The 72,089-nt window shown below is 36.4% G+C and overlaps 1 protein-coding gene and 1 pseudogene across 1 annotated transcript; one reads left to right on the top strand and one right to left on the bottom strand.

Moving 5' to 3' along the window:
- The first annotated feature begins 52,621 nt into the window (after positions 1-52,621).
- On the top strand, positions 52,622-57,188 carry LOC114305933 (uncharacterized). Its single transcript, XM_028251081.2, has 2 exons — positions 52,622-56,391; positions 56,639-57,188. Exons 1-2 carry the CDS (start codon positions 52,623-52,625, stop codon positions 57,034-57,036), a joined length of 4,167 nt encoding a protein of 1,388 aa, XP_028106882.2. The 5' UTR covers position 52,622; the 3' UTR covers positions 57,037-57,188.
- Positions 57,189-59,949: 2,761 nt separating this feature from the next.
- LOC114305947 (uncharacterized) lies at positions 59,950-61,114 on the bottom strand (annotated as a pseudogene).
- Positions 61,115-72,089: the final 10,975 nt, after the last annotated feature.

The following is a 72,089-nucleotide window of genomic DNA, read 5'->3' as shown; positions in this document are numbered from 1 at the left end:
TGAATCATGTTATCTATGTTGAATTTAGAAGTTGTATCATACATGCATCCATGATTCATAGAGTTTCGAAGTTCACTTTCATGTTTTGAGAATTGTGGAAGAAGAATTTGAAAATGATTTCAACATGCATGAAGATTTGAGTTTCATTTTGAAGAATTCTTGAAGTTTTGAGCTAAGGGTTTGAAATTGACTATGCATTCATGTGTTTCAAAGTATTTCTAAGTGTTTGGACAAGCCATGCAAGAGCTTTTGCTTTGGAATTGAGTTTGGAGCATTTTTCTTCATGTTTTGAAAACCCAGAATTCAGCCTAATCGCTCGAGCGCACAATGAGGGCTTCTAGTATTTTTACAGAACATTGCACATCGCTCGAGTGACCAATAGTCCGCTCGAGCGACCTTAATTTTCTTTGCACATTGGCTTGAGCGATTGTTGATCCTACATTTCGACCATCCAGTACTTTTGCAGACCATGTGGTCCGCTCGAGCAACCAATTGTGCGCTCGAGCGAACTACCCTATTTCAACTTATTTTGAAAAGTTGTACTCTATCCATATTTGTGTTCTCATTTCTTTTTGAGCATTCGTAGGCATGAGTTAAACCTCACAAATGACGTAGTAAGTTAGAATTGAATTTTTTTTATGTGCTGGTTGGATTACATTCCTTTTGACCTTACAAATACAAACATATTCAAAATCCTTACTACAATTAATAATATCACTAACTATAGACATAATTTGCCAATCTTGGACTTCTCTTATGTTCTGTAGCAGCTTGACCAAGACTTGACAATTTGTTTGAATAGTTAAAACTTTTATCCCATTTTCCTTCACCCATTTTAGAGGTTCCAAGCATGCCTTTGCCTCGGCCTCCAATGGACTAGGGAGTGGGTTCACAATTAGAGCATTTTGATATAGATTTTGACCCCCATTGTCCAAGCATACCCAAGTAATACCTGCACCTATGTTAGATGCTTTCCATGCTCCATCTATTATGATCACCCAAGGAGAGAAACCAACAGACTGCTCCCTAACTTGTGCTTGTTGCAAAACACAGAGGTTAGCTTGATGATTCCCAGGACCTGCATTATCATCAATATGAATAGAATGACCATGATGTGCAACATTTATAGCCAAAGCTGAAAGGTCTTTCACAGCTTCAATTGTGCCTTCAATACTCTTAGGACTATGATTGAATGTAAAACTATTCCGTTGTAGCCATATAGCCCAAAGAAAGCAATGGATTGAATAATGACTATGTCATCCTTCACTTGCTCAACCCATGTTTTGAACCACCAAAAAAAGGATACACGTGCCTTAATGCTAAAATCCAGCCCCAACGTTGATCCCTGCCATACCCTTTGCGAAAATGAACAGTCAAAAAACACATGTTCTAATGTTTCATCCTTTGTTTTACATTGGGAACATTCCATTTCATCTAACATTTCTCGCCTTTTTAACTCCCATTTGACTGAAAGAATTCTATGAAGGCACTTCCATATAAATAAAGCCTATTTTGGAGGTAACCTTAGCTTCCATAACTTTTTCCATACTATTTTATTTGGATCTGGATGACCATAAGACGGATAATAACGAAGCAAGGCTTGTTTGTAACTTGATTTAATTGAATATTCCCCACTCTAAATAAGGCGCCAAACCAATTTGTCTTCACGAGAAAAACTCAGAATATGAATTGCTAGAATTTGTTAACACTCTGCAGGAAAAAAAAGTCTAACCAGACTTTCTCTCCAACATCTATGTTCATAGTCAATAAAGTGTTCTACCTGCATAGATGGCAACATCCGAGTCAGATCTCTCCCTTTGGTTGGGTTTGATGATATCATGGGAATCCATTGATCCTCAAAAGGAAAAATAAGTTTACCATTACCTACTACCCATTGTACCCCCATGTTTAAAAGCTCCCTCCCCACAAAATGCTACGCCAACCCCATGAAGAATTTGTAGTTTTTGGAACATGCAAAAGGGATTGACTACAATATTTTCCTAACAAAACTTTAGATACCAACAAATCAGGATTAGAAAGTAATCTCCATGCCTGCTTTGCTAATAAGGCTTGATTAAAACATCTAAGATCTCTAAACCCCAAACCACCCTATTCCTTTTGCAAGCAAACAAAGGACCACTTCTTTTAACATGTACCCCTTTCACAATTAGACTTCCATAAAAAATTCCAAACCAAACATGTCAGCTTTGCTAAAAAATATGAAGGCATTTGAAACACAAACATTAAATAAACCGGAATAGAATGCAACACATGTCTGACTAACACCCCCCTTCAGTAAAATTCAAGAATTCACATGTCCAACCCTGTAACTTATGCCGAACTTTGTCAATTATAGCTTGGAAAATTTCACCTTTCGATCTACCCCTAAAACCCAGATTAGCCCCAAGATACACCCCTGGCTTATCCACCACTTTCACGCCCAATAGTGACTCAATCCACTATTTATCATTCAAGGGCAAATTCGAACTAGGATAAAATTCAGATATTTGAAAATTAATACGCAAACCCGACTGGTTGAAAAAAGCACTTAAAAAGCACTATAAACACAACACTTCCGACATTTCATACTTTCGAAAATTGAAACAATCATCAACAAATAACATGTGCGAAATAAAGCCAAATACCTGCCTAAACCAATACCCTGACAAATGCATTGATTCAACAAATTTTCAAAGCCATCTGATATAGCTTTCATTACAACCAATGAGAGATAAGGCGATAGAGGATCCACCCTACCAAAGGCCAGCTCTTGGTACAAAAAAAATTGATTGAGTCCCATTAAACAAAACCGAAAAAGTGACCGTCGAAATACATTGTGAGATCATCCAAACCCACTTCCTAGGGAAACCTATTTTTTCCATCATAGCTAGCAAAATTTCCAATTAACCCTATCATATGCTTTATTCGTATCCAATTTCAACCCAAAAACTAAACTTCGCCCAACCTTCTTCTTCTTCTTAATATATTCAACAAGCTCATGTGCCCACAAAATATTATTTGAAATTGATCGCCCCTTTAAAAACGCACTTTGATTGAAAGAAATCAAGTCTAGTAAAATATCTCTTAACATATTAGCTAAAACTTTAGTGCCAATTTTGTACAGAACATTGCAAAGACTAATAGGTCGATAATCATTCACCGTCAATGGACTTTTCTTCTTAGCGACTAAGCATATGAAAGTTTTATTAATGTGCTTAAGAAAATACCTCGAATTAAGAAAACTAAGGACAAACTCAGTAATCAATGCGCCTACCTCTACCCAATATTTTTTATAAAAACCCATAATAAACCCATCCGGTCGAGGTGCCTTAAATTTGCCCATTTGAAAACCAACCTTTTTAATTTCGTCCATAGTAAATGGTTGTTCCAACAATTCAACATGTGAGGAACTAATCTTACACTTGACAACACTTAAAATATTAAAATGAGTAGGAAATGAATTTGTATCTAAAAATCCAGCTGCCCTAGCCGACGATCTTGAAAAAAGTAGCTTGAAATGGTCCACAAAAGCTTTCTAAATGTCCAGTGGTTCAGAAATATTACCCGTCTCGTCCTGAACAAAAGAAATATGATTTCAAATTCTCCTCCACGAAGCCATGTGATGAAAAAATTTGTTATTTCGATCATCTAGATTCATCCAGAGTTGTTTAGACTGCTGTGTAGGTTGATCCACAGAGACATGACAACAATCTAATCACTGTGAGTAATATCTTAGTAAGGATACTTGTGTATAATCTACTTTCTAAATGTTCTATTGTGGTAAGTTTTTCTAAACTTATGATTTTGTGAATATGAATGAGCTTTCCATTTGTCTGATCAACATGACATCTATAAATTGAATTATGATGAGTACAAATGTGTATGATGGACCTAAGGTTGTTCTATATATCTGATGAAATAGATCTAAGGTCGTTCTGCATATGTAAAAAATCTGTGATATCTGTTACGTGTTTGACCAAATGGTCATTATATTAATCTGATACAACTGTAATCAATTAGACCCAAGGTTGTTTTGTCAAGTTAAGATCTGTTATGTTCAGTACATCTGTTATATGTTGGACCAGAAGTCGCTCTATCATGTATTGAACTAGAGGTTGTTCCGCTATGTAAAGAATTTGATACGAAAATGATTATCATTAAGCATTGGAACTCATTCATGAAACCTTTTACTTTGATGTTATTCACTAGGCTCTAGCTCACTCTTATATATATGTATGCAGGTGAGCAGCGGGATGCCCAACCTTAGAGATGTTTGAAGATTACCCAAGTTTTGTGATGTCAGCCATGGAGTGCCTCTCGGATGAGGCTTTTGTCTCTTTGTTTTTGTTGGTCATGTTTGACCAAGTTTTGCTTACAAAAGTTTTAAGTTTTGCAAGTTGATGAATTGCACTCTTATGTGTAAGTCATTGAATATGTAATCAAGAATGAATGTACGTTTGTACAAATATATGTTTAATGTGGGTTATTAACTTATAAGTATTTCTTATATGTCATATATGCAAAACTCGTTGGATAAATTATATCATTATCTGCTTCTGATTTTGACCCCGTATACTTAATCATGTTTTGAAATTATGTTTGAGATCGTAGGTAATCTCATGATTACTAGCTGGTTATGATTCAAACCTCGAGTGACGGGTCCGGATCGTGACATATATAATTCGAGACATCTAGTCATAATTTCATGTGCATTCGAAGCATTTTATAGGTGCTATTATATCATTCAAAACACTTTGTTGATATTTGTTAGGCTTTTATTCTTGGCAATCCCATTTGACAAAACTCCTTTCAGTTGTACTTTTATTCGCCCTTTTATTTTAGTAAGGCTATGAGTACTTAGATGCAAATCCAACCTGAATTGCGCCTTGTAAAGAAGTTTCATAAGATAATTCTTTCATGTTTGCCACTTCGCTGACTATGTCGAGGATCGAGCGGTCGTTTGTGCACTTGAGCGGAGAATCTTTAGTTTTAGAAGTTTGATCACCTGCAAAAGTACTGGGAGTTGCATTTTTCTGCTCGAGCGGCCATTCATGTGCTCGAGCGGAGATTGCGGAACATATTGCTATAAATACATGTTTCAGTCAGATTTTACGGTTACGGCTTCCAGATCTTCTTTGAGGGTTCTAGGGTTTTTTTCTGGGGCTATTTTGCTAGTTTTCTTTGATGTTTGAATGAGAATTCAACTCATGGTTTAAGAAGTATACATCAAAGGATTGTTTGTTTATTCAATACAAAAGAGAGAGTTGTTCTTTGGTGGATTCTGAGGAATTCGAGCCTGAAGCTTTGGTGAATTCTAGAGTGGCTCATCGTCGCGATTCGACGTTAGCGTTGTGGATTTCATGTTGGGCAAGACAATTCCGAGGTGAAGACCATGGTGGAAGAGGTATATAGGGGTCAGTTCAATTCGAGCGTGGATTCGCTAGGTAATTGAGAGTACACTTGTGTAATTCCTTTTGTCCTCTTAGTGGATTGTTTTGTGGCTTTGGCCCGTGATTTTTTTTATCACAATTGGAGATGCTCCAATTATGGGTTTTCCACGTTAAAATCGTTATGTTGATTTGTCTTGATTGTTTGATTGAGATTGTTATTTACTGCTTAAAATTGATACATAATCACAAATCAATATCTGGGGGATTTCTAGATTTTTCAATGTTATTCAAAGCACTTTGTTGCTTAGATTAGTCATGTACTTCATTTGGCCCTTCAAAGATTCAAGTAAACATCATTTTTAAGGGCTTGTAGACACCCCATTTTTGACTGACCTTAAGACTCAGACGTCATCGATTGAGCGCTCGATGATAGCGCATGTTTGTACTCGTTTCGAGTTTCTAGAGTTTTCGGCTGAGTGCCTTGCCTCCGAGCCTCTGAACTCTTTGTGTTTTGTCTTGGTTTGTAGACTATGCCTTGTTGATCTTGCCTAGAGGGAGAGAGAGGTCCGTAGACCACTTTTTGTGGTCGTAGACCACTTTTCCCTCTTGTAGACTAGTTTTCGATTTTCGGAGCCTTCGGCCGAGCACCTTGTCTCGAGACCCCTTAACGTTCTCCTCTTGGCTTGGTTTTTGAACCATGCCTTGTTGCCTCTGCCTAGAGGGAAACAGAGGTCTGTAGACCACTTTTTGTGGTCGTGGACCACCTTTCCCTCGTAGACTGCTTTTTGTGCCTGAAGACTAGTTTTCGGGGCTTCCGGCTGCGCGCCTTGTCCCACGGACTTTTGTCTTTCATTCTTTTTGGTTTGTTTTTGGCACAAACCTTGTTTTCCTTGCTTGGATGGTGGAACAAGGGGTGTAGACCAGTTTCTCCCCCTGAAAACCACTTTTCTTCCCTGCCAGCCAGTTTTCTGGTTGGCCAACTGGTCTTGGTGGTCTTTGGACCACCAAAAGTGGTCGGCAGCCATGCCACCACTTTACTTTCTTTGTGCAGACCACTCCTCCCCCTTGCCAACCACTTGGTCTCCCTGCAGACCACTTTCTTTGGTCGGCCGACCAGTGCAAGTAGCTGGCCGACCACTTCAACTGGTCGGCAGCTTTCCTGCACTTTCTGCAGATATTTTCCATGATAGTTGTACCAGCTGTTGGGCACAGAAAGCATCCCCCATACACGCATATGGAGGGATTGCTTCAAGCTTGCTCAACAAGCTTGATGCATGTTTTTCTATAAAAGGGAACCTCCTCCCTCTTGTCTCAGGTTCAAAAAAATTGGCTGAGAGCTATGCGTACATATCTATCTCTATATTGCTCATTCTCTCTTTATTTGTCTTGTTTTATGCTTGAAAGTGCCTTTACTTCACACTTTTGTACACAAACACATAGTGAAACACCATCATTCTTGGGCTGAGGTTCTTGGAGGTTTGTTTGAAGCTCAAGGCTTGGTTTTTGCCACAGAAGTTGTTGTCTTGCTTTGATTCTTCAAGGGTGAGTCTCTAATCCTTTTAAAGCCTTGTTGTAGTGGCTTACTAGGTCACCTTTGCATGCTTATTTAGGCCTAACTTTAAACTGTAAAAAGTTCTGATTTTAAGTGCTTAACATGTTTGTTTAAGGCCTCTTTGGTGTTGGGGGTGGTTTATTCCCTTGCATGCCTTATTTGCTAGGCTTTTCAACCATCACTTTGAGCCTTCGTGATCACCTTTATTTGGCCTCTTCACCACTGAATTCCAGAGGAATTTCAGTGGTGGAAACTTGGTTTTGAGGTCTCAAATAGGAGGGGGTTGTCTACCCTCCTCTTCTCTTGTTTGTTTGTGTTGATGGCCCATCAAAGGAGCATGTAGCCCTATCTTCTTGAAGCTTTGTTTGAGCATTTTTTTGTGACCTTTTAGACCTGCCATGACTCTGTTTTTGGTTGTCTTGGTTACCCCTTGCATGCTTCTTGTATGTGTAATGTAATCCTATTTGAAGCTTTTCAAAGTAGCATGCCTTTCTAGCTTGTTTTGGCTCTATCTTAGCATGTTTTAGGCATTATTCCAGTATGGCATAACTCTGTTTTGGATTTGTTTGGTTACCTCTTGCATGCTCCTTGCACTTGTAGTGCAATTCCACTCATTGGCCTAACATGCATCATGCTTTGGGCCATCATTCTAGCATGTTTTTGGCTCAACTCTAGCAAGCTTTGTCTCATGTTTTTCATTCTTAAGCTCTGTTTTATGTTGTCTTGGGCATGCATGCCTTGCTTTGTATAGCCATAGTGCATTCTTGCTCACTAGCTTTGAGTTTCCAAGTCACTAGCATGCATTGCTTGGACTATTTGCATGCCTTAGCATCATTTGATACATGATTTCAGAGCATGTTTCATTGTCATGCACTCACATCTTTCACTCTTTCAAAGCTTTGGAGGGTTGGTGCTTTATGCCTTAAGTATGAGCCAATATGCATGCCATGTTGCCTAGCTTTTTGGGCCACCATTTCAGTGTGTGTTTGGTCCTATTTTGCCATGATACAACTCTGATTTTTGTTGGTGAAGTCATCTCATGCTTGGTTTTGGTAGGTGTAGTGTAATCCTCCTTATTGGTCTTGCATCCTCCATGCTTCATGCCCTTCATGCTATATTGTTTTGGCTATACTCCGTGCATGTTTTAGCCTTGATTTGACATGCTCTAGGACTGTTTTGAGTTGTCTTGGCCATGTGGTTCATGTATTGCATAGCTGTAGTGCAATTGGCCTTGCTAGCCTTGAGTTTTGAGCACCATAGCATGACATACTTGAGATGCTTGCTTGCCATGACATCATTTCACATGATATTTCAGTGCATACAGTGTAGCTACACTCTCACATTTGTCACTTCTCCACCATGTTTGAAAGTTGTGCTCTTATGCCTAGTTGATGAGCCATCACATGAGCATGCGTTCTTGGCCCTTTTGTGCTTAAGCTTTGATGTGTTGGCCACTGTTTTGGCATGATTTAGGTCTGTCCATATTCGGTTTAAGTCCATTGAGCATTGTTTTGCATGCCCATTGTGAGGTGCCCTTTACTAGCTTTGATGCCTTAGCTTCTAAGCTTGCCATCCATGCATTGTTTGCATGATAGAATTTTGTGCACGCCATCCTAGCATTGGTAGAATAGCATGTTCTTTGCATGTTGTTGCATTGCATTGTATTTGCATGTTGTTTGCATTTTGTTACATTGCATGTTGTTTGCATATTGCATGCATTGCATTGTGTTTGGATAAGGAACGAGGGACGTTTCATACTTGAAGTGATGAAACATGCCTCATTTCTCGGTCGCCGACCCTCTTGATCATGCATGATAGAGGTTAAGGCCATTATGTGTTATTTGTGCATTCATTAACATTGAATCGTGCAATCTTGGCTTCTCGGCCATCGTGCATTGCGATGCTCGGTTGGTGGCCCAAGAGTCAAGAACCGCACTCCCTTGAGCTTAAGAAATGATAGGGAGGGTGGTTGTGCATACATACCTTGCAAATACATTGTTGTACTCCTTCTTGTTCTCTGTTACAGCAAACTGGAGTGTGGCAGAATTTTTCTGGTCGGCAAACCAGAAAATGTAGCTGGCCGACCACTTTTTCTGGTCTGCATCATACTTAAGTGGTTTACAGGTGGTCTACAACACCAATAAGTGGTCGGCATCCCTCCTAGAGGTGTCCACGTTGGAGTAGAAGCTATCTGGAAGCTTGTGCAGTGTTCTGAAATCAAATGCAAACAGAGGCAAGTTGGGGCATAGCGATGGATTTTCGAGCGAGGCGACCGAGCATGCATGCACTTCTCGTCCCTGAGGACTTCCTTTTACTGCTTTACTTAGTTACTTTGCTTAGCTAGCAAATGCTTTGGTTTTGTACTTAATTAGTTGACGTGCTTAGCTAATCAATTTATGTTGTAATAACTAATTAGTTAACTAGGATTAGTTAATTAGTTTAATTAGTATAGATTAGCTAGTTAGCTTATTATTCGGACCCTCCGTCGAGAGGGCGAATTTTGTAATAAGTGTGCGTGTGTGTGATGCATGTCTTCCAACCCCCATTTCTTTCTCCCTTTTGCTTAACTGCTTTTGATGGTTAGTTTTTAGGGAATATTTCAATTAGCATCCTTATGCTTCGCATGCATGCATCATTCATCTGTTTTGCATGCACCGGGCTCGGCACATCATACAAATTGCATTGTATTTCAATACCCAATTTGAATACATGTTATCAAGTTGCATTCACATGACATCTTAGAATAGGCGAGCCTATCTTAGTTGCATTTTGCATGTGTTGCATTAGGCATTCTTGACATAGCTAGAGTCATGCATTGATTTCTAACTAGCTTTTGTTTTGGCTCGGAGCACTAGGTAAGCTTTTACACTTTAGCATCCTTGCATGTATGTAAGTGGCTGCCATGACAGCATGCTTGCCATGAGGCTATCTGCTTAAGTGTTTAGCTGCATGAATGCCTGTGGATGAAGGCTTCATTGCTTGAATTGGAACAATTCATCAAAATGTACGTTTTAAGCCCACTTGAAGTGGCAAATCATCATGTTTTCTAAGCCCACTTGAGGGTGGCAAATCCGCGACTTAGCCTACTTGCGAGTAGCACTTTCAAACCATTTTCAAACAAACAAACATGAGATGTTTTGTTCCAACTTGAGCGATTGAGTCTATACTTGTATGCTGTGCGCATCACGTAGTAAGCTAGCTAATAAGCCGGAATAAGAACGCATGTGTTTTCAAAAACAACATATCATGTTAGTAGAGGCCGATCTTTGATCGGGTGAGCGGGGGTGCTCATTTCAGGACCTTTCCCTCTCGTACCCAAGTTCCCGAGCCGAGGCAACTTTGGTGATGACGAACATGTGGCCTTAGGCACGAGTCAGGGTTGCCTAAATTTCCCAAAATAAAAATATTTAGGTGGCAACTCTGAAATCTGGCAAAGCAGTCCATGTTTGGCGCTTTTTGATTAAAATCAATTTTCCACAACGATTTGCCGGATTTAGACTCTTTGGTGATTTATCAGTCTTATATTGCACTTTGTGAGATTAGATTCAGAACCGTGACATGAGTCCGAACTGTAATAGCTAGAACCACAATTCACGCCCTCGCGCGCGGAGTGGAGTGCGGGCGGTCTATGGGGCTGCAGGGGGTAATGTTGGCACCATAAATCTGTAATTTTATTATTATTTATTATTTATATAATTGCAAAACATGTGACACCCTCCTACTTATTTGAAAGTTGTGAGAAGTTATGAAATATTTAACACATATGGAAACATAATGGAGAACAAAATAGAGAACATGGAGCAAGAAGTGGAGGTTAAAGGAAGTTATGAAAGATCATAGAGTATGAAATGGAGTAGATGGAAGAATAGGGTAGTTACTAGGTAATTTTTTCCCTGCAAGTCTTTGCCTATAAATAGCCATTCATGGCTACATTGTAATGATCCAACTAAAATCAAAGACAATTCATTTCTATTCTTCTTGTTATTTATATTTCTTGTACTTTATTTTATGCACATTATTTTCGAAGTATAGGAGTAGAGGTAATTAATGCACTGTAGGAAATTCAGCTTTTAAAAGGCCGCTAATTCCTTTTGTGACACTTGGCACCAAACGCTAATGACGCGACCATCATTGTGGGCTTATGGAGCTTTAAAAACGTCGTTAGATTAGTATAGACATCACGCTAGTATTTAGCGACGTTTTAAAAACATCGTGATAGCTTTTTTTATTTAAAAAATATAACCATTGTCACTATAGTGGCATTTGAAAAACGCCATTATAGCTTTAATTTTTTATTTTTTTTTAAATTGTGCTAATTCTATGAGATTTAACTAAAAAAATGCCTGTACTAAACCTGAAAAATAGCAATAATATGGATAAAGATTTGCTACTATTTCAATGTATTGACTAAACTTAGGCAAATATTGGATGATTTTTCTAAACCAAAATCAAGCAACAAACATATCCAAGAAATAAAAGGAAAAAATATTTAACACACACATTTGAATCTGCTACACATGGATAGAACCGGATCCAAATCTTACTAAATGCACATGTGTATAATGAATTGAACTTTGTAACCAGATAACTTACAAATATTTGTTTAATTAATGTTCTCTCACATCTATAATAATATCCAATACAACATCCTTCATGAAAAAAATCCAACTAATTCAATTCCAAGAAACCAAGCTTAGAACGAGTTAGTTTCAAATGCCAAACTTCAACTAATATGGAAAAACAATTTAATGAACTAAAATAGTATAGCTTTTGTCTACTTAATCAATAATTCATGATCTTACAAATTGACCACAATTAACACAATGCAAAGCAAGGGCACAAAGAAATGAAGGAATTAGCACATCCAAGAACAGAGAAACTAATCCTACCACTCTTCGCAAAAGAGGTTCAAGCATTGTTGCAAATTCATGCAGTGAAAAGCCTCACATCACATCTCTAGTAACACCACTACACAAATATCACAAACACACATCAAAAACCAATCAAGACATTTTAACAAAACACAAAATGACCACCATAAAGCTAAAACAACCCACGTTGCAAACGTAAATCTTCGTTTGGATTCCCAAGAGTCATCATCATCCTCAACACTCAAAAGCTGTTTCAATGCCATCAAAAAGAACCACCACAATTGAATCACTAACAACTTTCTTCTTCTTCTTCTTCTTCTTCTTCTTCTTTGGGGAGGGGGTACAAAATGACTAACAAGTTGGAAACAACTAAAAATTCAAAATTCCCAAAATCTAATAATATCACCTATAAAAGGCCAACTACCAAACAATATCACATAAACATTTCAGTCTGCTATATATGGATAGAACTGACTGCTTAGCGCCAATGATTTAATGCAAATCCTGGCCACTAAAATGATCCAATGACCCATTAGCACTGACATAAGTCCAAAAAGCATTAGCTCTACCAAATGGTAATGATAACCCAAAAATATAGCATCACAAAATTAGAATAATGAATAAAAAAACAGATAAAAAAACAAAAACCCATCAATATATACCAAGAAAAGCTAAAGAAAAGAATTACATGACTCTTGGAAAATAATACCTCAAAAAAATAGTTCTGTTTTTTAGATGGATCTCCTCTCTGCAAGAAGCAACCAAGCGCACATAAATAAAAATAATAAAAAAAAAGGTGTCGAATAGATCTTAAAGCCCTCCAACACAACGTGATTGTAAATAAAAAAAGAATAAGCATGAGATATTCTATAGCAATCTTCTTCCTTTTCCTTATCTTATTTTCATATTAATGGAGAGGTCACATATATACACACTAGAAGCAACTAAAAACCAATCTAACTAACTAACTAAGACAAACGCAATATCATGATTCACTACAACAAATCTTGTCACACTTCCTACTTCTTGGGTTGATGGGATTGCTCTGAACACATCTATTATTATACTTGGAGCCTCTTAGATTCATTTTGGAATATTGATTGAGGTGGTATCATGTTTAGGAAGTAGGATTGAACCAAAAATTTTGATTCAGATAATTGTCCTATGAGCAGTTATCACTCTTTTGCCCTTTTCTTTTTCCAAACTTTGAATTTGGATATGAGTCTAGAACCATTGGAAAGCTTATCTCTGGGGCTTCGCTTTGGATACAAGAATGGCCTAAAATAGAGTTCGGATGAGGGAGTTATGCCCGTTTGAATTGCGAGTATCGTGTTGGAAATAAATCCACTCGAGCAGTTTGCTCAAATTTCAGAGATTCTGGGAGCTCTTTTTCTACGCTTGAGCGAACTAGTCGATATTAGTCACTTTAAAGTGACTTTTTGGCCCAAAAACTTTATTTTTTCCTCCTCTTTTCTCCCCCTCTCCTCCATACTCGAAACCCTAGCCCTAAAAACCTTGATTTCATCCATTTTTCACCTAGAACCCACCATGGATCTTGCATTAAAGATGAAGAACAAGTGAAGATGAGCATTTTTAACCGATTGGATCTTGGTTTTGTGAAGGATTCTCCTAGAAGTCTTGCTCTCTTGCTCTTTTCTTGAGGTAGGATTACTTTTAGCTTTGTATCACTTTATTTTGAGAATGATTATTTGGTATTATTGTGACATTGATGCTATAATTAAAATTTTGAGTTTACAAAATTGGGTTTTGTTTCAAAAATGAGATTTCCTCTACTTTCTCCTGAGATTTTTATTAATAGCTATGGATTGTGGAGATTTTAGTTTGAAGATAACATTTTGCATGGTTTATGGGCAAAAGCCCCAAATTTATGAAAACCATAGTTGTCAAATTTAGAGAAAAGATGAAATTGATTTCAAATCTTTAAATTGATGAATGGATTATGATATTTTGAATATGTATTGCTTGAGATTTATGAATTTAAAAGCCTTTGAGATTTTTCCTTGGAATTAACTTTCAATTCTTAAAATATATGATTTAATTGGGAGATTGAGACATATTTTGATATGAGACTCTTGAAATTGAAAGCTTTTGAGAATTTCCTTTGAAATATGAAGATTATGTCTCCATAATTGTTCAATTATATGAATGGAGAAATTTACCTTTGTTCTCATGGATGTATAAATGCTTGGAATTTGTGGAAACATTGGACAGGTGGTTTTAAGGGGTGGTAAATAGCATGTGAGTCTGGGTAGAGAGTCAGTTTTGAAAAGAGTTATGTGTTATGTTGGTACTTGTGCGGGGAGTTAAAGGTGCCCAATTGTCCTGTCTAGGCTTATCGCTGGACGAATGTGGGAAAATATTTTTGGGTGTCCACTGGTCCTGCCGTATTATAGTCAGCAAAAGGAGAAAAATTGATAATTTTGGATGCCCACTTCCTGCTGTATAATAGTCGGCAAATGTGGGGATAGTTTTAAACAAAAGGGAACTTGTGTTTTGACTTGGACTCTCTTTAGAGACTTCATGGCTCATTTACCCCTGGTTTTGACATGTGATTTCTCATGGAAATAATAATATTTGATTTTTGATGCTTAAACATTTAATATTTGAGTTTTGATACTTAAACATTTGTCATGTGTTTACAAAGGAAAATGTTTTGGTTGTGATAATGCTACATGGATTTTCAGATAATTAGATACTTTGTTAAAAGTATTTCTACTAGGCATCTAGCTCATTCCTATCTAACATTTCAGGAATTGTTCATGTGATTCCGCCCAAGTGACAAGGCGGTGAAGATTTTTGAATGGAGCATGTGGGCTCATTGATTGTTAATTGTTGAAGCTTCAGGGCTAATGTGTATTGGGACCATGTGTCCCTTTTGTTGTACCAAGGTTACGCCTTGTTGTTTGTGCGCTATTAAGGCATTATTATTTTTATTTTCTAGTTTCTTGGATTATGTAAATGTTATTATTACAAGTACAAGAACATGAAAATTGTAATATTTGATATGTAGATCAATGGAAAAAAAGACTTTTGAGATTATAAATGTTATTGGTTTGGAGAGATATCAGATTAATCAGATTAGGAGTGATGTTTTAGTTTAATAAATTTTGAGGCATTTCAAATCTGGGTTTTTACGGCACCAAATACACACCGTGGATACGATTCTATGACATGCGATGTAAAGTCGTGTTATGACCAGTCATAGAAAGTCATTCACTTCAACAGCATGCCGTAGTACGCCGTTAAAAACCTTTTAACAGTGGATCTTGTGCGTCATGTTTGATTTCTCTACAACTACTTTTGCACGCCGTTAATTCCTAGGACAAATGACAACTCTCATTGCTCGTCGTAAAATATGCAATACAATGACCTATTATGCCTATCGTAGAATATGTAGTAAATTTTTTTTTTTTTTAAATTCAGCAGGTTCTATTTGACCTGTTTAGTACAATCTAACAAACATTACAAACAAGCTACCACAAAAATATTGTTTAAACCATCAAAAACAATTTTATATCCACAAGTTATGAACATTCAACAATTGTCTATACATTTCAAACATTCAAAAACTATCCTTAAGTTCAAAACCATCCAAAAAGAACTATCCTTAAGTTCTAAATTGTCCAAAAAGTTCTACATGATTTCTTTAGAAAGAAAAATAGCCAAGTTCAAGACCATACAAAAGTGTGGCGAAATCCCTACCTCAAGACTAGGAGACAAGGGAGAGGATGAAGAAACTTTGACGAAGCCGAAAATCCACTTTGCTCCAATCAAAAGGAAGCTCTGGTGAGCTCTACCTTTTCATCAAAGGGACTAAGGTATAAAGATCAATGGATGATAGTGTATTTGAAGGTAGAAGATGAGTTCTAAAGACAGAGAGAAAGAAGATCTTGGATTTTGGAATGTTTAGAGAGAGAGAGAGAGATGAAAAAATGATCCAAAATGTGACTTTTATGAACTAATATATGTGTAGACCGCTCAAGTGACCAAAACATCGCTCGAGCGACCAGACACGATAAGTGAGACCACTCAAACGACCAGACACTACCCTTCCAATACTTTTACAGACCTACAAATATATTGGAAGTTCTCAAAGATTGCTCGAGTGACCAAAGGACCGCTCGAGCAAACTAACCAAAATCTAGGCAATGACTCCTTTGAAAAATGAACTCCCAACCTATTCCAAACGCAACAATGACATCCAAACAACCAAACTCAATCAAGAATATGATGTATAAGGGTATGAACAACCATTTAAGATAAGGAATCTCATATCCAAAGCAATAAACGGGTCGAGTCTAAATCAGAATCGTTATATCCAAATTATATATATATAAATATTGAATATACACATAAATTATTAGTCATTGGATGATATAAAATTAATATAGATCATTAGATTATATTGAATATATTATGTACTTAGGTAACACAACACACACACAAATATATATATTTTTCACTTATAAATTATATAGACCATCATAACGACATATCTCCTACATTATATAAATTATTTCTTTTGATATTATTAATAATTTTATAAGTACAGTCTAATTTTAACAAATTAATTAATTATGTTGCACTAAAAAAAAGGTGCTCGGGCAAAAAATCTAATTTTGAATTTTCTTTGCCTAAAGGTCCAGGCGCTCAAATACTGTCCATAATGACAAACTCTTGTAAAATGACCAAACTACCACAATGTATATATATATTATTTTCCAAACCAACCCCTAATCAAACCACTCTCTCTCTCTCTCTCTCCGTAGTTTCTCTCCCCCTTCTTCTTTCACTACCAATCACTTTCCCTCACCCTCCGTCATTCCACCACCACTACCACTACCTCTACCATGACCTCTCTCTTCTCTCTCTTTTCTACCTCCATCAACACTGACACCACCTATAGCTTACTTTTCGTGCTCCTTTCGGATACTATCAGCCCTATAGTTCGGACTCCCATGGTTTTGAATCTGATTCCACAAGTGTAATGTGAAATAGATAAACACAAACAAGTCAAAATCTGGCAATTTTTTTGGAAAATCAATTTTGAATCAAAATACTAAAAATGGATTGCTTTGCCAGATTACAGAGTCACCACCTAAATATTTTTGAAAAATTTAGCACACTCGAGACTCGTGCCAAAGGCCACTTATTTGTCATCACCAAAGTGTTTTGGCTTGGGAATTTAGGTACGAGAGGGAAAAGTCATGAATTGAGCACCCCACTCACCCGATCAAAGATCAGTCTCTACTAATCATGATGTGATTCTTATTTACATTATATGCTCTTGTTTTGATTATTAGGCTAATTTTACTATGTGACGCACACAAGTATAGACTAATTTGCAAAAATTAGAACATTTTGATTTTATGTATGTTTCAAAATTGTTTCGAATAATTGAAAAAGTGAACGCATATACACATTAATCAAATCATCCCAATTCAAGCAATTAGCCTTCATCTACAGGCATTCAAATAGGTGTATCAATTAAGCACTTAGCCTCATGGTATTAATGTTTGACATGGCAGCAATCACACGCATGCGATAAGTTAAAGCAATAAATGCTCACCTAGTACTCCAAGGGAAGTCAAACAAAGAAAAAGAATTAGAAAACATGCATGCTCCTAAAAAATGCAACTTGACTAATGTAACACATGCGATATGCAATTTAAATCGTCTTGGCTACTAACGTGGCATGTGAATCAATTTGATAGCATGCGATTTGAATGCTTTATACATGGGAAATGCTAAGTAAACATGATGTTCTAAACTATCCCATCATAAGCGGGTAAATAAAAAGGAGAAAGACGTAAGGTTTGAAGACATACACACATTATTACATTTTTGCCCTCGCACAAGAGGGTCCGAATAAATGCCCTAGCTAATTGCTACGAATTAACTAACTATTACAAACCAAATGAAATAAATTAACTACACTAGCTAATTACTACAAATTGGCCCTCGCACAAGAGGGTCCGAATAAATGAATTAGCTAAGCTACTTAACTAATTATTACAACGGCAAATTTAACTAACTATTCTAGCTAATTAAAGTCACGTTGTATTTCTCAAGCAGATCCACCACCTCTTTCTTGAAGTGTGAGCCGTTATTTGATATGATCTCGTTCAGAACTCCGTACCGGCAGATGATATTGTTTCTGATAAACTTGGCTACATGCGATGCCTTCACCACAGCATAGGATTGAGCTTCCACCCACTTCGCAAAATAGCCAATCACCACCAGAATGAACTCATGTCCGTTTGGCCCTTTGGCGAGACTGCACCAATAACGTCAATTCCCCATACTGAGAAAGGCCATGGCGAAGTCATATTGTAGAGCTTAGACGGCGGTATGTTCATGCGATTGGCATGGATCTAGCATTTGTGGCATCACCGTACAAAATCAACGCAATCCTCTTCCATGGTTGACCAGTAATAATTTTGTCTGAGAATCTTCCGAGCTAGCATTACACTGTTCATGTGTCCTCCACACTCCCCTCCGTGGATAGCCTCCATAAAGCGCTTCGATTTCTCCTCTTCAACACACAGCTTGTGCATTCCTAGATGGCCTATTTTGTAGAGATTACCCCTGCAGATGATATATTGGACGGCCAAACGCCGTATACCCCATTTGTCTTTGGTATTTGCCCCTGGTGGATATGCCTTCTTTTCTAGAAACCAAGGGTTCTTGTCTTGAAACTCATATATAGCAGCGATGGTCTCATAAGCCGACGTGTATTTCTATTCAATGATGATTGGACCCATCTTCACTCCCAATGGGATGTCTACCATAGAAGATAGAGTTGCCAGTGCATTAGCGAACTGGTTGTTCTCTCTAAACAAATGCGTAAATGTTAGTTTTTCAAACCTTGGAATCAGCATATCCAGGGCCTGATGATAAACCTTCATATTCTCTTCTTCGACCTTCCAGTCCCCATTTGCTTGGGAAACAACCAAGTTCGAGTCTCCAATGACATCCAGCCTTATTGCCCCTAGCTCTAAGGTAGCTTCTAAACCAGCAATATATGCTTCGTATTTTGCTTCATTGTTGGATATTTTGAATCGGACTTTGAAGGCTAAGGATATATAGGAATCATTGGGTGCTATCAACAACACACCTATCCCATAACCATATTGATTGGACACTCCGTCAAAGTACATCGTCCACGTTTCCTCTTTTACATGCAAAATGTCTTTATCTGGGAATTGGTATTCCACTGCCTCATCTCCTTCTAGTGGGTGGTCTGTCAGGAATTCTGCTACAGCTCTTCCTTTAACTATATTGCGTGTAACATACTTGGGATCAAATTTGGAGAGAAGAAGCAGCCAACGGGCTAGCCTACCTGTAAGTGCTAGTTTCTCAAAGAGATATTTGATGGGATCTAATTGCGAAACCAGGATTATAGAGTGAGCTAACAAGTAGTGCCTCAACTTCCTGGTAGCCCATACCAAGGCTAAGCAAGCTTCCCTCAAGGGAGAATAGTGGGTCTCGTAGTCTAGCATCTTATTGCTCAAGTAGTAGATGGCTTTCTCCACCCTATCCTCAGATTCCTGAGCGAGCATGCACCTCATGGTTGTATTTGTTACCGATAAGTACAAGATCAGAGGCTTTCCTAGCTCTGACGGTGACAACACAGGTCGATTCTAGAGGTACTATTTGACCTGTTCGTAGGCAAACTGACATCGATCGTCCCATCGGAACTTCTTCCCTTTCTTTAGGAGACCAAATAATGGTTCACAAGTCAATGTTAGTTTTGAAATAAACTGTCTTATGAATTGCACTTAACCCAGAAAGCCGCGCACCTCCTTTTTAGTCCTCGGTGGTGGCATTTCTAAGATGGCCTTGATTTTGGAAGGATCTACTTCAATTCCCCTCTATGTGACAAGAAATCCCAGCATTTTTCCTGCTGTCACCCCAAAGGTACACTTCTGTGGGTTCAACCTCAATCTGTATTCCCTGATCCATTGAAAGAACTTTTTCAGTGCGGTGTAATGACCTTCTTGCTTTTTGGACTTGACAATTATATCGTCCACATACACCTCAACCTCTTTGTAGATCATATCCTGCAGAATGGTGGTCACAGCCCTCTGATAGGTAGCCCCGGCATTTTTCAACCCAAACAGCATGACTCGGTAGCAGTATGTATCCTATGGTGTGGTGAAAGCCATTTTTTCTCTATCATTCTGGTTATATCTAGAAAACCCATTCATAAAGGAAAGCAAGGCATGGCCCGTGGTGAAGTCTACCAACTCATCAATATGCGGCAGTGGAAAGTCATCCTTCGGGCTGGCTCTGTTCAAGTCCCAAAAGTCGACACAAACCTAAATTTTGCCATCCTTCTTCGACACAGGGACGATATTGGCCAACCAGGTAGGATACTCGGATACTAACAAGAATCCTGCATCAATCTGCTTGGTGACCTCTTCCTTGATGTTCAGTGCCCAATCTGGACGAATTCTGCGTAGCTTCTGCTTATCTAGTCGGGGCCTCAGGGTCGAGAGGGATCTGGTGATATACAATCTCAAGATCGATTCCAGGCATGCCTTAGTAGGACCACGAGAAAACATCTTTAAAATCTTTTAATAAAGTGATTAAACGCTCGCGTTCCTCTAAAGACAATGTGGACCCAATCTAGACCAAGCGTGGATCCTTCTCAATACCCACATTAGTGGCAATGATTTCATTAGAACAAGGTTTAGCATACCTCTCCTCCTCTCTACTAATCAAGTTTTTCAAAGCCAGAGGAATTTCTTCCTCTGTGCTTTCATTAAAATTTTGAAAATCTTGGTTAATGCAATAAATAAACGACATAGAAAAGTACACATAATCTACAACAATTTCATTCAAAAGTTTTAGTCCCTCGATTACAATCGACTCAAAAGCAAAAGAAAAAGAGGACCTCGACAGGACCTTGGCATTCAAGTTACCACCCCCAGGAATGCCAGACTCAAACCTCCCAAACTAACTTGAATCTGATCTCGACTCCATAGACTTAGTAGAATCAGATTCTGGCTCATCACCTGATTCAGAACTGGAAAGAAAGCCTTCCTCCAGCTACCAAGTAAGACGTGGTGCTCTCGATACATCCAAAATTCCAAAGGTTGGATCTACACCCGGTTTTTCCCCGATCATGGAGACAATAAAGTTATCCCCCAAGTTCTCTAGGTCAGTCGCAGGATCTGTTAGGAGATTGGCCAGTGCTGCCCCCACTTCAACCTTGCTGTTGTTTGACTCATCTTCTGTGCTCTGGTTCACTTTGATGTTTGGTTCAACCCTGTAACAACCCCGATCCGTAATTAAGTATTAATTCGTAATTGAGGATGTTAATTAAGTGGATAAATAAATTATGTGTTTATTATGTATTTTGCATGATCTCTGGCTTTCTATCTGTTACTTGTAGAAATATATGTCTACAATTCTGCTTTGATATGAAAATTGAAAGCCTTATCAGCATCCGAAATCGGAATTGGTTACATGAATATGTTATTCATAATTTTTAGAACCATATGGAAAATTTTATTAAAAATTGATTCAGTCTGATTAATTAAGCTGCGTTTGGCAAGCCTTATGTTTTAATTAATGTATATTAGCATTACAATTATATAAGTGAGCTCTTAGGCTCATTCTTGAGCTCAAGCATGTTTCATTTGAGTGGAAAATTCTGAAATCATATTCTAGAGAGAGGGTGAACACCATCTTAGAGAGAGAAAGTGTAGAGATTCAAGAAAAAGTTGGAGATTTTGCTAGAGTAGCTCAAGTTTGTACTAGAACAAGAGTATTTCAAGGCTCTTGGTGAGCATCTAACCTTGGGGAGTATGTGATTTAGAGTTGAATTCATGAACTATATGAGATTACTTGCATGTTTTTAGTTAAAAAATGCCAAGAAGAGGAAGTAGCTAACATGCATGTATAGCTTTGGCATGATTCTTTAGTTTTGATCATGAATATGTTGTTTAAATTGAGTTTTGAAGCTACATTTCACATGCATTCTTGAATTGAGTTAGTTTGAAGTTAACCTCCATGATTTGTAAGCTTTGAAAAAGAATTTGAAGTTGAATGTTTCATACATGGTCTTTGGAGTTAGAATTCTACCATCCATGTTTATAATTATAAATGTCTTGGTATATGCATGTTTGAATTAACATGTTTTGAACCTTGATTTCATGTTTTGGAAAATAATTTCTTACATGCATGGAGCTTATGAGCTCAAGTTTGTTAAATTCATAAGTTTTAGAGAAAAGAGTTGTATGTTTTACATGCATGAAAGTTTTGGGTCTAATTTTGGTAAATTCATGAGTTTTGAGTAAAAAGAGTTTGTGAAAATCATATATATAATGAACAAGTTTTCCAAGTTTATGAACAAGCCATGCACGAATTTGCCATTGAAATTACATTTGGAAGCTCAAAACTCTGTTTTGGAAAACCCAGATTTTTGAAGGTCGCTCGAGCGGGGGATTTGCCGCTCGAGTGGACATTTTGTGCATCCAGTAGTTTTGCAGGCTATTACAGCCCACTTGAGCGACCACATGGACACTCAAGTGAACCTTTGTATATTGTTGATCCGCTTGAGCGCAGGAGTTGTAGCTCGAGCGTAGATTGAGACCATCCAGTACTTTTGCAAACAGACCAGTCCGCTCGAGCGACCAAAGGTACGCTCGAGCGGCCAGGCCAAATTCAGCATATTTTTAAAAGGCATTCAGTGTTCATATTTTTGTTTCCATCCTTTTCTGAGCATATTTAGGCATGAATTGTGAGTCATTTAAGAGTAATGAGCCAAGAAATAACATGAGTGATTGAATTAGGAAATACGAGATAAATCCGAGAATTGATTTGCGAGTTCAAGTCTTAAGTACTGAACTGAATAAGAAAGCTAAGCCATAACGGCCATGTGAACACGTGTAATGATAAGATGTGTTTCTGTTATGTGCATCTGTGTTTGTAGGTCAACATTCGAGGATTGACTGTTTAGGGAGCCCACTATGAGTAACATTTTTTTAAAGATATGTTCATATGAATTATGTTCCAAATGTGATTTGTTAAGTTATGATTTTTGATATGATATTGTTTACGTGAACGAATGTCCCATGTTGAAATTTATTATAGCATCCATAGATAGTCCCAAGTCATGGGGGACGGCATGTTAATGCGGGTCCATGACATGTATACGATTACGAGATCTCGTTAGCCACTTCACTGTGGTGATATGCGTTTAATCGGTATCCAGAACCGATTACTCTAGTCAAAAGACGTTATGCGATGTGTTCTATGGGATGTACCATTATTATGTTCAGATATGAGAATGATTATGTCATGATTTGTCTTATGTTTATGAAATGTTCGGAATTCGTTCACTAACCCCTTTACCTTAATGTTATTCACTGGGTTTTAGCTCACTGTGTGTATATATATGTATAGGTGAGCGTTTTGGAAATTGAGCCTGAAGGCTTTTGTTGGATCCGTGTTCTATTGTCAACCAACCACTGTGCCTCACGTAGAGGTTCTGGAAGTGTCATGTATTTTGAGTTCTGATTATCTATGTATATCAGACGTCGTTTGTTTTTCGTTGGCTGTATTTAAGATGCTATAATGTGTGTGGGTGTAATGTAAGAATGACTTTTGGATATGTACATAAAGAGTTTTAAATATTTTGTTTCATGTAAGTCAACGCAACCCATTGGACAACTATATTTATGTCTTTGCTTCCGCTAGCCCCTTATTTATGTTGATCTGTTTCAGAGGCCTTTGGTAATCCAAGGATTACTGGCCGGTTACGACGCTAAACCTATGGGGACAGCTTTGGGTCGTGACAAGCCCTTTCCCTATCACTGTCCTACAACTGTAAATATCTGTTTTACTAGCTATTAGTGATGAAAATGGTTCAAGGTTCAAAGTTAACCACTTTCCTTGATCAATTCCATGATAGGGAGAGGTTTTTGTTGGTCTTTAGTTTCATTTATTGACATTGTATCCCTTGGTTCATAAGTCATCATGCAATGAATTTGCGGCGATTGATGGCTTGCGAATCAAGTCTACCCCTCCTTTGAGCTATTTGATGATACAAAGAGGCAGGGTGGACAAACATCCCCTGAAAGTGCTCTGTTTATTATCTGTTGCAGCAAGGCAGTACCACAAACTAATGGCTGGTCGGCCATTTTTTCTGTACGACCGACCACTTTTTCTGGCCAGCTGGACACTTTTTTTTTTTTTTTTGCAACCCAGCAGTGTCCCTTTTTCCTACAAAACAGAGCAGAGGCTGAAGCAAAATAGTGCAATTTTCTGAATGCAAAACAAAACCCTTTTGGCAGCAAAATAGAGGCATTTTCGGGGTGGAAACTGCCTTCATGCATGAGCATTCCTTACTTCTCAGGGCTGATTGATATTCTTAATTGATACAACTAAGTAATTACAACGCATTATTTTTGGGACTTTAAAACATCATTTTTAGACTCTGAAAACCTCTAAAATTTAGTGGTAAAAAGCTCAAAAAAGGTTGATGAAGAGATGGGAAACACAAGGGTAAAAGCCTAGGAAGCAAGGTTCAAAGAAGGGTGGTCAACCCCTCTACCTTTAATGTTTTAGCCCATATATACAGGTGAAAAACAGTACAAAAATAGAATAAACGGTGGAAAATAAATAGAGGAAAAAAGCTTGGAGTTATACCTCTCGAAGAGGAGTGACCCTTTTAGTTATGAACCACAAATTCCATACCCTCAAGAGCTGAAACTCAAGCTTGAGAACCTCGGCAAGGAACCTTAGCAATTAGGTTTAGGATGTGTAGAGAGAGAGTGTGTAGATTTCAAGATAGAAAGAGAAAGAGAGAGATATATATATATATATTTTTGGGAATTTTCCTTCTTCAATTTTTCCTAACCCTAATTTATGAGAGAGTTCATCTATATATAGAAATATATGAGACTATCTCGGAAATATCCATACAGACACAGCTAGTGCAATGCATGCACCTGTGGAGACAGTTGGCACAGCTGGCAAAAAGATTTATTTTTTACACAAGTGGCTAACCGGCCACTAGTGGGTCTGTAGGCCTCTAAGAAGTCAGGCTTGAAAAAAAAGTTGTTGTGGTTCAAAAATGATGTAAGGCTTGTAGGTTTCTGAGGCTCAAATCCGAGGCTTTTGGCTGAGGAAATCAAGCATTGGACAAGCGTGTGCATTCATCATTGGGTGATCAATCAGTGGCGCCTAAGTCGTAAGGGTAGTCGAAAGTGGGGTGTCTACACCACCATAACAGAGCAATCACGGTCTACTACCTCTACCTTAATGCAGCCATCAACCGCGTCTTCTCCATCGCCTACACAGTTATCAGTCGCTCCCTCCTTCTCCATCTCTCTATCTCTCTCTCCTAAACACCCACCGTACCACATCTTTGTCTTCAGATCTGGACTTCGTCACTACCTCATATATGGTTGCTTTGCCTCTTCACCGTGGTGGATTTGTCGTCAAATTTCAAACCCAAGCCCATCGGTGGTAGTGGTGTTGTGCCTAAGAGGCAGAAAACAATCACACACAAACACACAAGTAAAAACACACAAGTATTTACGTGGTTCGGCAAATCACCTACGTCCACAGGCAGCGAAATTCACTAAATTTGGAACAAAGAATTACACACTCTCTTGTTATCTCTCTGCTCTCTGTATTCTTTCTTCAACTCACCACACTTGAACCTCTCCTATTCACTACCCTTTTATAGATACAATCGGAAAGCCAAAGTCTCCATAGCCATCGACAGGCCACGGATAGCATTTACAACAGCCACCAACAAGATCTGAAGATTAGCCACCCTACCATGAAGTAGCTCAGCTAAATCTTTAGCCGAAAACTTCAGCTCCTTCATTTGTCTGAAATTAGCAGCTATTGTTGACTTTGGTGAATCAGAGCCAATCTTCAACAAATTTCCACCTTGGCGAGGATTTTCCATCCAACATAGTGATCAATCAACATTGTCATGCACCCGAAGGTGCTCAATTCCGAGAGATGTTGACCAAGTCCAAACAATGTTGGAACTTGATCCCAGAAACCACTTTGGTGAGAATATCAGCTGAATTATCTGTAGTACTAATCTTTTGAAGCAGAATATCCCCTTTATTCATAATTTCTGGGACAAAATGGAAACAGATGTACTTGGTGCAGGAATGATGAACCTGGTTCTTTGCCAAACAAATGGCACTTTGACTGACGCAGTACACCTCAATATACTTTTGAACAATACCCAAGTCCTCAATCAACATATGTAGCCAAATAGCCTCCTTAAATGCTTCTGTCACTGCCATGTACTCTGTCTCTATAGTAGACAAAGCCACCGTTGACTGAAGTGTTGACCTCCAACTCATCGGCTTTTTAGCAAGCGTAAATAAATACCTTGTTGTTGACCGATGTTTGTCCAAGTCACCAGCATAATCTGAGTCCACATATCCAACCAGATTCTATCCGAATCTATGATCTTTCTCGAACTTCAAACCCATATTAAGTGTGCCATATAAGTACCTCAAGATATACTTCACTGCCTGCCAATGACTTTTTATTGGATCATGTATATATCTGTTTACCGTACTCACATCATGTGAGATGTCAGGCCTTGTACAAACAATAGCATACATTAATGCACCAACTGCATTTGCATATGGAACATGCGCCATATGCTTCCGTTCTTCTTCTGTGCGTGGAGACATCGAAGCACTAAGCTTGAAATTAGGGGCCAATGGTGTACTCACAACTTTTGTTTTCCCATTTATGCCAAATCTATTTAACACCTTTTTTTTATACTAGTTTTGCGTCAGACAAACCGTGCCCTTCTTCCTGTCTCTTTTGATCTCCATGCCAAGAATTTTCTTTGCTTCGCCAAGATCTTTCATTTCGAACTCTCCTGCCAACTGTGCCTTGAGTTTAGTAATCTCCACCTTACTCTTAGATGCAATCAACATATCATCTACATATAAGAGCGAATAGATGAAGGAACCATCAGAAAGCTTACAAACACATACACAATGATCATACTGGCTTCTTGTGTATTTCTTTTCCGTCATGAACTGATCAAATCTTTTGTACCACTGTCTCAGGGATTGCTTCAACCCATACAATGATTTGTTCAGCTTACAGGCCCAATTCTTTTTTCCAGTAACTTTGAAACCATCTAGCTGGGACATGTATATCACCTCTTCAAGATTTCCATGTAAGAAGGCAGTTTTGACATCAAGTTAGGCGAGCTCGAGATCAAACTGTGCAACCAAAGCTAGCAAGATACGAATAGACGTGTGCTTCACAATAGGTGAGAATACCTTATTGTAGTCTATTCCTTCCTTTTGGGTATAACCTTTAGTTACTAATCTAGCTTTGAATCTGATGTTGTCTCTTTCTGGGATGCCTTCTTTTTTGGTGTAAACCCATTTACACCCAATTGCTTTCTTGCCCATTGGAAGTTGCACCAACTCCCAAGTCTGGTTCTTATGGTGTTACCCGATCTCTTCATCCATAGTCTCCTTCCACTTGACACTTTCTGCATTCTGCATGGCTTCTCTAAAAGTGCACGGAACATTGTCATCAATGATTGGAAGTGCATAGGCTACCATATCAGCCATCTAACTAGGTTGCTTAGTAACCATTTTTCCTTTTCTGATTACAATGGGTTCTGACTATTGTGGGGCTTCTTGAAATGGATCTTTATTCTCATCTGAACTCTCTTCAGGATCTTCTTCAGAGCTATCAACAGAAACTTCTTTAGGATTGTTAACTATCTGAATAGTCTTTGATGGAGTCTCAAACTCCACTTGCACTGACTTCTTCAATGCTTCCTCATTCTCTTGAGGATTTGGCTGCTTCAACATTGTAGACTCATCAAAGGTAATGTCTCTTCTAGTGACAACTTCCTTTGATTCAGGGCACCAGAGTATGTATCTCTTGACACAGTCACTAGAGCCCAAGAAGACAGCTTTCTTGGCTCTAGAATCCAACTTAGATTCTGTAACATGAAAATAAGCTGGACATCCGAAGATACGTGGCTGATCATAATCAGTAGCTGGCACTCCTGACTATACCTCTATAGGAGTCTTGCCATCTAGTGCTACAACAGGTAATCTGTTGACAAGATGACAAGTAGAGTTCAATGCCTCGCCCCAAAAGGCCTTGCTCAATCCTGAATATGACAGCATACACCGAACTTTCTCCACCAAAGTATGGTTCATGCATTTTGCAACTCCATTTTGTTGCGGCATTCCACTAACTGTGAAATGTCTCACTATCCCTTCGCTTTGGCAAACTTCAAAGAAAGGATCTGATGTGTATTCACCGCCATTATCGGATCTAAGCTTCTTGATTTTCTTCCATGTCAAGGTTTCAATCATTTTCTTCCATATAAGAAAGATGTCTAACACTTCATCTTTGTGCTTCATTATAGGGAAGCAGCGGATATTTCGATTCGCCCAAACCGACCGAACCAAACCGATCCGCCTCATTTTGGACGAATGCGTGATGACGAACGGGCAATTGCGGATTGATTTTTTCCAATTCGCCTAATTTTGGACAAATAGCAGATTTGAGGTTCCTTTAGCTACAACAAAACTGCCAAACTGTGAGCACCCCTAGTAATTTGTAAGACTTTGTATTGTCAATTTGTTTAAATATTCTGTTTGTATTTTCAATTAAAAAAGAGTTTAGATATTATGTTGTGTTATCAATTTGGAAATCCTTTTATCAAATGGCAAGGGTAAATATTTGATATTTTTTGTGTGAAAACATAGGGCTTAATTTTGTCATTTTTTCAAAAAATCAAATTAAAGAGTTTTTTAATAGAAAAAATAATGAAATAGTTTTGATAATGTATGATTTTCTTATATGTATTTATTATTGGTATTTGATAATTTACTTGATAATGTTTTAGTTATGTTGAGTTGGATTATTATCCAAAAAAAATTGTTAACAAATTGTTGTATTATGTTCAAAATTTGTGGAAGTTTAAACCGCCAAACAGATTCGCATCCATTCGCCAATCTGCTAATCCGCTCAATCCGTATCCATCAATTCGGCAGATGGATGCGGATTGATTTTTCCAATTCGCCCATTCAACGGACGGATGGTAGATTAGAAATTCCCTAGCCGCAACTGAACCGTGAACACCCCTACTTCATTGTGTAAACCCAGACTCTCCTTGAGAAATCATCAATGAACGACACAAAGTACTGTTTACCTCCTAAAGAAGCATTTTCGGAAGGACCCCATACATCGATGTGAACATAGTCTAGAATCCCTTTGGTACGATGAATAGCAGTACCAAACTTGGTTCTTGTTTGCTTGCCTAATACACAATGCTCACAAAACTCAAGCTTTTCTATCTTGGCACCTTTCAAATGGCCTTACTTTACGAACCCTCGTAAAGCCTTTTCTCTAGTATTCCCAAAGCGCATATGCCAAAGTCTGGAAGTGTCTGACGCATCATTCTCTGAGCTGGTGGAGACATCTACTCTCCCTATGACTGTAGATGTAACAACCCTGAACTATGATTAGCCACTAAACCAAGTTTAAGAATGCTTAATGAGAAATTAAGATAAAATTCTGAATTAATTGCATTAATGTTGCATTATTTGTGTTTCTATCTGTCTATCATAAAAAGATCAGTTTGTGTTTCTATTTTGTTCTGCGAATTGAAGGACTTATCGGCATCTGATCACAAAATTGACTTGGCAGATATGTTATTTGGAATTTTTAGGAAATTATGGTAGATTTAATTTAAATTCGATTCGGAACGAATTAAATTAGAATAATTAATGCCAATATGATTAACTTAAGCCAAGGTTAATTAAACACCACTAACCAAGCCTATATAAGGCTTAAGTTGATTAAGGATCATGACTCACACTCTCATTTTATCATCTTTGAGGGAACAAAATGTAGAGAGAGAGAGAGAGAGAGAGAGGGAATAAGAGATTGAGTTTAACTAGGAGAATTCTTGGAGAATCAAGCTTGAACCCTTTGAATTCACACCTTAGGTATGAACATTTCCCTTAAATCTTGGAAATAAGTTACATAGGAAGTGAATTCATGAGTTATGTAGGAATATTTACATGAAATTGGAGAGAATATGTTAGAATTATGTCAATCATGGAAGAAATAAGCTAATTATATACATGCATGCATAATTCATGGATTTTTAGTTTTGATTTCAACAAATTCTTACATGCAAGGACCTATTTTTGTTTAATTGTGGGAGCTTATTGTGGTTTTGCACCTTAACACTTCATTTGTACATGTTTGGGAAGATTTGAGTTCATGATGACACATGCATGATGTGTATTCATATAATTCAAGTTTGTATTGAAGAATTAACTTGCTTTTGGGCCTTGATTTTGTGTAATGATCTCTAATTCATGATGTTTTCCAAGTTTACACAAGTTTCCTTAAGTTATTGGCCGAAAAGAACATAATTTGCAGCTTTGGGGTTGAGTTTTGAAGCTTGAAGGCAAATTTGGAAATTCCAGAAATTTGCCTCTCCGCTCGAGTGACAGATTGTGCGCTCGAGCGACCACTCTTAATTTTGCACTTCTACTCTAGAGAACAAAGGTTGGCTTGAGCATAAAATGCATACTCCCAGAAGTTTATAAGTTTTGCAGACCGCTCTAGCGACCGTCAAGCGAAGAAATCACACAACCAGTACTTTTGTAGAGGTTTACAAATCGCTCGAGTGACCGAAGTTGCACTCAAGCGACCATGCTTATTTTGCACATCCGCTCGAGCGAAGGAACTACGCCCGAGCGAGGACCCTGTTTTCAGCAAATTTACCTAATGTTGAACAATATGTTTTAGCATTCTCATTGCATCCTAGGTATTCCTAAGCCATGATTAAGACACAATAATGAGGATAAGACTTAAAAACACACTAAGAACGAAACAAAATAAGTTAAGTATGATCCAAGTGAATGTTTCACTACATGTATATGTTATGTTTGTGTAGGTCACGCGTCGTGAGCTATTGATCCATTGGTTGCTATCAAAGCTATCTGTGCAATTATCTATGAGTAATAACTTAGTAAAGCTATGTTTGATATGAAATACTTTCTAAACATTATGATGTGATATGAACTGTCTTTGAATGATACAACAGGCTATTTTGTGATTCCATGAATGATGATCCATATCTTTAAAATGTATTTGTGGTATCCTTAGCAGAGGCCCTCGCCCAAGGAACATAATGCTATGGCTTATGGTCATGAGGCCCTCGCTCGGGGGAAAAAATACTGTGGCCCAGGTCCTCGTCCAGGGGAAACAATACCGTAGCCCATGTATGAGATATATTACCCGGTACCGGAGGTTCCTTCATGGAACTTGATATGCTTGACCAAGGAGATATGTTAATGCTAATGGAAGTACCACACATGATTTGAACACATATATGAACATGACTCTGTTTTTTATATGACTATGCTTATCTCTCTGGTTAATATGATACGAAACTAGACATCATTCATTAAAATCTTTACTCTATTATTATTCACTCGGCTTTCACTTACTATTTATTATATGTATGTGGCGACTAGGCGCGTGACTAGGCTTAGAGTTGATGACCTGGAGTCTCTATTTTGTCAACCATTGTGCCTCCCGAGGAGGTTCCAGAGAGAGTTCAGTGGTCGAGTTTTGTAAACCAAAACATAAGCTTAAGACTTTTGTTGTTTTGTGACCAGCACTTTTGTTCTATTTTATGTATAATGATAAGGTTAGATGGATGTATATGACGTTATATATGTATATATATGTCTGCTCGAAAAGAGTTCATGCTCACAAGGTTTTAAATTATTTGTCCAATGTATGTCTGCACAGCTCTATGGACTATGTATGTTTCTATATTTCCTTTCGCAGCCCCATTACGTGATAATCTATTTAGAGGCCTTTGGTAATCTAAGGATTACTAGCCGGTTACGACGCTAGACCTATAAGGGCAGGTTTAGGTCATGACAGAGTGGTATCAGAGCACATGTTATACCGCACATAAAAGTCCATATGAGCTATAGGATGTCCTAGACAAGAATTAGGGGCATTTCATTTGTATGTGTGAGTGTGTGTGTTAGTTTTTATAATTATGAAAATTGAATCTGAACATGAACTCACAAAATTGAAACAAATGAACTATGACTGAATGTGCTGAATATTGCGAAAAGAATTGTTTTGCTTATGTTTATTATTGTCCTGTTTACCTATAGTAATGGAAAATACAAGAAATGATGGAACAGCCGAATCTTCTGAGGCTCGAATGAGCCGAATGGAACAAATGCTTGCAACCCTAACTGAAGCAATGATACAGTAGCAAAGATGACAACCTCCACCTCCTTCGCTTCCTCCGCCTCCTCCTGTCCAAGTTGAACCGGATAACAATGATATTATAAATCTGACTCAGAAGTTCATGAAGATGAAACCGCCGACTTTCTTGGGAGGTATAGAACCATTAAAGGCAGAGACATGGCTACTTGAAATGGAAAAATTGTTTGAAGTGTTTACTTGCTCCGAGACTCAGAAAGTTCTATTGGCCACCTATACCCTAAAAGATGAAGCTCGAAGATGGTGGTTGTTAATCCGAACTAATAATGGAAACATGACATGGACTCAATTTAACGAGATCTTGTACGACAAGTATTTTCCTCATTACTTTTGGGACCGAAAGGTTTCTAAATTCCAAGAACTCAAGCAAGGCAACATGTTTGTAGCAGAATATGAGGCTAAATTCACGAAATTAGCTCGATTTGCTCCTCATATGATGGATACGGACTATAAGAAGGCTTAGAAATTTTAGGGGGGGGATTAGATTTGGATGTGTTTGATCGAGTAGGCGTCCTAAAGTTGCCTACATATGTGGAAGTACTTGATAGAGCATTGATGGCAGAGGCCACTCTAGTAGCAAAGAAACAAGCTAAAGCTCCAACAATTGAATCGAGGGGTAAAAGATCCGGATTCAATTTCAAGAATGGTCGGTCATTTTCAAAGAAACAAAATATGAGATCCTCCAGTAAGTCGAGTCAGAGTAGTAGAACTATTCTAGTTTGCCCCAATTATGGAAGGAAGCATAGAGGAGTGTGTTACCGTGCCTTTGGAGCATGTTACCAGTATGGCAAAGTTGGCCATATGATGAAAGATTGTCCACTTGGGTCTGAGAATGCCAATCACCCTACAGCAGGTTCAGCTGGATCTGCCTTTGTAACGACGTCAAATGCTAGAACTAATGCCAGAGGTAACACTGGAAATGAGACGTTAAGGCAAGGAAGAGTGTTCACACTAGTGCCTAGAGATGTACAGAACACCGAGTCTGTGGTGTCAGGTATAATTTCCATCTATGCCCAAAATACATATGTCTTGATAGATTTTGGTTCTACACATTCATCTGTGTCACATGCCTTTTCTCGGAAATTAACTAGACCTTTAGAACCCATGAATTATTTATTGTTTGTATCTATGCCATCTGGAAGTTCTATGGTACGTAGATATGTTTATCAGGCATGTGAAATTGTGATTGGTAATGTGCCATTGTATGCTGATTTATTGCCATTGGTATTGATTATTTTGATTGCATATTGGGTATGAACTAGTTAATGAAGTATTATGCAACTATTGACTGTGTGAATAAATCTGTTGTGTTTCATCCATCTAGTTTACATGAATTTGTGTTTGCTGGGAATGGGGTAGTTCCTCCCCCATATTTGATTTCTGCCATGAAAGCTATGAAATTGCTTAAGAAGGGATGTAGGGGTTATATGTGTTATGTTTTGACTGAGACTTCTGATAGACCTAATATGGAAACTATTCATATTGTTTGTGAATTTCCAGATGTGTTTCCGAATGAGTTGCCTGGGGACTTGATTGATAAAGAGATTGAATTCACCATTGATGTAATACCTGGAACATAACCAATTTCCAAATCCCCATACAGAATGTCAACTTCTGAATTGAAAGAATTGAAAACTCAACTTCAAAAATTGTTAGACAAGAAGTTTATCCGCCCGAGCACGTCACCTTGGGATGCTCCAGTTTCTTTGTCAAGAAGAAAGACAAATCTTTAAGGTTGTGTATAGACTATCAAGAATTGAACAAAGTGACTATTAAGAACAAATACCCATTACCTCGAATAGATAACCTATTTGACCAACTTCATGGGGCACAAGTGTTCTCCAAGATAGACCTTAGATATGGGTATCACCAGCTAAAAGTTAAAGCAGAAGACATAGAGAAAACTGCATTCAAAACCAGATACGGGCACTACGAATTTTTGGTAATGCCCTTTGGGGTAACAAATGCACCTACAGCATTTATGGACCTAATGAATAGGGTTTTCAAATAATTTCTTGATGAATTTATCATTGTATTTATTGATGATATATTGATTTACTCCAAAAGCAGGAGAGAACATGAAAATCATCTGAGAACTGCATTACAGATTTTGAGAGAAAAGAAGTTGTATGCAAAATTTTTCAAATGTGAATTCTGGCTTGACAACGTAGCGTTTCTGGGACATGTGATCAACAAGGATGGTGTATCAGTGGACCCACAGTGTGACAACCCTACTCTGTGTTATGCTAATTAATCTTAAATGCGCTTATAATTATATGCTTGATACGATTTTGAGTGCTAAATATATGATTATATGTATTTCTCAATTTGTATTTGTTTACTGTAGGAAAATCTGTTCATTTTTCTGTTATAAAATCTAAATTGAAGGCTATAAAGGCGTTAGAAAGTGAAATTGTCTGTACCATTGTGATTAGCATGATTTTTAGAGCCTATGGTGAAATTTAATTAAAAATTGATTTGGATCAAAATAATTAGATTAAGTTGATTAAATTAAGCATAATTACTTAGCCTTAATCAAATTTGATTAGGCAAGCATATATAAGTGACCTTTATACACTTGAATTTATTCCTTGGAGTTCAAAATCTAAAATACACCTCTAGAGAGAGAGAGAGCCGAATTTAGAGAGAGAGGGCTCATCCTTGAAGATTTTTGCAAAGGAGCTCAAGAACTAGGTGGATTAGCTCAAGACTTAGCTATAATTGGAAGGATTGGAGCTTCTAGGTGAGTAACCAACCCTTAATCCATGAGTTTAAGCCTACAATTATGTGAATTCAAAGAGAATTGGTAATCAAAAACAAGATTTGAATGGTGTATGATGAATTTGAAGTCAATATCTCCATGCATGTAGAGAATTGCCATGAATGTACAAAATCATGAAGAATTGAATACCAAATCACACATGCATGCATAATTTTGTTGAGCTTCATGATTTTGAGCATCATTTGTACTATTTGAAATGGAATTAGAGTCAATAATTTACATGCATGCAAGAGTCATAAAGGTATGAAGCTTGATTGCCATTTGGTTTCAAATTACCTTTGTTCACATGATAGACAATGTTTTTCCATGTTTTGGTGTCAATTTGCAAGCTTTGGACCTTTGGGGGTGTGTTTTGAACTTGAAACACAATTCTGGAAATTCCAGAATTCGACCTGTCCGCTCGAGCGATGAAAGTCTTGCTTGAGCGTGAAAAGTTAGCTCCTAGAAGTTTTGCAGAGATTTATACGGTGGCTTGAGCGGCCAAACTCACGCTCGAGCAAACCTTGTTTTGCAAGACTCCTCGCTCGAGCATCAGAAATCTCGCTCGAGTGTAAAATTCATGCAACCAGTACTTTTACAGAGTTTTGCAGGCCACTCGAGCGACCAAAACTGTGCTCGAACGAAGAGCCTTGTTTCAGAAATTTCGAAAAGTTGTTTTATGTTTCGTTTTCCATTCTCTTCCATTTTTAAGAACTCTTAGGCATGCATTGAACATTGTAAATGAATAAAATGGATAAGAAAGAGGCCTGAGAGAAATAAACAAATTAAGAATGGATTGAATCACTTGTGACCTAATATGTTATGAAATGTGTAGGGTCAAGCGCAATGGAAAATCCATTGACAAAACACTGTGAGTAATATCTTAATAAAGATATTTTCAAGTATACTACTTCCCAAATGCTTACTTCTGTATAAGTTTCATAGATTTGTTAATTTGAATTGTGAACGAGAATTTGTTATGCCAATGAATGAATTGGGCCCGAAGTCGTCTGACATGAATGAATTGGGCCCGAGGCCGTCTGACATGAATGAATTGGGCCTGAGGCCATTTGATATGTTCGTTAAGAATTTCATTCATGTAACTTCTTTATTTTGATATTATTCACTGGGCCTTCACTCACTCTCATTTATATGTATGTAGGTGAGCAAAGAAATGTCTAAACCCAGCCTCAATGGAGGATGTGAGAGAAATCCAAGTTTTTGTGAAGTTAGCCCGAACGTCTCACGCACGAGACTTTGTTTTTGTTCTTTTGTTTACCCTTTTTGCTACCTTGGTGAATACATTGGATCACCTATATATATAAATTTTTGTTTGGCTGACTACATGTTTGAAGTTCTTGGACGTACAAGATGTTACAAGATGTTAATTCTGTCTATATGTGTGAGTTATTACGGAATGCTTTTGAATTAATTTTTGCTATGCCATGTAAGCACAGTTCATTGGACAAAATTTTTAAGTCTACTTCCGTTTGGCCCCTTTATTTCTATTGAGACATGTTTAATAAAGAATGAGGCCATAGGTAATCTCATGATTACTGGCCAGTTATGACCTTAATCCATAGGTGCGGGTTCGAGTCATGACACACAGAAAATTGAAGCCATTGTGGACTGGCTAAGATCAACAAATGTGTCAGAAATTAGAAGTTTTCTGGGACTTCCTGGCTACTATCGCAGATTTGTGAGAGACTTCTCTAAGCTCGTCATGCCATTGACACAATTGACCCAAAAAAATGTACCATTTGATTGGATTGATCAGCGGAAATCAGCCTTCCAAGAACGAAAAACTAGATTGGTAACTGCACTAATTCTAACATTGCCCAACGGAACCGAATGAGTTTCAGATTTATAATGATGCTTCCTACAAAGGCTTAGGATGTGTGTTAATGTAAAATGGGAAGGTGATTGCCTATGCTTCTCGACAACTCCGCCCACATGAAAAGAATTACCCAACTCATGACCTTGAATTGGTAGTGGTGGTTTTTGCATTAAAAATTTGGAGCCATTATCTATATGCAGTGCCTTGTGAAGTATATACAGATCATAAAAGCTTGAAACATTTCTTCTCCTAAAAAGAATTGAACATGAGACAAAGGAGATGGTTAGAGTTGATTAAAGATTATGTCTTGCAGATTTTGTACCATCTAGGAAAAGCCAATACTGTTGCAGATGCCTTGAGTAGAAAGTCAATTGGAAATTTGTCATGTTTACTCACTGGTCAAAAGGACTTGATATGCGACCTAGAAAGAAATGAAATTGAAATTGTGCTATGGATCTAGGACGAAATTCTGGCCGCTATTGCTACCCAGCCTGCAATAATTGAAAAGATTAGAGAGAAACAGCTTGAAGATAAGTCTTTGTGGAAGATTGTCAATGAAATTGATTCAAGACCGAGGCCCGGATTTGTGTCTGAAAAAAATGTGTTGAAATTTCAGGACAAATTGTGTGTACTAGGTTGTTCAGAATTGAGAAAATGTATTATGACTGAAGCCCATAATTCCAAATTTGCTATGCATCCATGAAACACAAAGACGTACCATGACTTGAAACAAAACTTATGGTGGCCTGGAATGAAGAAAAGTATTGCTGACTATGTGGCTAGATGTCTGCATTGCCAACAAGTTAAAGCTGAACACCAACGACCCGCTGCATTACTTCAACCACTTCTAATACCAGAATGGAAATGAGAGCATATTACGATGGACTTCATTATTGGATTGCCTCGCTCCTCCCGAGGTATGGATTCTATTTGGGTCATTGTTGATCGTTTAACTAAATCTGCTCACTTTTTGCCTGTCAAATCTTTGTTCAATGCGGATAAGTTGGCTAATTTGTATGTAAATGAGATTGTGAAATTGCGTTGAGTTCTAGTGTCCATAGTATCTGACAGAGATCCCAAGTTTACTTCGAGATTCTGGCAGAGTTCACAACAGGCCTTAGGGACTGAACTGAGACTAAGCAGTGCTTATCACCTACAGACAGATGGCCAATCTAAACGAACCATTCAAACCTTGGAAGATATGCTCATAATGTGTGTGTTAGATTTCCAAGGAAATTAGGAGACTTACTTACCATTGGCAGAATTTGTGTACAACAATAGTTACCATTCGAGTATCGAGATGGCCCCTTATGAAGCGTTGTATGGTAGAAAATGTCATTCTCCGATTTGTTGGGCCGAGGTAGGTGACAGACCTTTATTGGGATCGGAATGTGTGCAAGAAACGATTGAAAATGTGAAATTGATTCAACAGAGATTAAAAACTACACAAAGTCGCCAAAAGAGTTATGCAGATGTCGGAAGAAGGGACAGAGAATATGAACTCGGTGATCACTTGTTTATCAAAGTGACTCCAATGAAAGGGCAAACTCGGTTTGGTGTAAAGGGTAAGTTAGCACCGAGATATGTTAGGCTATACGAGATCCTTGAAAAAATCAACCCAGTGGCGTATCGAGTAGCCTTATCGCCAGTCATGGAACATATGCATAATGTTTTTCATGTTTCGATGCTTTGGGAATATTTAAGAGATCCACTCCATGTAATTGAGCCAACCCATGTGCTTCTAAAAGATGATTATACGTACGAAGAGAGGCCAATACAGATTGTGAATCGAAGAATCAAAAGATTGAGTAACAAAGAAATACCATTAGTGAAGTTGATTGGCAAAACCATGGAGGGACTTATGCAACTTGGGAGACTGAAGAAGATATGATGAAGAGATACTTCGATTTATTCCCTCTGGATCCGATATTCTTCCAAAACGAAAGTAATTCGAGTTTGGAGGACCAAACTCTTTTAAGGGGGGAAGACTATAACAACCCTGAACTATGACTAGCCACTAAACCATGATTAAGAATGCTTAATGAGTAATTAAGATGAAATTATGAATTAACTGCATGAGTGTTGCATTATCTGTGTTTCTATTTGTCTATCGTAGAAAGATCTATTTATGTTTCTATTTTGTTCTGCGAATTGAAGGCCTTATCAATATCCGATCACGAAATTGACTTGGTATATCTGTTATTTGGAATTTTTAGGAAATTATGGTAGGTTTAATTTAAATTCGATTCGGAACGAATTAAATTAGAATAATTAATGTAAATTTGATTAGCTTAAGCCAAGGTTAATTAAACACCACTAAGCAAGCCTATATAAGGCTTAAGTTGATTAAGGAGCATAACTCCCACTCTCATTTTACCATCTTTGAGGTAACAAAATGTAGAGAGAGAGAGAGAGAGAGAGAGAGAGAGAGAGGGAAGAAGAGATTGAGCTCAACTAGGAGAATTCTTGGAGAATCAAGCTTGAACCCTTTGAATTCACACCTTAGGTATGAACATTTCCCTTAAATCTTGGAAATAAGGAACATAGGAAGTGAATTCATGAGTCATGTAGGAATATTTACATGAAATTGAAGAGAATTAGTTAGAATTATGTCAATCATGGAAGAAATGAGCTAATTATATACATGCATGCATAATTCATGGATTTTTAGTTTTGATTTCAACAAATTCTTTCATGCAAGGACCTATTTTGTTCAATTATGGGAGCTCATTGTGGTTTTGCACCTTAACACTTCATTTGTACATGTTTGGGAAGACTTGAGTTCATGATCACACATGCATGATGTGTATTCCTATAATTCAAGTTTGTTTTGAAGAATTTACTTGCTTTTGGGCCTTGATTTTGTGTAATGATCCATAATTCATGATGTTTTCCAAGTTTACACAAGTTTTCTTAAGTTATTGGCCTAATATAACATAATTTGCAGCTTTGGGGTTGAGTTTTGAAGCTTGAAGAAAAATATGGAAATTCCATAAATTTGCCTCTCCGCTTGAGCAATAGATTATGCGCTCAAGCGACCACTCTTAATTTTGCACTTTCGCTGGAGCGAACAAAGGTTGGCTCGAGCGTAAAATGAGTGCTCCTAGAAGTTTATAAGTTTTGCAGACCACTCGAGCGACAAGAGTTGTGCTCGAGTGAAGACCCCAGTCTCACGCTCGAGCGACCGTCGAGCGGAGAAATCACACATCCAGTACTTTTACAGTGGTTTACAAACCGCTCGAGTAACAGAAGTTGCGCTCGAGCGACCACGCTTATTTTGCACATCCACTCAAACAAAGGAAGCTACGCTCGAGCGAGGACCCTGTTTTTAACAAATTTACCTTAAGTGTTGAATAGCATGTTTTAGCATCCTCATTACATCCTAGGCATTCCTAGGCCATGATTAAGACACAATAATGAGGATAAGACTTAGAAACACACTAAGAACAAAATGAAATAAGTTAAGTATGATCCAAGTGTGTGTTTCAGTATATGTATCTGTTATGTTTATGTAAGTCACGCGTCGTACGCTATTGATCTATTGGTTACTATCAAAGCTATCTGTGCTAGTTATCTGTGAGTAATAACTTAGTAAAGCTATGTTTGATATGAAATACTTTCTAAACATTATGATATGATATGAACTGTCTTTGAATAATACAACAGGCTATTTTGTGATTCCATGAATGATAATCCATATCTTTGAAATGTATTTGTGGTATCCTTAGCAGAGGCCCTCGCCCAGGGGACATAATACTATGGCTTATGGTCATGAGGGCTTCGCCGGGGGAAACAATACCGTGGCCCACGTGTAAGATATGTTACCCGATACCAGAGGTTCCTTTATAGAACTTGATATGCTTGACCAAAGAGATATGTCAATGCCAATGGAAGTACCACACATGATTTGAACACATATATGAACATGACTCTATTTTTTATATGACTATGCTTATCTCTCTGATTAATATGATATGAAACTGGACATCATTCATTAAAATCTTTACTCTGTTATTATTCACTGGGCTTTCGCTTACTATTTATTATATGTATGTAGGCGACTAGGCACGTAACCAGGCTCAGAGTTGTTGGCCTGGAGTTTCTGTTTTGTCGGCCAACCATTGTGCCTTTCGAGGAGGTTCCGGAAAAAGTTCAGTGGTCGAGTTTTGTAAACTAAGACATAAGCTTAAGACTTTTATTGTTTTGTGACCTCTATTTTCTATATAATGATAAGGTTGGATGGATCTATATGACGTTATATATGTATATATATGTCTACTCGAAAAGAGTTCATGCTCACAAGCTTTTAAATTATCTATCCCATATATGTCTGCACAGCTCTATAGACTATGTATGTTTCTATATTTGCTTCTGCATCTATATTTGCTTCTGCAGCCCCCTTACATGATAATCTGTTCAGAGGCCTTTAGTAATCCAAGGATTACTAGCTGGTTACGACGCTAAACCTATAGGGGCGGGTTTGGGTCATGACAGTAGAGCTATCTAGGAAATATAAATTTTCCTTCCGAGTACCCTTCATTGCAACAAATGCTCCTTGTACAAGGACTCCACCTTCCACAGTTACTTTGTAACCTTGGAGTCTAAAACTCCCACTAAGATGAGAGTTTTTGTCAAATTCGGTATATACTGAACATCGTCAAGAATTTTAATTGTTTCATCATGCATCTTCAGTTGAATTGTTTCAATCTCCTTTGTCTGGCAAGCTTGGTCATTGCCCATCAGCACAACTCCTCTATCAAACTCTCATAAGCTCGAGAACCACTGCTTGTTAGGACATATGTGGTATGAACATCCAGAATCTAGAATCTATTCATCGGAATAGCCAAGTGATGAAACTATGAAGGCTGATCCTTCACCATTATCTCTATCTCGTGCAACGTTCACCTTAACTTCTTTTTTGTCTTTATTGGGACAATCTTTTGCTTAATGCCCTTTCTGGTAACAAGTAGTACACTCGTCTTTTACAAGACGTCTTCTATCTAATGATCTCCCTCTTGATTTTGAGCGAGACTTTCCTCGCCCTGTATATCTTCTGTTATTCATCCTGTCTCTAACTGTCAATGCCTCTCATGCTGCATCCCTGTTTGCAGACTTATCTTTCCTTCTGAACTCATTATTTACCAAGGCGTTTGAAACATCAACATACTTGATCTTTTCTTTACCATACAGTAAAGTGGTGGTGAGATGATCATATGTGTCAGGTAAGGAATTCAACAATAATAGTGTTTTATCTTCATCATCAATTTCAACATCCAAGTTTTTCAAATCGGCAAGAATTTTGTTGAAATTGTTCAGGTGTTCATTCATCGAAATACCTTTCTTGTAGTCGAAACGAAACAACATCTTCTTCAAGTACAGCTGGTTCTCAATGCTCTTTGCATGAACTTGTCTTCCAGCGCCTTCCAAAGCTTTTTCACAGTATCATGCTCTGTGAGGCGTCTTTCTTCTCTTTTGCAAGACAAAGTCAGATGGAACTATAGGCCAGGAGATTAACTTTCTCCACTCAAATTCATCCAAGCTCTCTAGTTTGTCTCCCAGAGTGAAATGCTGGTTCATCTGGACAAGCATGTCTTTAACTTCGTATTTTCACATGCCGAAGTTGCTGCTTCTATCAAACTTTTCTACCTCGAATTTAGCATGGGACACCGAGGTCCAATGCCTAGAGCTGCTTGTAGTCACTGGGTTGCTTGTGAACTCGGTTGATCTCGTCTCTCTAGATTCTGCCATTGAGACTGCTCAATAATCTCCAAACAATAACGGACACTTGAAATGCCAAGAACAAGGCAAATTCTAAGCTCCCGAAAACTTCACTGAAAATTTGGGTCCGAATATATTGTTGCCCCAAAGATTTGAACCTTGGCCAAGGGAGAGAAATGGTCAGCCTTAACCACATGGACAGAGCTCCACTTGGTGTTTGTTTCCTTCAAATATATATTTGAAGTATATGTTTTGGAAGTCGTCTTCTTCCTCTCGCTGCCTTCTGGTTCAGAGTTAACTTTACGCGCCCACTTTTGACCAGAGTGTGTGGGCCACCCCGACCTCCATTTTGACCGTTCTTTCTGGATCTAGACTCCTCTCATCGAGACGTACGTCGTGGTAGGATGGAAACTCAATTTCAACAGCTTCGAAATTTTCAATTTATAGAAAAATGCTCTATTTTTTCGCACAACAATACTCTGATACCAATTTGTTAAGAACACACAAGTATTCACGTGGTTCGGCAAATTGCCTACATCCATGGGCCGCGACATTCACTAAATTTGGAACAAAGAATTACACACTCTCTTGTTCTCTGTTTTTTTTTCTTTAACTCACCACACTTGAACGTCTCCTATTCACTACCCTTTTATAGATACAATAGGAGAGCCAAAGTTTTCATAGCCATCAACAAGCCACCGATAGCATTTACAGCAGCCACCAACAAGATCTGAAGATCAGCTACCCTACCATGGAGTAGCTCGGCTGAACCTTTAGCCCAAAACTTCAGCTCCTTCATTTGTCTAAAATTAGCAGTTATTATTGACTTTGGTGAATGAGAGTCAATCTTCAACAAGTGGTCGAAGGGCATGTTGAAGTCAAGAGGCAAAGTGGTGAACGGTGGCAGAAAGTTGGTCTTAGCTTAGGAACCTCTAAGGGAGCTAGTAGCACCGTCGTAGGTCAATGCGGCTTCTTTAAGAGTGTCGCTTTTACCTTCCCAGAGTTGTGGCCGCTCAATTTAATTTAAATTAATTTGATTTTTTGTTTTTGGATATGATGATTGATAAATGAAGAGCTAACGATTTTACAGTAGTGATTTGTAAGGAAGGTTCGACGTGGGGATGGCTTGACAGAGGGTTCATCATCGCTGTTGACGGTTGTAGAGTTGGGGTCAAATCTGAGTGCGCTCGATGGGACTCACAAAGCTCCATAGATAGGACTTCTTATTTCTTGCAGTTGAGAGAATCTGTGCTCTTTGCCATTTTCTCAATCTATTTCTCTCTATCACTCTTTTTTGTGTCTGAGTTAGCTAGCGTGCATTTGCTTTGATCTCTATGTATGTTAAAAAGATAAGAAACAGGTTTGTGCTTGATTTGTTTGGTTCAGTCTAAAGGCATGTCCTTATATCTGTGTGCATATTCAACAGATAAGAAAATGTTTAACAGATAGAAAAAATTAAGTTAAAAAATTCAATAGATAAGAAAATGTTCAATCTGTGCTTTTTGCTTTGATCTGTACTTTGATTTGTTGAACAAATAGAAAAAATAGGTTATAAAAATTCAGCAGATAAAAAAAATATTTCAATAGTTAGTCAAAAAAATTGAACAGATCATCATCTTGGTAAGGGAAAATTTCAACTGATAGCAAAAATTTTAACAGATAAGAGGAAAAAATTGAATTGATAGTCAAAAAAAGTCAACAGATAAATTAAGAGGTAAACTTGAAGACAAAATGTCCTCCAAAACCAATAAAATGACTTTGCACCAAACTATTTTATAAAAGGTGGACCTCTCACTAACAAAAAAATATCCACTAGACCTAATACCTGATACCCTCTTTAAATTGGATTTATCAACAATTTTCTCCTAAAAAAATGAGAGAAAAAAAAAATGTGCAATTCGGGTTTAACTCTTGGGATTGAGCAGCCAATTTCGGATTACAATTTGAATCTGGGCAAGCTTGGATAACTCTCAGTATAACTTGGACAATCTCTCAATATATTCGAACTCACCCAAATTGCACTCCAAACTAAAAATTAATGTAATTATGTTAAATTTGTGAGATGAACTGTATTTTTTTAAAATCTCGTGAAAGGTGAGTGTAAATTACCCTAAAAACCTATTCATAATTTCATATTATTTTTAAAATAATTTTAGGGTTCGAGTTTCATTGTTTGAAAAAAAAATAAAAAAATTATACTAACAAATTTACCGGGGCAAGAAATTTGTAGTAACAAAAATGCTTGGGACCTTTAAGGTTGGAGATCCTCATGACTCCAAAATGATGTGGACTAATTATATGTTTTTGTTTTTTTAATTTTTTTTTTTTCTTTCCTTTCTAAACTAATCACAAGTGAGTGAGAGCTGTAAAGATTGTGGGTGTATTTGGTTTGATTTTGGGAGATAAATTTTTTTAAAAAAAATTGGAGAAAGAGTTTAGAAATTTTTTTGGTTTGTTTGGTTATATATTTTGAAAATAGTTTTGTAGTATGAGATGATTTGATATTTTGTTATAGTTGAGTAGATGTGTGTGAGAGAAAAAAGTGATTGAGAAGGAGAGGAGAGAGAAAAAAAATGATTGATTAATGTGTAGGAGAAAGAAAATAATTTTAATTTTTTTTTTCAAAATCACTATATCAAACAAAATTTTTAAAAAAAATTATTATTTCTCAAAAACAAGCCAAATCAGGCTTTTTTTTTTTTTTTCTTTTTTTTTCTTTTTTGAGGTATGTAACAATGTTGTGTGTAGTAATTAGATGCTGCGGACTTGACATCATTGGAGCCCACGGGGTCATTTTTTCAAACTTTAGTAAATTACGGAGCGTTTCAGATGGAGGACCTTTTTCTTAGAATTGACAAGTTGTTCACTATCCTTTTCGATATGGCGGATGGTGGGTACGAGTGAACGCGATTCTGTCTGGATAGTTGGGGAACGTATTGGCAGATTAAATAATATTTTAATTAATTATCAAATATTTATATAATATATAATATTAATTTATATAATAGTTTTTTGGATAAATTATATTGATATTTCTTGAGATTTACATTTATTACAATTCCTCCCTTACCTTTTAAAAATTGCATTCCCTCCCTGAGGTTTAAAGTTTCATTACAGAATGCTCTCTCTAGCAATTTAATTTTTTTAAATACCAATTTTGCCCTCATTAGATAAATTACATTGACATCCCTCACATTTTAGAAATTACAATCCCCTTCCCAAGATTTAAAGTAGCATTACCAATTGCCCCCCCTCCCGGTTAGTATTAGTTGAAAAAAAATTCATTGAAAAAAAAAATTAATTGGAAAAAAAATTATTTGAAAAAAAAATTTATTAGTCAAATTTTTAAATTTCTATTTAAAAATCAACATGAGTTCTGAATAATATATGATAAAGAAAATTTTTAACTATCATTGAAAATTTGTACTTTATTTTTTTAACTATCATTTGAATATTAGAAAATGAGTTGTACCCCCTCAAGGAGGCACCCCCTTTGACCCCCTCTCTCTCTGATTGGCCAGTTTTTCTTTTCTCTTTTTCTTTTTTTCCTTCTCCTCCAATCACCAACCGCCACGTATGTATAGGGGGTATTGGGAGTGGTGATTAGAGGGGGTCTCAATCACTTCCCTTGAATATTATTGTAACTTCTTATATTTTAAAATCATACATTCAGACCTTCAACTATTAAAATTTGTACAAAAGCAATCATCTTATATATGATGAAAGTGAAGTAATTTTGATAATTGAGGGGACAAAATATAATGTTTTGAAGTTGATCAGATAAGATAATATTCAGAATTAATTGGTGGGGTTAAAGTGCAACTAACCCAAAAAATTATGATCATTATGGTATTATTCAACTTTTAATTACATGGCCAATACATCACTAGCTGCGACCAAGGTGATCCTGCTGTTACACATTGGCAATTCCATTCCTATCAATTAATGACTGCAAACAAGGCGAGGCATTATTATATTCAAAATTTACCATATAATATTTTTGTATAATTTAATTATAGAATTAAACACAATTTATTATATGAAATGGAATCTATACATGTAACTCATATTGTAAAAAAGTTATATCTAATTATGATCGAATTTTATGTATTTAAAAATTTTTTTTATCATATATTATTCAGAACTCACCATTAAAATTTTCTTTATCATATATTATTTAGAACTCACATTGGTTTTTAAATAGAAATTTAAAAATTTGACTAACAATTTTTTTTTTCAATTAATTTTTTTTTTCAAATAATTTTTTTTCCAATTATTTTTTTTTTCAACTAATACTAACCGAGGGAGCAATTGGTAATGCTACTTTAAACTTTGGGAAGGGGATTGTAATTTCTAAAATGTGATGGGTATCAATGTAATTTACCCAGTGAGGCCAAATTGGTATTTAAAAAATTAAATTGCTGAAAGGAGTAATCTGTAATGAAACTTTAAACCTCAGGGAGGGGGATGTAATTTCCAAAAGGTGAAAGGGGAATTGTAATAAATATAAACCTCAGGGGGTGTTAATGTAATTTATCCTATTTTTTATATATATAACACAAACTAATTTTACATAATACATTTCATATATATAACTATTAATTTGCAACAAATTTTATATTTTAAATCTCTCTCATGCTCATTTTTATTTTGATGTTTTATTAGAGGTTAAAAAATATATATGTATTAATTATGGCGGAATAGAGTGGTTTTGAAGACGGATTATAAATCTTGCAATATAATTCACGGTTAACGAATAGATGAGTGCAGATTGATGCATATCAATAATCTTTTAACTGATTAGACGGTATTTTGCACAATCCTAATGGTGGAAGTGGCACCAAAATTGCAAAAGAGTGGTCAATCCACCAACAACTAGTAGCTAGAAGATTGTAGTGGTGGCGGCAACTAACAGTGACGGGTAACTAAATGTGGTGAGGGGAGAAAAAATTGAAAATTTATTTTGAAAATAAATGACTTTTTTTTTCATTTTCAAATTTTTTTTTTTTTTTTTTGAAATAGAATCTAATTTTATGAAAATGAAAACGTAAAAACAAAAATATATCGAAACAATTTATTTTTAAATTAAAAAAAATAAAAACAAAAAAGGAAGTATGAGGAACGACCAAAAAAGGTGTTCTTGCTCGTGTGTCACGATTTACTACCCTTTCTACACGCCAAATGAGAAAGACTTACTAGAATATCAAACAAAACAATTGATGTGTGTGTGTGTGTGTGTGTGTGTGTGTGTGTGTGAGAGAGAGAGAGAGAGAGAGACCTAAGCAATTCATGAAAAACGTTAGAAACTTGCAATTTTAGATTTGTAAATTTATGTACAATAATATAGTAGGAGAATTTGGTCCCAGGTAGTTAATGTGTGACAAATTAAAATTAATATTATTGTGCATTAATTTTATTTTTTTTAGAGAGCTCAAATTGGGGCTCACCACGGATTTCATTTTAATAATTCTAACTAGTCATTTTTTATACCACATCGTATTGATTATCTATAAAAAAAAAAAATTAGATCTATCCGATAACTATAACGATGATTGTTTGTGACATTTATTTGAATAAAAATGAACGATAAATATTATTTGAAAATTAAACTATGTATTTTTTGAGAAACAAATGCAATAAAATAACATAACTATGGTTATTGGATCGACTTCATTGTTTTTGGTGATAACATTTTCAACAATGCTACATCCTTCTAATTTATTACCCATAAATAACACATAATGATGTGGTATTGAGGTTAGACCCTACATGATGAATATTTTGACAAATTAAGATTTGACACTTGTCAAACACATCATTAGGGGGTATAGATCCGCAAGCTTATTGATTGACCATAGATGCAAACCGATCGACCACTATCTAAGAGAAGATAAGTAGTTCTTCTATCGTTCAAAAAGTGATAACTTAGGTGTCTTAAGTATTTTTTTAACACTTTTCAACAACCTCCTAAAAGAAAAATGCTTGAGACACCTAATTTATTACCCCTAAAAATCACCCCTAATAATGTATCTGACAAGTGTCAAATTTTAATTTGTCAAATATTCATCACGTGGGCTCTAACCTCAATGCCAGATCATTAGAGGTTATTTAGTGGTGATAAATTAGAGGGATGTAATATTGTTGCTCCTAAAATTGTTGGAACAATATTTCTAGGAATATGTTTGGTTTTAATTTCAGAATTAGTTTTATGAAAAAATAAAAAACAATAAAATGATATCTTTAAATTTTATAAATTATTTTCATTCCAAAATAATGGTAACACTACATGAAAATGAGTGCTTTTTATATTTACTTTTTTCATTAAATTAATTTATCTTTTTCTTTTTTTAAATAAAGAGGGATTTATTTATAAATCCTGTTTAGAGTAGTTCTAACACAATAAGTTCATAAAGTATTCTTGTAGCTTAGTTAATCTTATTTATTTAGACTTTTATTCCAAAAAATAGATTATGAAAATAAAACAAAAAATATATATATTGGACATTGTTGTGTGTGTGTGTGTGTTTTTTTTTTTTTTTAAACTCAATATCCGACCTAATAAACTAACTAATTTGGAGAACCAATCCTACTATGCTAATTGGGAGTTCAATTAAAGCCAAGTAAAGCTTCATATAATCTCAAAAAAATTATTTGCAAATAAAAGATCAAAAACCTGAAACCAACTCCAAACCGAAGTCGTAATCACCAAATCAACCCATTCAGTTTCATTCAACGTTGTTTGGGACCACTGAACCATTTCAATCACTTTTCAACATTAATCTGCCCCGCACTTGGGGCAAGAAACTTGTAATTAGATGCTGGCTTGATATTTTTGGGTCTGCGGATTACTATTTTTGAAAAATATTAAAATATACAAAAATAAAATAAAATTATAGAAAAATGTACTTATAAATCTCATCTTAAGAAATAATAATCTGTTTAGTTTTAAAAAATTTCTTATAGACCAATTAGTCACATTGATTTTGAATACCTAGATTTAATATATTATTTAAAAATTAGATTTACGATTGCAGCCTTATTTTTATTATGTTTCCTTCTTTCTTTTTCTTTTTCTTTTTTTCTGTTCTGCTAGAAATGTATGATACACAATCTATGATAATCAAATTTGGGATGAATTTTTACACGAGAATATTTTTTATTTGGAATAACTTGAAATGTGAGATTTTCAAACATTTCAAAATGAGTACACGAAAATGACTTAAAATATGGAATTATTTAAACATTTCAAAATGAGTACAAAAACTCCTTAATAAGATTTAGGCAAATGTATAATTCAAATTGTAACACTCAAACATAACACTTTAAAAAAAACTCCTTAATGTACTTTTTCTAAACGTAACACTCCATTATAACACACAAAAAAACTCTTTAGTGTACTTTTTACCAAACGTAACACTCCAATGGAACACTTTAAAAAAAGAATGTGAGATTCTTCAAACCATTCCAAGAAGGTGTGGGATTCTTCAAATCATTCCAAAAGGAGTACAAAAATTCCTTAATAAGTTTTGGGCAAATATATAATTTCAAATTGTGAGTGTTACGTTTGAGAATTTTTTAGTATTTTTTTAGTACACTAAGGAATTTTTTAGTATTTTTTATATGTATTACATTTGAGTGTTACATTTGGGAATACATTGATTAAAGTGTTACGTTTGAGATTACATTAATTGGAGTGTAACGTTTGGGAAAAGTACACCAAGAAGTTGTTTTGTGTATTACATTGAAGTGTTACGTTTGAGAAAAGTACACTATAGAGTTGTTTTAGATTGTTACGTTTTTATATTTGGAAAAAAAAAATATACTAAGGAATTTTTTAGTGTGTTACATTTGAGTATTATGTTATTAGAATGTTATATTGAAATATTACGTTCTTATCCGTAATGTAAGATTTGTTCAAGGAGGGAAAATCTAAAACATCTATAATGCAGATTGTCCAAATATGTAATTTCACATTTGGAGAAATTCACTTTTATTCCTAAAAAAATTAAACCCAAACATATAAGTGACTGCCATTTTGTATAATTTTTACTTTAATGGGACTTTTGAGTTGATAAGAAAAAAGAGAGGATTAAACAATTCACAAAATCACATTTTGAGATTTATTAGTGTTTCATCCAAAATTATATAGGTAACATTTTTGTAATTTTAAAATATAATGATGTTCTTTTTTGTGCCAAAAGAAAAAATGAAAAAAGAAAAGAAAAGAAAAGTAATAGGCTTTCTTGAAAAAAATGAAACGTTTTTTGGTCGGATTACAAAAAGATAAGAAAATTAATTGTTTGCTAAAAATTTAATTTTTTTCTTTGGTTATTCATTGAAAAATATGTATACATAATTTTAAAATTTTGTTTTTTTTTTTGGGCCGGGATTGGCCATGATACACGGTTAGGACATTCTAATTTGTTAGGTAAAGCCAGGGGGTGAAAAAATGGTCCGCCAGCCTGAACTTCACCCGAGGCTCAGCCCAATTCAAATCTCCCAAGTTAAACCTAGGCCATGCCTTTTCTGGCTACGACCCTACCCATCAGATGCCCAACGTCATTTTCAAATTATTTTGGTGAAATTTTTTTTATAAGAAAATGTCAAGCCCGACTCTCCAACCAGAAGCTTTGGAATTGGGCGTGGGTTTGATTTTTTGAAAACTAGACAGGTCAACTCTGTCTAATTTTTAGCGGGAGTTCAATAGGCCCGTGGGCATGCCGGCCCAAGCCTGACCCTATATGGTCTAGGCTGTGCCGAATTTACACCCTTAGGTAGAATGTGTATTGAGACTTCTCGGTAGTTAAGAATACTATGTGACAATGTTATATGATATCCCAAAATATCAATTTGTATGAAAAGTTTGTAAATTCAAAGTTTTTTTTTTATAATAATAAATATTTTTATAGACAATGAAATTTTAACCTTGAAATTTGTGTTAAAATAAGTAGATTTATCAAAAGGAAATGAAATTATTTATTCATATTATTTTTTATGAATAAAAAAAAAGATATATTTGATTTTATTGACATATCACTTCTATAGATGGAGTTGAAAAGCAGGATTTTTTTTTTTTTTAAATTTACAATTCATTTTTTTTTTTAATTTTTCCAAATCCAAAAAGAAGAAGAAGACGACGAAGAAGAAGTAGAAGAAAAGTTTAACTTCTAGTTCATTTTCTTTTTATGTAATTTTCTTTTTTTATTTTTTTCATTCACAAATCTCATATCCTGGTTTTTATTAATTTTCTAAAAATTGAGTTTTTTATTTTTCATATTTTTTATTTTTAGTTAATTTTTTTAATATTTTAAATAATTTTTTTTACTTTCTAATTGCACATAACTTAGATGCACTTAAAAAGTAAAATATTTGTGAAAAAATATTTTAAAAATTTAATACATACACAAGAATATAAAAATGTACTGAATTTTTATATTTCTTTTGTATTTTTTGTATTTGATAAATTTTTTAAAAATTGTTTTCATAAAAGTATATTTTTTAAGTATATCTAGGTTAGGTGCATTTTAAAAAAAAAATTAAAAAAATCTTAAATTATTAAAAAAAATTACTAAATTAAAAAAAAAATACTCAAAAACATGAAACTCAAATTTTTTAAAAAGTGAGCTCAATTTTCTGAAACCAAACAAATCTACGATCCACACATAATCTAATTAGTATATTAGGTGCAGCTCTTTAGTTAATCACTGCTGCAAATTTCAATAAGCACAAACTGTAAAAGGTTAAATCGCATCAGTTTTTTTATTTATTTATTTATTTTTATTTTATTTTATTATATTGGTTATCATGAAATAATAATAACAATAATAATAAATAAATAAATAAATCTACGGACACAAAACCAGAAACAAAAAATGGTTTTGGTTACAGATATTAAACTGTAAGACCCGTCATAAAAAATAAATAAATAACTAAAGAAGAAAAACAGTTTCACTGGAAATCTTTTTATAGGTGAGTTTGATCAAATTGTGGCAATACTTCATATGTGATTAGTCAATCAAACCAAAACTTGGAACAATATTTTATTTTAGAATTTTGAAACTAAACTAATTTTTCAATCAGTGGGGCAGTGCAGTCCACTTCATCTTATAGTTTTTTTATTTAGTTATTTATCGTATTATCTATCTATAAATACTTATCCATGCTCTCAAAGAACCTCAAGCCCTTCATCTCTCCATCCAAACAACTGTTCCTCATTGCTTGTAGTTACAAACCAACAATGACAGCCTTAGCGGAGAGGCTTTCCAACCAGTTTGTTCCGTTCCATGTCCTGTTTGTCTTTCTCATGATCCTTCAATTGGTCTCTTCTTTTAATTCTGCTACTTATGCTGCTTCTGCAACTACTAAAGTTGGAGAAGACGGAACTGAAGCTGCGGCTCTCTTGAGGTGGAAAGCTAGCCTTGACAACCAGAGCCAATCTCTCTTGTTCTCGTGGGCTGGAAGCAATCATTGCAATTGGGTTGGAATCGATTGCAATAATGCTGACAGAGTCACCCATATAGACCTTGAGAGTAATGGCTTGAGAGGTACACTTTCCAATCTTAACTTCTCTTCCTTCCCTCAACTCCTCAGCCTTAAACTTCATAACAACTCAATCTACGGGACCATCCCCTCGAAGATTGGTAGCCTTGTAACACTCACCTACCTTGACTTGTCCAACAATTATCTTTCAGGAACAATTCCATCAGAAATAGGAATACTCTGTTCTCTCACAATTTTGTATTTTTATGATAATCAACTTTCTGGATCCATCCCTCATCAAGTTGGAATGCTAAGGTCTCTCATTGAACTTGATTTGTATGTAAACAATCTCACAGGTTCAATCCCTCCTTCTATAGGGAACTTAACCAACTTGACCATTCTATACCTTTATGAAAACCAACTTTCTGGATCCATCCCCCAGGAAGTTGGAATGCTAAGGTTTCTCATTAAACTTGGCTTGTCAACAAACAATCTCACAGGTTCAATCCCTGCTTCTATAGGGAACTTGACCAACTTGACCAATCTATACCTTTATAGAAACCAACTTTCTGGACCCATCCCTCAAGAAGTTGGAATGCTAAGGTCTCTCATTGAACTTGATTTGTATGTAAACAATCTCACAGGTTCAATCCCTCCTTCTATAGGGAACTTAACCAACTTGACCATTCTATACCTTTATGAAAACCAACTTTCTGGATCCATCCCCCAAGAAGTTGGAATGCTAAGGTCTCTCATTAAACTTGGCTTGTCAACAAACAATTTCACAGATTCAATCCCTGCTTCTATAGGGAACTTGACCAACTTGACCAATCTATACCTTTATAGAAACCAACTTTCTGGACCCATCCCTCAAGAAGTTGGAATGCTAAGGTCTCTCATTGAACTTGATTTGTCTGTAAACAATCTCACAGGTTCAATCCCTCCTTCTATAGGGAACTTAACCAACTTGACCATTCTATACCTTTATGAAAACCAACTTTCTGGATCCATCCCCCAAGAAGTTGGAATGCTAAGGTCTCTCATTAAACTTGGTTTGTCAACAAACAATCTCACAGGTTCAATCCCTGCTTCTATAGGGAACTTGACCAACTTGACCAATCTATACCTTCATAGAAACCAACTTTCTGGATTCATCCCTCAAGAAGTTGGAATGCTGAGGTCTCTAATTGAACTTGATTTGTCAACAAACAATCTCACAGGTTCAATCCCTGCTTCTATAGGGAACTTGGCCAACTTGACCATTCTATACCTTTATAAAAACCAACTTTCTGGATCCATCCCCCAAGAAGTTGGAATGCTAAGGTCTCTCATTAAACTTGGTTTGTCAACAAACAATCTCACAGGTTCAATCCCTGCTTCTATAGGGAACTTGACCAACTTGACCAATCTATACCTTTATAGAAACCAACTTTCTGGATTCATCCCTCAAGAAGTTGGAATGCTGAGGTCTCTAATTGAACTTGATTTGTCAACAAACAATCTCACAGGTTCAATCCCTGCTTCTATAGGGAACTTGGCCAACTTGACCATTCTATACCTTTATAAAAACCAACTTTCTGGATCCATCCCCCAAGAAGTTGGAATGCTAAGGTCTCTCATTAAACTTGGTTTGTCAACAAACAATCTCACAGGTTCAATCCCTCCCGAGTTAGGAAAACTAAACTCCCTAACTCATTTCAATTTGCGTGAGAACAAACTGATAGGCTGCATTCCTTCAGAAATGGACAATCTTACACATTTGCAAATCTTTGATATAAGCCTTAACATGCTCACAGGTCATATACTACCAAGTATCTGCCTTGGAGGATCACTTATCAAACTACTTGCATCAAACAACCACTTAATAGGTGATATCCCAAAATTCTTGGGAAATTGCAGTCAGTTACGTCGAGTTAGGCTTGATCAAAACCAACTCACTGGAAATATATCTGAAATTTTCGGGGTACTCCCAAACTTGGTATATATCGATCTAAGTTATAATAACTTTTATGGTGAACTTTCTAAAAAATTGGGGCAGTGCCATAATTTGACTAGTATAAAGTTCTCCAACAATAAAATCTCTGGAAATATACCACTTGAGTTTGGAGGTGCAAGTCAGTTGCAACTACTTGACCTCTCTTCAAATCATCTAGATGGAGAGATCCCAAAGAGTTTGGGAAAGTTGGCCTTATTGTTCAGTATTTCTCTGTGTGATAACAAACTTTCAGGCAACATTCCAGTAGAATTTGGTAGGCTATCTAATTTGGAAGATCTAAACTTGGCGGCAAACAATCTAAGTGGATCAGTTCCAGTCCAAATAGGGGAGCTTGTGAAACTATGGAACTTGAATTTGAGCAAAAATCTACTCAGGGAGGATATTCCTTCTAAAATAGGCACATTACAGTTTCTTCAGAGTCTTGACCTAGGAAACAATTTGTTTAAAGGTGAGATTCCACAACAGATTGGGGAATTGCAAAGCTTAGAGACATTAAATCTGTCCCACAATAAGCTGTCTGGTTCCATTCCATCCTCTTTTAATAGGAGATCAAGTTTGACATCTGTTGATATATCTTATAATCACTTGGAGGGTCCTTTGCCCAACACCAAAGCCTTTCAAGATGCTCCATATGAAGCATATAGAGATAATCGTGGTTTGTGTGGCAATAAGACTGGTTTGATGTCATGCTCCCCTAAAAACAGCAATAAGCCTAAAGGGAAAAAGTATGAAAAAGTTGTGATTTTGGTCGTAGTACCTTTTTTAGGCATTTTATTGCTTATGGTTGTTGGAATTTTTCTGGTTCTGTGCAAAAAGGTGGAGAACACAGAAAATGAGCCTACAGCTAGAGGAGCAGACAATGAAAATTTGTTCGCAATATGGAGCTACGATGGAAAAATGGTGTACAAAAACATCATCGAAGCGACAAAGGACTTTAATTCTAAACATTGCATTGGATTAGGAGGATATGGCACTATTTATAAAGCAGAGCTGCCAAGTGGTCAAGTTGTTGCTGTGAAGAAACTTCACTCTTCACAAGATGGTGAGTTGGCTAACCTAAGAAGTTTTACAAGTGAGATTCGTGCATTGACAGAGATACGACATCGTAATATCATAAAGCTTTATGGTTTTTGTTCGCATCCACGACACTCATTTTTAGTGTACGAGTTTTTGGAAGGGGGGAGCTTGGAAAAGATATTGAGCAATGATGAAGCGATATTGGATTTTGAGTGGACTAAGAGGGTGAATGTTGTTAGAGGTATAGCAGATGCTTTGTCATACATGCACCATGATTGTTCGCCTCCAGTCATTCATCGCGACATATCAAGCAAAAATGTTCTGCTAAATTCAGATTATGTGGCTCACATCTCTGATTTTGGCACTGCTAGACTTTTAAAGCCTCACTCCTCCAATTGGACTTCATTTGCAGGAACCATTGGGTATGCAGCCCCAGGTATGGCATGGTTTTTCTTCAAATTAGCATACAAAGTTCATCTTTAAATTGACATTTACGGCCTGTTTCATTAAATTCCTTCAATTAAAATTTTTAACTTGAGCCAGATTTGACTGAATAATGCATGATTGCAAGAGCATGTAGGTCTACTGCAATGCAACTTAACTGTAAAAATAAAGCACAAACAAATTCTCCCTCTTTTTTTCCCTTTATCCCTCTCTTTTCTTTGCTCTTGATTTTCTGGCAGAACTTGCTTACACAATGGAAGTGAACGAGAAGTTGGATGTTTATAGCTTTGGAGTTTTAACGCTAGAAGTGTTCATGGGGAAGCATCCAAGCGATCTCATCTCTTCTCTTTCCTCATCTTTGTGGTTGCCATCGTCGTCATCGTCGTCATCATCACCACCCACTGCTTATGATATATTGTTGAAAGACATTTTGGATACCCGCCTCCCACCTCCTAGGAATCATATGGAAAAAGAAGTGGTCCTTGCTGCAAAGCTAGCACTAGCATGCTTGCACACCAGTTCACAATGCCGACCAACTATGCAACAAGTTTCTGTGGCACTATCAAAAGAGAGGCCACCTCTGCAGAATCCATTCCACTTGATTTCATTAGGAAAACTCTTTGATGTCAACTGTTAAACATCCTGATAGCATTCTCATCTTCCTTTATTGTTTTCACATTTTCATTCCCCCTCATCTACTTTGAAGTTTTTTTTTTTTTCACCCTCTCAGTTTATCTACTTGTTCCAAAAGAGCACATGTGAATAAGATGAAGAGAAAGGGCTGCTTCATTATGCATCAAATTTTCTAACTATTAGCATTTAAGAGCATGGCCTGCAGGGTAGAGGTTCAATTGATGGACCACCTTTTCTCGTAGGGTATTTTTTATTAATAGTAATGGGTTTATAATAAAGGGCCAATCAAAAATAAGTAGGAAGACTAAAAATAATTACAAAAAGATGGAAAATAAAAAATGATTATAATCTATTGTTTTATTAGATAAAAGAAGCTCTCGAAAAACTTTTAATATTATTGATAAAATAAATTATTTTGCCCTTAAGACTTAAAAATAAACCAAATGCAATTAATCTTAGAGAAGAAGCAACAAATTTCCACCCCTTCAAATTCCACTCCACATGATTTTATTGAAACAATTGTTTGGTGATATCGAATTTTTAACTTTTTAAACTTCTCCAGTTATCTTTGACCAATAAATCTACCGATATTGAACTCATACACACAAAAGAAAAATTATTCAGTAATACAATGCGCGGTCCAAATGCAATTCTTTAATGGTAGAATTCATGTTTAGATTGAATTTAGACCGCACGTTATTTTTTCTAGATATTTTTTTATGTGCAAATTTTGGGTCCATAACATCCCTTTCTCATAGTGTATTTTAGTTCTTTTTGTACATACCCACATTTTGATCTCACTTCTCTTTGTGTTGTATATCTCTGCCCTTTCATACATTGCTTTGCTTAAATGAATAAATGATGTTTAAGATACTTCAATCTGTCCAACAATTAGTGAATGCTAAAATGCAAGTCTTTTGGGTTGAAATTCAATTGTTTACCTGTTTTAAATATGGGCTTAATTTTTTATTAATAATAGTGGGTTTAATAAAGGGCAAATTGCAAATAGATAAGAAGACTAAAAATAATTATAAAATAAAAAATGATTGCATTGATCTATTGTTTAATAGACAAAATGAGCTCTCGAAAAACTTTTAATATTATTGATAATAAAAAGTTATTTTGCTCTTAAGACTTAAAAATAAACAAAATGCGATTAATCTTGGAGACAAAGCAACAATCTAAAAATCAGAAAAACTAAATAAGCTTAAGTTAGGAAATACTTTTAGGCTGTTCCATACTACTACAAAATTTCTATTAAAATAAGTACAAAATGCAAAAAGTACAAGTTATTTCTAATCCCTATAGAATTCTGGATCCAAACAAGAATTATGTGATCAGCAACACAAGAGTGGGTGTTTGTTAAGCAAATTTAGAAGAAAAAAAATCATAAAATTGTTCAGATTTTACAATTGAATGCTAAGATTCATTTATGATATGATCTCACAACAAGGCACCATAAATTTAAATTTGCGGATAAATTTATGAGTTCTTTTTTGGATGCCTAGACTTTTTTGACATTGATGAAAGATCCTTTTCATTATATTCATATTAAACATTCATTAAAAGTTTTTATACATATCACTTATAACATCTACATAGGATGAAATATTTCACTAGAATCCTTCATCTCCTATGTAACTTTCTACCTATTACAATGAGTCTCATTAGTTTTTTTAGAGAACTCTTTATACTTTCTACATCTACTCATAATTTTAGTCGTTACACTTAATTGTTACATTGTTACTAATGATGACTCGACACAAACATACCCATCAAAATGTTCAACTAGTCATGCTTGTGAGTGAAAAATCTAAAATTTCCGAAATATTGATTCATGATTATGTTTCAATTTTAACTAGTAAATACCAATCCCAATCAAATAATCAATAACAAATCAACACAATGATTTAATGTGAAAAAAAAAATCACAATTGGAGTAGTTCCAATTGTGATATAAAAAAAACCATGGGCCAAAGCCACAAAACAATCCACTAAAAAAACAAAAAGAAATTGCACATGTGTACTCTCAATTACCTAGCAAATCTACACCCGAATTAAACTGACCTCAATGTGTCTCTTCCATCATCATTTTCATCTTGGAATTGTCTTACCCAACGTTGAATCCACAACGTTGATCTCGAATACACGACTATGAGTCATTCCGAAATCCACCAAAGCTTCAAGTTTAAGTTCCTTGGAATCCACCGAAGAACACCTCTTCCTTTATGAATGAAATAATGAAAAAAAATCCTTTGATGATGTTAATATGAAGTTCATAGATCCATTGATCACTCTCAAACCATCAAAAACCACTTATAAAACACTCTCCAATATAAAACACTTTGTTTTCTCTTTCTCTCTAAGAATCTAGACCAGTTAAACCCTAAAACAAGCAAATGACGCACTTTATATAGTAAACAGAATCGCAAAGACCGCTAGAGCGCACACATCATCGCTCAAGTGGTGTGTGTAAAGGTGGTGCAAAACATATAGGCCGACTACTCGAGCGTAACATTCACCGCTCGAGCGATAAAACTTGCTTCCCAGAAGTTCAGTTTGTAGGCAGAGATACTGGATGCTCCTCTTCACCACTCGAGCACACAAATGACCGCTCGAGCGATCAAACACCTTTGGCTTTGGGGGCGCTGCCCCTCGACGCCGCCTAGGCACTGCCCCGGACCCGCCATGGGGCGCTGTCCCCTAGACCCCCACAAGCTGACCGGGCAACTTAATCCCCATACATAGTCAGCGAAGTAGCAAGCAGAGAATGCTTAAGATATAGAATGTCAACACAAACTCCACTATACTGGGGTTGGATTTGCATCTAAACACTTACAGCCTCACTGAAACAAAAGAACGAATAAAATTACAACTAAAAGAAGTTCCGTCAAACAGGATTGCTAATTACAAAAGCCTAATAGCAAGCATTGGCATGGAAATGTTGACGTGGAATGACCTTGGTGTATGTAGAGAATGCCACACATGCAATTGTCGGCCCAACCCAAAAGACCTAGTGCCCATTCCAAAGTTGGCCTCCTCTCACTATAGCCGGCCCAAAACACCTTCCAACTTAACCCTTTGTGTTTGTTACCATGGTCGAGATAAACACCAGAAGGCCCATCACTAATCCGATGATCGAAAAAACAACAACATGGCCCAATGCCAAGCAATCCATACTGAAGCAAAAAAAAGCACAAAAGTGCATATGATCTCGAGCCAAAGGGCTTGGCCCAAGTCCAATGACTGAGAGGGTGCAACCCCCAAGTGAGAAGGTTTCCTCAATGGTGCTATTGACCACAGCTTTGAGTGCTAGTGCCCCTAAAGCAGCTCCAAAGCATTGGGCCATAATGTAGACGGTTGCGCATGAAAAAGTTATAAGGTTGACGAGAGCAGCGAGGAAAAAGATAACCAGGTTGATGTGGCCTCTAGAAACAGGGGAAATGGAAAGAATTAATGTTGTGAGAGTAACAGCTATGAGGATTGATATTATTAGATTTGGTGCGGCGATGTTGGTTTGATAAGTAGAGATGACTACGGCATTGATCATGAAGACAAGTACGGCCATGCTAAGGAGCTCCCCCAATGATGCTTGCCAAACCTAATAACCAATTAAAGTGTTAGTACAAGAACATGAACACATAAACTAAACATAGAATGGGACACTGAAAATCACAGTTTCGTGATCTATGTTTAGTTTCTGTTTTCCTAATATTAATGGAGATGTAAATTAAATTGTGTAAAACTATAGGAGGAAAAGATGTCCTTCCAGCTCAACCTCTCAACTAATGTAGTGGAACGTTGCTTCTTCTCTTGCTCAATGTTCAAATACTACTTTGACTAGCAAAAAGTGGACAAACCCTCTATTAATGGCTCTCTCACGCCAAAGAGAGGTGCCATGGGGCCATGTTTTAAAGTAATAAATATATTTATTTAAACTACACCAAATGATGTTTTAAATTGGTCAAGAGTAAAAAAAATGAAGTTAATTAAGGAACTTACACTGGTGCAAAGAAGAGAGGTTGAGTTTTATCTTTAGCAAGGCTTACTTCATCTTCCCCAAATCTCAAATTTGCAGCCATCTTTAATTAGTTTCCCAAGAACACTTGTGTTGTTTTGACTTTTGCCATGTATATTACATTTTGCCTTTTTATAATCAGAACCAATAGGAAAAATAATGTTTTATAAATTGAGTTTTTATACATAATGATGTAATTTTTCATAACCTTCTTATTTATATTTTTTTTAGACAGGATAGCCTTCTTATTATGGATTAAATTTATGCATGGAAATTTTATTTGTGTATAGTTTTTCTTTTATGTAATACTATATATAAAGAAAGATTATCCATATTTCTTTTAGTTATAAATGTAGCTTAATTATGGTGTTTTACTTAAAAAGAAACCTATCAAAATGACTTTGAATTACAAAAGTGTGATCCTCACTGTGGACGTCGTGCCTTTTTGGGTATAAGGCCCGTTTACCAATATCGTACCAACTTGCATTTGAGAGTCACCACTTAATTTCAAGGGGAATTAAAAAAACCTTTAACAATAAAAACTAAGTATAAGACCTGATCCGTCATAAGCAAATAATCAAGGTTTGGGAACTAAGGTATGAAAGGAGAAGATTATTGAATGAAAGCACTCTCTTTTGCTCAATCCAAAAATTGGCCTCTACTAACTCTCTATTTTGTGATTTTAGTGATTAAAGGTTTCACAAACTTCATTATTAACCCTAGAAACCATTACTAAACCTGAAACTAAGTGATTGAATAAATAAATACCACTCAGTTTAGATCCATCGAATACAACCATATATTTTCATAAAACAATCATATTTTCCATCAAAAATAACTTTTTAACCCCCAATGGCCATAAACAAGATATAAACTAAGCAATATTCCTAAAAACATCCAAAACACATAACTTTGCATAAAAAAGCATATAGACTTGGATTATTGAAAACAATGAACCAAAAATAAGCACATGCCGTGAAAAGAAGAGAAAACTCACTGGATTCCATGGCCAAGCATCTTACCATGCATAATATGAATAAAACAAAGTACAATGATCCTAAACATGCTACTAAACATGCAAATATGCAACTTAAGCCCGATTTAAGGGTACTAAAATGATTTAATGCAAATGAGGCAAATAACAAATAAACAATGCTAAATTATTATACATAATGCTTAAACCGCCACTCATGCATGCAAATATGAAACTAAATTAACCTAAACAAGCAACAACTATAACTTAAATAAAGCATGTAACGCCCTCAAAAGACATAATATAAATACATCAATCAAACACAATTAATTTCAAAAGATCCTCTTCCTCATTGAACCAAGATTTTTCCCTCTACAATTCCATGTTCAACATGATACTTACACATATATATAAAATAGTTCAATAAGCTAGAGGACAACATAAATAGCCCTAAAGGCTTACAACAATTCAAGTCATTGCCTTGTTACAACCAAAATGGACTCACGGTCCTAACAAATAAGCTCGGATCTTCCATATTACACATCTCCAAGCCTTGACGCTCCAATCCAAAACAGAAAAAGTATATCTCATCTCACTGGGGTGGTGGCACATCACCAATTCCTAAAAATGTTAGATATGGATGAGCTATATGCCCAGTAGAGATACATTTAACAAAGTATCTAATCATATGAACATTCAAGTGGCATCATCATAACTCAAATAAAATTTTAAAGTTCATGTTCACAAATCACACGGTTGAGAAAAATAATTATAATTTTTATTCCATAGCAATAAAAAACCATTATCATTACAGGAGGTAAATATGTCATGAATCCCTCGTAAGAGCCCCGTACTACATATGTAAATAGGTTTATAACCAAAACCATTCCCCACATTTACCAACTATTAATACGGTAGGTGGTGGGCACCCAAAACTATCTATTTTTCTACTTTTTGTCGACTATTATACTGCAGGACCAGTGGACACCCAAAAATATTTTCTCACATTCGTCCAACAATAAGCTCAAGACAAGGCAATTAGGTACCTCAACTCCCCGTGGGGATACCAACACGACACATTGTTTCCAAAAATCGACTCCCTACCCGAACTCATACTCTATTTACTTCCCCCTTTTAACCACATTCCAAGTAATCAAATGTTCAATAAAACATGAGATTCATAACGAAAATAGAACGCATGGGTTATCAATTTCCAAGTCCACAATCTCAACCCCAAACACCTTACTAATGTATTCCAAACTCTAATTATCCACACAACCCAAGATTTGAAATTTAACTCCATCCTAGCATCATATTTCCCAAATCAAAATAAGGGTTTTAACAAATTTGGGGCTTTTACCCCCTCTTCATATATGTGATAGTTCTCAACATCAATACTCCTAATTCATAAGGATTTACCTGAAATTTTAAGAAATGTTGGGTAAAATCCCCTTGTGTTAAACACAAAACTTGATTTTTGGCTCATTCATCAAATAAATGATTATAATCACAACAATACCACATAATCATCCTCAAAATAAAAAGATAATAAGTTAAAAGTAACCCTACCTCAAGGAAGAGCAAGAAAACTAGACTACTTTTGAAAAAATCCTTCGTAGAATCCAATCCCAATTGGTAGAAAGGAAGATCCTTAGGTATACGCCACCTCTTGCAAGTGATTTTGGCTTGAAACTTAGTGAAATGAGAGATATGTAGAGAGAGAAATGTAGGTTTTTTAGACTTAGAGAGAGAGGAAGGAAGAGGGAAAAGAAAAGTAAAAGAAATGATCAAAAAAGTGCCTTTTTAAAATGTTGAATTCCTGTAGACCGCTCGAGCGGTATCTCTATCTACAAAACGAGATGGTGGGAGCTCACGATCTTCACTTGAGCGACCACTTGTTCGCTCGAGTGGTCCCTAGGCCTGCAAAACAAACTACTGAGAGAACTTGATCTTGGCTCGAGCAGTCACTTGAAACAAACTGTCACATTGAGAGAAGAAGATTTAGTGATGAAGGACAATCAAGTTCCTATCCACGACCCTAGGAGCAAATTCACACCCAATTGGACGGGGATAGGTTCCTACATCATCAAGACTATTTGGTCAAGTAGAGTAGTCGTTCTCATGGATTTGGATGGCTTAGAATTCTCACAATCAATCAACATGGATGAGTTGAAAAAAAATACTATCCTTGAGAGACTCGCTAGGCTAAAAACCCAAAAGGATGGCTCAGACAAAAGTTAGAACATGAATAAAAGAAAATGAAGGAAGAAAATTTAAAAAAAAAAATGAAAACATGAAAAATTTTAAAAATTAAAAAAATTTTAAAAAAAAATAGCTCGCAAGGTCAAAAACCCAGAAGGGCGGTTTTGGTAAAAGCTAGAGGACAAAAGGAGAGTGTTAATACCCGAGTGAGCCTTACCTTGGAACTATGTAAGGCCTGATTCGTATCTTTGGGATACGTAGACAGCTTTATCCTGAAGTTCGGTCCCAACCATTTTCAACTTGCTTGTCTCATCCATGTTTGATTGTTTTATCTTTATTCAACTCAGTTGTCCTATCCATGTTCAATTGGGTTGTCTTCATTCAATTAGATTGTTCTATCTCTTCTTCATGGAAGGTAAGACAGATCAAGTGGTAATGTAGTGTAACATGCTCGGATTATCTGATTTGAGATTGTGCATCTCAATGGTTGATTTCATGTTAGTCGGGTAGTGACCATTGGCGAAAACAGGTTTTGATCATTTTTAATGAAGTTGACTGATTTTCTTGAAAATTATTCTATTTTTGCTAAAACCCAAACCATTCATTGGACCCAAAAAAGGAAAAAAATTTCAGTGCTCACAACTTGACTTATATGTTTTCGAAACAGAGAGTGGAACAAGCATGCTAATCTAACTCTCATGTTAATCAAAACCTTTTTACTAGAAAACCAAAAATAAAAAGTCAAAGCAACGAACTAGGGGCATAATCGATTCAGGTCTTCTATCTTTTCCCTGTACTCTCGAGTCCTTGTTACCAAGGTCACATTTTACCTCAGTTGTACAATTCTTCAGTCGGTCATATAATTCTTCAGCCAACATGTTGATATATAGTCATTTCCAGGTGTGTTGCCTAATCTTTCAGCTGGTCGGCTGATCATTTGAGTTGTCTAAAACCAAAAAATTGCAAAATTTGTGTAGGATTAATGGTTTGTCCTTTTGAGTCTTGTTTTAAGTTTCTTTCATTTCAACAAGTGTCAATAGGTTGTTTCATTGAGTTGTTTTTGTGTTTTCATCAGTTATAGGCTCGACATCTAGTTCAGAACTCATTGAAATACAACCAATCTATAGACAACCCATTTTTGACTGCCCTTAAGACTTGGGCGCCTCACGTGAATGCTCAATAATGAAATGTTACGCTATATAATTGTTCGATTTGTTCAGCAAAAGGCTTTGGTTTTAAGCTTTAGAACTTAAACCTTACACCCCCTTTGGACCAAAACCTAATTGTTTTTTTCTAGCCTAACCACTCAAAGATTTACTGGCCAACAAGTGGCCAGCAGGCCATTTTTGGTTGGCCGGCCATCCCCCTTCATGGCAGGCCGGCCATGTTTTCAGACAAATAGATATTTTTGGCTGCTAGATGTCCCCATGTTCATGTCTTGCACCAGCTGTCTCATTACAAATATTTCCAACGTGACGACCTATTTTTCTATAAATTCAAGCCCTCCCCTCATGGTTTGGGATTAGAAAAATTCTCCAAATGCCTATAACTTGCTCAACACATTACCTCTCTCTCTTACAATATACATACACTTCCCTAAGCCTAAACTTGAGGCCTCTTGCTGAGATTTCTTAACACAAATTTCAGCTCTTGAGAGTGTTTAACTAGTAGTTTGCGAACTAGAAGAGCATCCTCTCTTTAAAGGGTAATCTTTGAGCTTTTGTACCATCTTTTTCTATCTCTTTTCTTTTCTTTTTCACACTATTTTTCAGAGTGTTTTAAGCTTAAAAATGTGATTTTAAGTCACAAAAAAGAGGAGGGGCTAGCCACCCTTCTTTGGCTTGCTTCCTAGGCTTTTTTCCTTCCATTTTTGTTTCTAACCTTTTCAAAATGATTTTCAGCATTGTTTTGTGCTATTCAGGAGCTGTTTAGTGTGTTTATTTAGTTTATGCTTTGAATACTATGCTTGTGTTGTTGTAAGTCCTCATGGATTTGGGTGTTTAGGCCATAGCCACAAATCTATTTGAGTTGATAGCTTTCTTTACATAGTTTTCATGCAAATATTCACACTTGTAATAATCACCTTTGCATAATCATCTCTGAAATCTCCCTCCTTTCTTTATTTCTTTAATTAAGAGTTCTATCAAATAAAGGATTGTTGCTCAAGGCATAAGAAAAAGACCTTCCATGCTTAATGGTTTAATCTCTTCGGAGGTTCATTACCAAGGCATTATATCTCTCTTATGCTAAGCACAACCTCTTGTTTGACATTTCTCTTTATCACCGATGCATTTACTTCTAAGGGACTAACTTTCTAGTTTAGACCCTTGGAAATCATAAAGGAAGGTTTCATTATAGCATGTTATCGGGTTTGGATTTAGGGTCATTATCGCTCGTAAATGAGTTTGATTCTTCCTTTATAATTTCCCCCGTAGAAAAAGGGCTTGAAAAGCTCATTTCTTGGGTTAAGTCAATGTTTGATACTCTTTATTGCTTTTTGGACTTAGTGGATGTAATTATCACTTTTGGACAAAAAATGAAGAAAATATAAGAATTGGAAAGGTACTGTAAAAAGAGGCTAATAAAATTGGAGTAAAAAAGGTAAAAAGGTAATAAAATTGAGTTGGGTTCAATCGGACGTTATATTGAATCCATTGCGTCGTGGACCATTGCATACGTTTTAGTGATGTTCAATGATTCATGAAGCAATATCCATCCCTTTTCTTGAGGTAACTCCATGATAGGGAGGAGGCGTTGTTCGTCTTTTGTTTTATTTTATTGAGCTTTCGTCCTATCGGTTCATAGATCATCACGCAACAAATTTGCGACAATTGATGATTTGTGAATCAAATCTACTCCTCCCTTGATCGTCTTCATGATAGGGAAGTGTCACAACCCAAACCCGGCCCTATGGGTTTAGCACCGTAACCGGCCAGTAATCCGGGATTACCGAAGGCTTGCAGAACAGTAATACAGTAAAACAGAGTACAGGGCCTGGCGGAAGCCAATACAGTAAATAAATAATGTCCATTGAGCTGTGACAGTCTGTATGCCAAAAAGATTTTTCATGCATTCATACATACAAACAGTGCAGTCTATACAAAATTTACAGTCACACAGTACAGGGACCTAATCCCTTGATAACAGTACAGTTAGTAGCTGACAGTCTATACAGTAATCCAAACAGTATGGAGACAGACGGGGGAAAAACAAAACACCCCAAAGCCATAGCATGGCAACTCGGAACCTCGCGGTGAGGCACAAAGGCTGGCTTGACAAAACTGGAGTCTAACCCACGCTCCTAGCTCCGATCTGGTGGCTGGGCACCTACATATATATATAAACAGTGAGCTAAAGCCCAGTGAATAACATAATGCGTAAAGAGGTTAAGAATGAAATGTCCTTGCAGTAATAAAAGCAGTTCATTAAACATTACTTCAATCTTTCAGTCAGAACGGTTATTCAGTCATATGTGGTACATCCATTAGCATAGCAGTAAACAGTAGGTCTTAAAGACCGGACAGTAATGATGGCCATCAATCAGTAAACAGTAGTGGTTCCACGAGGGAACCGACAGAGATCTCTGTAACAGTATAACAGTAACAGTAAACAGTGGGTGCTAAGGATGCCACAATACATTTTAGAATATAGGACATACATTCATTCAGTTAACAGTAATCAATTCAGAAAACAGTACAGTTCAGTTGTTCAGAAGATATTCATTTATGAACATATCTTTACACAATCGTTACTCACAGAGTTTGGGTTACAGTATGCTAGAGCGTGTCTCCCCAGTCGCCAACCCTACACAGTTCACAGGTTGAACACACACTAAGCTACACAATTGGGAAATATAATAACTTAATCCCTAATTTGCCTCGGTGTGTTCTACATCTATATTTTCATTAAGATGTCTTAAACTAGGCCTAAGAATGCCTAGGATGGGATGAGGATGCAAAGATGTGATCAGAAAACAGTTTCAGAATTTTCAGAAAAACAGAGTCCCGCTCGAGCGCAGGTTTCCCCGCTCGAGCGGTCATGCAACAAAGGTACACGCTCGAGCGTAAACTTTCTCGCTCGAGCGTACTGTAAAAGTACTGGATGGGTGAAATCTCCGCTCGACGCCCACTCGAGCTTTAGACACATGACTCCGCTCGAGCGCCCGATCCTCCGCTCGAGCGGACTGTAAAACAGTGCAGAGATACTGGATGCTTGGATTCCACGCTCGAGCGTCACTTTCCCCGCTCGAGCGGGAGTGCAAATCTGGGAATTCCAAATTGCACCTCCAAGCTCAAACTCAAGTTTAAATGCATAAAAACTCCACCTCTTGGGCTGAATTTCCAGAAAACGTTTGTAAACACTTAGCACAACATGTTTCAAAGCTCAATTTGAGAAATCAAAGCCCAAGGGTGTTTAATTCAAACTCGATTTCAAACCATTTTTCAAGAATATGAAGAACATGCAAACATGCATGGATTCAAACCAAATTCAACCCTCAAAGCTTGTTCAAATGGACTCATTTCTTCAAGAACATAATGAATTCATGGACTCAAGCCTAATTATGAACATGCATGTACAATTTTACCATGAATTCAACTCAAAACTCATCAATTCAAACATGCATGCATGAATTGTGTTCTAATCCTACATGTATGAACTAAAACATGACTTAGCTCTATAATTTAACATGGACCATGCAAGAATTGGTTCAAACACAAGAATGAGAAGATGAAATCCTTACCTAAGTCTTGTATTCAAGGTTTAAGAGTCCAATTTGACAATTTGCACTTCAATTCCAAGCAATTCTTCAAGTTGACTAAGCCAAACCCCCAAGGACAATTCTATTCTCTCCCTCTCTCCCTCAAGGTCGGCAAGAACAAGAAGAAGGCTGAGGAAAATGTTTGTTTCAATGAGTACAAGGCTCCAGTATGATATACTAAGGGGCCCACTAGCAATGGCAAGATGGTAGATAAGCCTAGCTCTTTAATTAGCTTATTCTAATCTAATTTAATCATACCAAATCAGTTTTCAGACAAATATACCATAAAATCACATTAATTATGAGGGTCGTGGAACAACAATCAATTCCCGGTTCAGCCGCCGATAAGGCCTTCAATTAGCAGTTTAAACATAAAACGTGAACAGATCAAATAAACCATCAAACAGATAGAATACACATTAACACACATACTCAGTCAATTCAATTCCAGTTTTTCAGTCAGTCAGTTCGGCACTTTAACCAGTTCAATTATCAGTCATAATCAGTTAAGTTATCAGTCATAATCAATTCAGTCATCGGTAATCAATGTTTAACGGTAATCAGTGGTGAGGGTTATTACAGGAAGGGCAGAGAGGATAAACATCTCTTGAAAATACTCTGTTTTTGCTTTGTTTCAACTCTGTGGCAGCAGGGCATTTCTCAAAAAACAGTGGCCGGTTGGCCACCTTTCTATCTGGCCATCCACTTTCCAAGGCCGGCCGCCCACCTATCTTGTACATGCAGTGGCATTTTTACAACAGAACGGAGTAGATCTTAGGCTAAAATAGAATAAATTTCTGACCGCAAACAGAGCAGAATCTGGCAGCAAACAAAGAGGTTTTCGGGAGGATGTTTTCAGTTATGTGCGTGCGGCTCCTTCCCTCCCGTTCTCGTCCTTTAAATTAGCTCTTTAATAATATTAGTGTTGTATTTAATTAGTTGGCTTCATTCAAATGTGTAATAGCTAGTTAATTTAGTTAATTCATTTGGTATTGTAATAATTAGTTTAATTCGGACCCTCTTGTGCAAGGGCAAATTTGTAACACTTGTAATATTTTGTATGTCTTCCAACCCCCGTTCTTTCTCCCTTTTATTTACTTGCTTACTATGGTTGCATGTAGTATCATATTTTGGTTTCATATCATTACCATGACTTGCACCCATTTTTGCATACATTAGGATTTGGCATATCATACTTGATAAACATTGATTATTTCTTACTTGAATACATGCACTACCATATGTCTTGAATTGATCCATATGTCATGTTAAGAAGCCAAATCTGATAGTTGCATTTTGTATGTGTTGCATTAGTCACTTTGCATATTAGAGCATGCATTTTTCTAATTATTTCCTTTCCTTTGGCTTGCCTCAGTTGAGAACTAGATGAGAATTTTTGCTTTAGCATATTGCATATGTGTTCGTGTTACCATATCAAGCATACTACCATGAGGCTAAGTGCTTATTTGACATACCTCTTTGAATGCCTAGGGATGAAGACTATATCGCTTAAATTGGGATGACTTTGATTAAATGTATATATGAGCTCACTATTTCAAATGGCACATATTCAAAATTCTTTTCAAACGAACATAAAATCAAAGCATTCCAAAGTGGGTGACGTAGTCTATACTTGTGTGTCTCACATAGTAAGTTAGCATAATAAACGGAACAAGAGCATATAATGCACATAAAAATCACATCATGATTAGTAGAGGCCAATCTTTGATTGGGTGAGGGGGGGTGCTCAATTCATGACCTTCCCCTCTCATACCTAAGTTCCCAAGCTGAGACACTTTGGTTATGACAGACAAGTGGCCTTTGGTACGAGTCATGGGTTTCCTAAATTTCTCAAAAATATTTAGGTGGCGACTCTGAAATCTAGCAATGCAGTCCATTTCTGGCATCTCTGATGATAAATGGATTTTCTAAGATTTGTCAGATTTGGACTCTTATTTGTGCTTTTTTATTTGACATTGCACTTGTAAAACCAGATTTAGAACCATGAGAGTCCGAACTGTAGGGCTATTGTATCCAAGGAGACTAAACCCCTCTGAGGAGCACGAAAAACCAGCTACACAATCTCAATTTCAATTACAAAACAAAATGTTTCCATGCCCAAGTGTTGTGCCATTCATGCCATTCAAATTTGCAAAACAAAACTCTTTTTATTAAATTTCAAGGATCAAACCCCCGATCAAAATTGTAAAAAAGAGAGTTGAAACTATAAGTGCCCAACTCCCAAGAGAAAATTCAAAATACAATAAAGGAAAATAGCAAAAAAGAAAAAAAAAATGTGTTTCGATTACAATCTCAAAAAATCCAAAAAAAAAAAAAAATTCAAAGCTGGGTACCTGATATTTTCCCCCATGAGGTGCTTCTCTAAACACTGCTTTCCGAGATGTTTTCTACAAAATATTGCTTCATGGAACGAAATGGACCCATACGTTGAGTTCTAAAATCTTTTTCAAAATTTGGTGTTCAAAAGAACATCACTCTTTTTTCAAAATAAGGCCATCCTGGATATATTTTCAAAATTGTGAGGTGCTCTCCAGAGTATTACTTCCAGAGATGTTCGAAGAACATTACTTCCAAACCCATGATGTGTATATATCGCACTGCTATTGTGTATCTATCACATGATCGAACCGCTATCATGCATCTATCACATGATCGCACTGTTCATGCACATCTATCGCATGATCACACTGTTCGTGTACATTTATCACACGATCGCACCATTCATATACATCTATCACACAATCGTACCATTCATGTGCATCTATCGCACAATCGTACCGTTCATGTGCATCTATCGCACAACCACACTATCCCTTTTGTATCTATCACATAATCGCATCACTCTCGTGTATCTATCTCATCATCACGCCATTCTTGTGCACATTCTCCTTACATTCACCATTTTCATGTGAAACGTGTTTGGAATGTATTTCTCCTTTCACGATTACAACGTGATTAGAGTATGTTCCTTCTCTCACAATTTCAGTGTGGTTAGAGTTTGTTCCTCCTCTCATGATTTCAGCATGGTTGGAATCTATTCCTCCTTTCACGATTTTAACGTGGTGGGAGTCTGTTCCTCCTGTC

Source organism: Camellia sinensis, chromosome 3 (genome assembly GCF_055761805.1).
Source record: "Camellia sinensis isolate YWXY chromosome 3, ASM5576180v1, whole genome shotgun sequence".
NCBI lineage: Eukaryota > Viridiplantae > Streptophyta > Magnoliopsida > Ericales > Theaceae > Camellia > Camellia sinensis.
Note: the sequence above shows the minus strand (reverse complement) of the source record. Positions and strands in the feature narration are given on the sequence as shown.

Coding starts and splice junctions, on each gene's coding strand:
- LOC114305933 (XM_028251081.2), top strand. CDS start 52,623: ATGCTCTCAAAGAACCTCAAGCCCTTCATCTCTCCATCCAAACAACTG. Junction 56,392..56,638: donor CATTGGGTATGCAGCCCCAG/GTATGGCATGGT, acceptor ATTTTCTGGCAG/AACTTGCTTACACAATGGAA.